Source organism: Mesoplodon mirus (assembly GCF_964341445.2).
Source record: "Mesoplodon mirus genome assembly, chromosome: X".
Lineage (NCBI taxonomy): Eukaryota > Metazoa > Chordata > Mammalia > Artiodactyla > Ziphiidae > Mesoplodon > Mesoplodon mirus.
This window is the reverse complement of record NC_138981.1, coordinates 91,191,798-91,263,886: the sequence shown is the minus strand read 5'-3', so window position 1 is coordinate 91,263,886 and position 72,089 is coordinate 91,191,798. Positions and strand designations below refer to the sequence as shown.

At 45.4% G+C, this 72,089-nt stretch overlaps 1 protein-coding gene across 1 annotated transcript; it reads right to left on the bottom strand.

Annotated features, from left to right (window-relative positions):
• Nucleotides 1-13,581: 13,581 nt before the first annotated feature.
• Nucleotides 13,582-69,822, bottom strand: LOC309796970 (uncharacterized protein; the record flags this gene model as incomplete). Its single annotated transcript, XM_082610354.1, has 4 exons — nucleotides 69,327-69,822; nucleotides 17,944-18,074; nucleotides 16,895-17,115; nucleotides 13,582-13,671 (listed from the first exon to the last, which is right to left on the bottom strand). Exons 1-4 carry the CDS (start codon nucleotides 69,617-69,619, stop codon nucleotides 13,582-13,584), a joined length of 735 nt encoding a protein of 244 aa, XP_082466480.1. The 5' UTR covers nucleotides 69,620-69,822.
• Nucleotides 69,823-72,089: the final 2,267 nt, after the last annotated feature.

The window sequence follows — 72,089 nt, the reverse complement described above, 5'->3', positions numbered from 1 at the left end:
CTTTGAAACAAAATCTGTGTTGTGGGCTAATGAAAACTAGAATCTCCGTGAAGGACACATTCTTCTTTTCTTTCGCTTTCCACTTCTTTTTATGTCTTCCAACTGTAGGATGGGATAAGAGTCAATTAACAATTGTACACCAATAACATGCACCAGGGACTTTCTAAATATGAGTCAATACTATGTACATCTCCTGGCTCTCCAAGGAGAAAACAAAATGTTTTCTTCTTGTAACCCAGACTCTTGGTTGTCAGGGTGCACATCATTTCATCACACCAACCACATCTCTCTCTTGCCAACCACTATATATGTTAGTTTTTTTTCTTGAAAGGCCACTCTGTGATTTAAATGTCTTTCCACCTTAAGAGCCTATGCTCCTTACCAAATCATAAATCCCTTATAATCCCAGACCTTCAGTTTCCGTATCTGTATAATGAGAAGGAGGCTGTTATCAAACATCCACAGGTGTGAAAATTAAGAAAGGGAGAAAGAAAGAGTGTGATACTGAGAGAGAGAGAGAGATGAGAGAGAGAAAGGAAAAGATGAATGGGTAGCGGGAAGAGAAACTAGGATTGAATTACCAACTCAGTGAGAGCCAATAATAATACTGTGGCTAATTTTCTTTCCTTTTGAATAAAACATCTAAATTGAACCAATATTTGTGAATTACTCATGAAATGCAGTCTTATTTGAAATCCTTAACTTTTTACTACTTTGTAAGGAGTCACCGTCTCAAAGGCATTGCTATTCCAAGAGACTTCATTTCTGTGGCCAGGTGATGAAGGTACAGCTAGTGCACAGCTTAGTCGCTTTAGCTGCTTCTCCTGGTGACCAGTCTCTAACACTATAGGTCTCTATATTTTAGACCTCTAAAAAAATATAGGTCTCTATTTCCAGGTCTGATAAATTTCCCATCTGCAGTAGACTTAAAGCTCCAGGACAATGGACTTGTGGCTGTAAATGAAATACATTTCAGAACACACTTCTTTCCATACCATCTAGAATACAAGTACATTATTAACATTAAACTGTTCTTCCAAAACTAAATTTCAACAATTTTTTCTTATTTACTTTACAAACAACATTAAAAACATGATAGATAGCTAGTGGGAAGCAGCTGCGTAGCACAGGGAGATCAGCTCGGAGCTCTGTGACCACCTAGACGGGTGGGATGGGGAGGGTGGGAGGGAGACGCAAGTGGGAAGAGAAATGGGGATATTGGTATACTATAGGTGATTCACTTTGTTATAAAGCAGAAACTAACACACCCCTGTAAAGCAATTATACTCCCATAAAGATGTTAAAAAGATAAACATAAAATAGATTAAGGATGTAAACAAAACAAAACATAAAGCTGTCAGTAACAGGTATATGTCAGGACCGGTTGCACTATACCATAATACCTTGTATTCTCCAGAGCTGCCCTCTGCTGAGACCATATCCAGCTTCGGTCCTTCTTCTGCTTTTTCATCTCCATCCTCTTTCTCTTCCTCAGCATTTTCATAATGATAGTCACTCTCTTCTTTAGTGTCGAATGATACGGACTTTGGCATCCCAAGGTGGTGGGAAACATTTCCCGATTTAAAATCAGCAGCAGAATCTAGTTCTCTGCTCTCAGGAGGATCTGGAGAAGAGAAATATGTCAGAAAATAAATAAATAAATAAGAAGACTAGCTGGTCATGTTCCTACTGGTTGATACAGCACTTCCTTGGCCCTCACACTTCTGCTGCTTGACAGTTTTCACAACATCTTCCCCCTCTTTCCAGGAGATTGCACACACACTGTGCTGCTGATTATTTCTGGCCCTTTGGAGAAGGGATCGAAATCATTTGATCCTGAGAGCAATTTTGTATGTTTCTGCCAGAACGTCACTGGAAAATGTTCACCCCATTTCAAGACAAATTCTACCGTGAGCCTCATTGATTCCTCAACCACTGAAGAGTGCCCCTGTGCCATTTCATCATTTTCTCAGGTCATCCTACTAAGAATCTTAACATTTCTAGAAGCCCGTCAACCAAAAGTGAGGTATGCCATTCGTTTGCCCTTCAGTTCGTAGAAGGCAGCATACTTTTTCTCAAGATCCTAAAGTTCTTTAGAGAATTGGGCTTCTACTTGTGCATATCGTGCCTGAAGGTTTTTGAGAGCTTTGACCCGCTGCTTAACCGCCAGAGGCCAGCGCTGAGTGCACCCTGCCTTTGAGGCCGATGCCCAGTCAGGGGCTGCAAGGGACAGGGGACTGGGCCGCCCCTCATCAGCCTCGGCCCCGTCGTCGGGTCCACACGTCCCAGCCTCCCAGGACACGGAGGCATCAGCCAGGATCTCGCACGCCCAGATCTCGGCCTCCACTACCACCGCCGCAGGTTCCTCTGCCTTCTGGGATGCCGCCCCCTCTGCAGGTTCCCGCAGCTCCCAAGGCGGGGTCCCCTCTGCCTGGTACTCGCCCCCCCAGACCTCACCTGTCTCTCCCAGGGCTTCCTGACCCTGAGGAGGCGCGGCATCCTCTGCAGGGTCCGAGGGCCGTCGTGAGCAGCGGCTGACCATCACGAATTCGCCGTGGGGCCTGGCCACGACACGGACGCGGTAGTGGCCGTGGGGCACAAGGCAATGGGCCACATCCCGGCGCAGGGACTGAAACTGCGCCGCGGGCGCCCCATGGCCCGCGACCACTCCCGCGCCTCCCTGCCCATGCTCGTCCTCCTCTTCTGTCTCTTCCTCCTCCTCGACCTCTTCCTCAGTTTCCTCCCCCTCTTCTGACTGGTACTCAGCCTCCTCCTGGTCCTCGATGTCTAATTCAAGCTCTTCCTCCTCCTCCTCCTCCTCCTCCTCCACCAGCTCTGCATCCCAGTCTTCTTCCACTGCGGCCTGGGCGGCCTCCTGCCCACCATCCTCCCCGTGAAGGGCTCTGGAGAGCCCCAGGGAAGCCAGAAGGGCCGCGTCCCCCTCGACTCCATCCATCCCTCCCGAAGGGGAGGCACGGACCCCGAGGGGACTGGGGTCGCCACCCGCCCCGCCTCCAGCTCCGTCCTGGCCACCTGGGATCGGCCCACGCTCCTCGGTGGCAGACATGGCAGGAGGGACACGCCAAACACGGATCGGGCTGCAGTGATGACCGCGGGGAAGATGGCGGCCACCGGGCTGGGTGTCGCTGAGGGAGGGGACGCTGTTGGCAGCGGGGCCTCCGGGACGGGGTGGGGGCTGCAGAGAAGCCGGCTGCCCAGGGCACCAGAGTCGGAGAAAATGCCTCGGGGAGCCCCGCTACGGGAAGAGCAGACGGCCTGCCCGCCGAGCGCCCCGGCGAGACTGGGCCGAGGCCGCTGCGCACAGGGCGGGAAAGAGCTTCATTGGCTGGTGACGGGAGGCGAAACTTAGAAGGGCCAGTGAGGGGCCACTTCCTCCAGCGCCGACTCTAAGCTCATTTGCCAGCAGCCAAGGATTGACAGCACCACCGTCCAATGAGTGATCAAGGTCTTCAGTTTCCCTGGAGGCCTTAAAGGCCCAGCTCACCCTCAGCCTCTGTGAGCGCACAGGAATCCCTTCCTTTTCATCCCACCACTGCAAGAGCAAAACTACAGTGCGCCTAAAGGGCGGCGCCCTGGGGTATGGGAACCTGCATGTGTTCCCCAATTGCCACCCTGGGGCAGCTCACGCTGATACAGACACACTTAGTTCAAAAACGAGTGAGAGAGAGAAGGTGTATAGATCAAATCTCAGCAACGCTTAAAACCTCCCACAGGAGACAGCAAGAGAATTTGGAGCTTTTAATGCTGTTAAGGCTCCTTAGAAAAGGACATACAGAGTCGATATGGATGCAGTGAGAATGGAGAGTGGAAGAAGCAGTAAAGACAGGAGCTGGAGAGTGTTTCATCAGGGCTCCCCAATTCCGTTGCAGCCTCCAAGAAATGAAGACAGAGAGAGAGAGGGAAGAGAGACACACACACACACACACACACACACACAGAGAGAGAGAGAGAGAGAGAGAGAGAGAGAGAGAGAGAGAGAGAGAGAGAATTTCTTTTAAAGACTGGGCTGAGCACCTGCTCTGCACTGGATTGTGCACACCCCTTGCCTCCCAAATTCATACGAGAAGCCCGTTCCCAGCCCCACCCCACCCCCAGGAGATGGTATTTGGAGACTGGGTCTTTGGTAGGTCATTCAGTTTTGGTAAGGTCAGGAGGCCGGGGTCCACACATTGGGATTATTGCCCTCACAGGAAGAGACCATAGCTGGTACTCTCCTCCCACCACCCCAACGTGAAGCCACAGGAAGAAGGCGGCTATCTTCAAGCCAAAACGAGGGCCCTCACCAAGAACTCCACCATGCTGGCACCCTGACTTTGGGCTTCCTAGCCTCCAGAACTGTGAGAGAATAAATTTCGGTTGTTTTAAGCCACCTGCTTTGTGGTAATTTGTTACGGTCAACCTAGGAAACTAACACCTCCCTCCGGGAGGTCTTTGTGTCTCAGGCCCCTGAGAATTCTAGTACCTTCCTCAGTCCAGATCTTACCATCCTGTTCAGTTTACCTGCAATAGTACCAAGTCAGTGAATTAAGGCTGGTTCTACTGTAGGTGTAGTTAAACGTTTCCCCCACTGCTCTAAAGCAGTGGTTCTCAAACTTTAGTGTGCTTCAGTAGCACTTGGAGGACTTGTAAAAACCTGATGGCTAGCAGCCTACCTTCAGAATATCCAATCCAGTAGGTCTGGGGCAGGGTCTGAGAATTTGCATTTCAAACAAGTTCCCAGTTGATGCTGATGCTGATGCTGATGCTGCTGCTCCATGGCAGGCCAATAGCACCATCTGGTCCCCAGGCAAGCTAGGTCATCCATCAGTTTCTTTCAATAACATATACTAGAGGCTGGGCCACCATCTCTATCATCACACAAGTTGTTTATAATCTAATATTTTAATTTATTTGAGGCTGCTATAAAAGGATGTCAAACAGGCTTACCAAATACTTGAAAGAAATCCCTTTCAATGACAGTAAGGTGGGCCGAAATAAATAGAACAAAGATACATTGGAGTCAGTGTTATTTATGTCAAAAAAAAAAACCCTCTGCAGCTTATTCATGTCAAACAAGCTTTTATTTTCAATGTGAACAATACTGTCAAATTTATATGTAAAAGGTAAGAATAAAGTCAGATAGCAGTTAATATCATTTTGGGATGTTGAACTTTGAAACAAAATCTGTGTTGTGGGCTAATGAAAACTAGAATCTCCGTGAAGGACACATTCTTCTTTTCTTTCGCTTTCCACTTCTTTTTATGTCTTCCAACTGTAGGATGGGATAAGAGTCAATTAACAATTGTACACCAATAACATGCACCAGGGACTTTCTAAATATGAGTCAATACTATGTACATCTCCTGGCTCTCCAAGGAGAAAACAAAATGTTTTCTTCTTGCAACCCAGACCCTTGGTTGTCAGGGTGCACATCATTTCATCACACCAACCACATCTCTCTCTTGCCAACCACTATATATGTTAGTTTTTTTTCTTGAAAGGCCACTCTGTGATTTAAATGTCTTTCCACCTTAAGAGCCTATGCTCCTTACCAAATCATAAATCCCTTATAATCCCAGACCTTCAGTTTCCGTATCTGTATAATGAGAAGGAGGCTGTTATCAAACATCCACAGGTGTGAAAATTAAGAAAGGGAGAAAGAAAGAGTGTGATACTGAGAGAGAGAGAGAGATGAGAGAGGGAAAGGAAAAGATGAATGGGTAGCAGAAAGAGAAACTAGGATTGAATTACCAACTCAGTGAGAGCCAATAATAATACTGTGGCTAATTTTCTTTCCTTTTGAATAAAACATCTAAATTGAACTAATATTTGTGAATTACTCATGAAATGCAGTCTTATTTGAAATCCTTAACTTTTTACTACTTTGTAAGGAGTCACCGTCTCAAAGGCATTGCTATTCCAAGAGACTTCATTTCTGTGGCCAGGTGATGAAGGTACAGCTAGTGCACAGCTTAGTCGCTTTAGCTGCTTCTCCTGGTGACCAGTCTCTAACACTATAGGTCTCTATATTTTAGACCTCTAAAAAAATATAGGTCTCTATTTCCAGGTCTGATAAATTTCCCATCTGCAGTAGACTTAAAGCTCCAGGACAATGGACTTGTGGCTGTAAATGAAATACATTTCAGAACACACTTCTTTCCATACCATCTAGAATACAAGCACATTATTAACATTAAACTGTTTTTCCAAAACTAAATTTCAACAATTTTTTCTTATTATTTTACAAAAACAATTAAAAACATGATAGATGGCTAAAGGGAAGCAGCTGCATAGCACAGGGAGATCAGCTCGGAGCTCTGTTACCACCTAGACGGGTGGGATGGGGAGGGTGGGAGGGAGACGCAAGTGGGAAGAGAAATGGGGATATTGGTATACTATAGGTGATTCACTTTGTTATAAAGCAGAAACTAACACACCCCTGTAAAGCAATTATACTCCCATAAAGATGTTAAAAAGATAAACATAAAATAGATTAAGGATGTAAACAAAACAAAACATAAAGCTGTCAGTAACAGGTATATGTCAGGACCGGTTGCACTATACCATAATACCTTGTATTCTCCAGAGCTGCCCTCTGCTGAGACCATATCCAGCTTCGGTCCTTCTTCTGCTTTTTCATTTGCATCCTCTTTCTCTTCCTCAGCATTTTCATAATGATATTCACTCTCTTCTTTAGTGTCGAATGATACGGACTTTGGCATCCCAAGGTGGTGGGAAACATTTCCCGATTTAAAATCAGCAGCAGAATCTAGTTCTCTGCTCTCAGGAGGATCTGGAGAAGAGAAATATGTCAGAAAATAAATAAATAAATAAGAAGACTAGCTGGTCATGTTCCTACTGGTTGATACAGCACTTCCTTGGCCCTCACACTTCTGCTGCTTGACAGTTTTCACAACATCTTCCCACTCTTTCCAGGAGATCGCACACACACTGTGCTGCTGATTATTTCTGGCCCTTTGGAGAAGGGATCGAAATCATTTGATCCTGAGAGCAATTTTGTATGTTTCTGCCAGAACGTCACTGGAAAATGTTCACCCCATTTCAAGACAAATTCTACCGTGAGCCTCATTGATTCCTCAACCACTGAAGAGTGCCCCTGTGCCATTTCATCATTTTCTCAGGTCATCCTACTAAGAATCTTAACATTTCTAGAAGCCCGTCAACCAAAAGTGAGGTATGCCATTCGTTTGCCCTTCAGTTCGTAGAAGGCAGCATACTTTTTCTCAAGATCCTAAAGTTCTTTAGAGAATTGGGCTTCTACTTGTGCATATCGTGCCTGAAGGTTTTTGAGAGCTTTGACCCGCTGCTTAACCGCCAGAGGCCAGCGCTGAGTGCACCCTGCCTTTGAGGCCGATGCCCAGTCAGGGGCTGCAAGGGACAGGGGACTGGGCCGCCCCTCATCAGCCTCGGCCCCGTCGTCGGGTCCACACGTCCCAGCCTCCCAGGACACGGAGGCATCAGCCAGGATCTCGCACGCCCAGATCTCGGCCTCCACTACCACCGCCGCAGGTTCCTCTGCCTTCTGGGATGCCGCCCCCTCTGCAGGTTCCCGCAGCTCCCAAGGCGGGGTCCCCTCTGCCTGGTACTCGCCCCCCCAGACCTCACCTGTCTCTCCCAGGGCTTCCTGACCCTGAGGAGGCGCGGCATCCTCTGCAGGGTCCGAGGGCCGTCGTGAGCAGCGGCTGACCATCACGAATTCGCCGTGGGGCCTGGCCACGACACGGACGCGGTAGTGGCCGTGGGGCACAAGGCAATGGGCCACATCCCGGCGCAGGGACTGAAACTGCGCCGCGGGCGCCCCATGGCCCGCGACCACTCCCGCGCCTCCCTGCCCATGCTCGTCCTCCTCTTCTGTCTCTTCCTCCTCCTCGACCTCTTCCTCAGTTTCCTCCCCCTCTTCTGACTGGTACTCAGCCTCCTCCTGGTCCTCGATGTCTAATTCAAGCTCTTCCTCCTCCTCCTCCTCCTCCTCCTCCACCAGCTCTGCATCCCAGTCTTCTTCCACTGCGGCCTGGGCGGCCTCCTGCCCACCATCCTCCCCGTGAAGGGCTCTGGAGAGCCCCAGGGAAGCCAGAAGGGCCGCGTCCCCCTCGACTCCATCCATCCCTCCCGAAGGGGAGGCACGGACCCCGAGGGGACTGGGGTCGCCACCCGCCCCGCCTCCAGCTCCGTCCTGGCCACCTGGGATCGGCCCACGCTCCTCGGTGGCAGACATGGCAGGAGGGACACGCCAAACACGGATCGGGCTGCAGTGATGACCGCGGGGAAGATGGCGGCCACCGGGCTGGGTGTCGCTGAGGGAGGGGACGCTGTTGGCAGCGGGGCCTCCGGGACGGGGTGGGGGCTGCAGAGAAGCCGGCTGCCCAGGGCACCAGAGTCGGAGAAAATGCCTCGGGGAGCCCCGCTACGGGAAGAGCAGACGGCCTGCCCGCCGAGCGCCCCGGCGAGACTGGGCCGAGGCCGCTGCGCACAGGGCGGGAAAGAGCTTCATTGGCTGGTGACGGGAGGCGAAACTTAGAAGGGCCAGTGAGGGGCCACTTCCTCCAGCGCCGACTCTAAGCTCATTTGCCAGCAGCCAAGGATTGACAGCACCACCGTCCAATGAGTGATCAAGGTCTTCAGTTTCCCTGGAGGCCTTAAAGGCCCAGCTCACCCTCAGCCTCTGTGAGCGCACAGGAATCCCTTCCTTTTCATCCCACCACTGCAAGAGCAAAACTACAGTGCGCCTAAAGGGCGGCGCCCTGGGGTATGGGAACCTGCATGTGTTCCCCAATTGCCACCCTGGGGCAGCTCACGCTGATACAGACACACTTAGTTCAAAAACGAGTGAGAGAGAGAAGGTGTATAGATCAAATCTCAGCAACGCTTAAAACCTCCCACAGGAGACAGCAAGAGAATTTGGAGCTTTTAATGCTGTTAAGGCTCCTTAGAAAAGGACATACAGAGTCGATATGGATGCAGTGAGAATGGAGAGTGGAAGAAGCAGTAAAGACAGGAGCTGGAGAGTGTTTCATCAGGGCTCCCCAATTCCGTTGCAGCCTCCAAGAAATGAAGACAGAGAGAGAGAGGGAAGAGAGACACACACACACACACACACACACACACAGAGAGAGAGAGAGAGAGAGAGAGAGAGAGAGAGAGAGAATTTCTTTTAAAGACTGGGCTGAGCACCTGCTCTGCACTGGATTGTGCACACCCCTTGCCTCCCAAATTCATACGAGAAGCCCGTTCCCAGCCCCACCCCACCCCCAGGAGATGGTATTTGGAGACTGGGTCTTCGGTAGGTCATTCAGTTTTGGTAAGGTCAGGAGGCTGGGGTCCACACATTGGGATTATTGCCCTCACAGGAAGAGACCATAGCTGGTACTCTCCTCCCACCACCCCAACGTGAAGCCACAGGAAGAAGGCGGCTATCTTCAAGCCAAAACGAGGGCCCTCACCAAGAACTCCACCATGCTGGCACCCTGACTTTGGGCTTCCTAGCCTCCAGAACTGTGAGAGAATAAATTTCGGTTGTTTTAAGCCACCTGCTTTGTGGTAATTTGTTACGGTCAACCTAGGAAACTAACACCTCCCTCCGGGAGGTCTTTGTGTCTCAGGCCCCTGAGAATTCTAGTACCTTCCTCAGTCCAGATCTTACCATCCTGTTCAGTTTACCTGCAATAGTACCAAGTCAGTGAATTAAGGCTGGTTCTACTGTAGGTGTAGTTAAACGTTTCCCCCACTGCTCTAAAGCAGTGGTTCTCAAACTTTAGTGTGCTTCAGTAGCACTTGGAGGACTTGTAAAAACCTGATGGCTAGCAGCCTACCTTCAGAATATCCAATCCAGTAGGTCTGGGGCAGGGTCTGAGAATTTGCATTTCAAACAAGTTCCCAGTTGATGCTGATGCTGATGCTGATGCTGCTGCTCCATGGCAGGCCAATAGCACCATCTGGTCCCCAGGCAAGCTAGGTCATCCATCAGTTTCTTTCAATAACATATACTAGAGGCTGGGCCACCATCTCTATCATCACACAAGTTGTTTATAATCTAATATTTTAATTTATTTGAGGCTGCTATAAAAGGATGTCAAACAGGCTTACCAAATACTTGAAAGAAATCCCTTTCAATGACAGTAAGGTGGGCCGAAATAAATAGAACAAAGATACATTGGAGTCAGTGTTATTTATGTTAAAAAAAAAACCCTCTGCAGCTTATTCATGTCAAACAAGCTTTTATTTTCAATGTGAACAATACTGTCAAATTTATATGTAAAAGGTAAGAATAAAGTCAGATAGCAGTTAATATCATTTTGGGATGTTGAACTTTGAAACAAAATCTGTGTTGTGGGCTAATGAAAACTAGAATCTCCGTGAAGGACACATTCTTCTTTTCTTTCGCTTTCCACTTCTTTTTATGTCTTCCAACTGTAGGATGGGATAAGAGTCAATTAACAATTGTACACCAATAACATGCACCAGGGACTTTCTAAATATGAGTCAATACTATGTACATCTCCTGGCTCTCCAAGGAGAAAACAAAATGTTTTCTTCTTGCAACCCAGACCCTTGGTTGTCAGGGTGCACATCATTTCATCACACCAACCACATCTCTCTCTTGCCAACCACTATATATGTTAGTTTTTTTTCTTGAAAGGCCACTCTGTGATTTAAATGTCTTTCCACCTTAAGAGCCTATGCTCCTTACCAAATCATAAATCCCTTATAATCCCAGACCTTCAGTTTCCGTATCTGTATAATGAGAAGGAGGCTGTTATCAAACATCCACAGGTGTGAAAATTAAGAAAGGGAGAAAGAAAGAGTGTGATACTGAGAGAGAGAGAGAGATGAGAGAGGGAAAGGAAAAGATGAATGGGTAGCAGAAAGAGAAACTAGGATTGAATTACCAACTCAGTGAGAGCCAATAATAATACTGTGGCTAATTTTCTTTCCTTTTGAATAAAACATCTAAATTGAACTAATATTTGTGAATTACTCATGAAATGCAGTCTTATTTGAAATCCTTAACTTTTTACTACTTTGTAAGGAGTCACCGTCTCAAAGGCATTGCTATTCCAAGAGACTTCATTTCTGTGGCCAGGTGATGAAGGTACAGCTAGTGCACAGCTTAGTCGCTTTAGCTGCTTCTCCTGGTGACCAGTCTCTAACACTATAGGTCTCTATATTTTAGACCTCTAAAAAAATATAGGTCTCTATTTCCAGGTCTGATAAATTTCCCATCTGCAGTAGACTTAAAGCTCCAGGACAATGGACTTGTGGCTGTAAATGAAATACATTTCAGAACACACTTCTTTCCATACCATCTAGAATACAAGCACATTATTAACATTAAACTGTTTTTCCAAAACTAAATTTCAACAATTTTTTCTTATTATTTTACAAAAACAATTAAAAACATGATAGATGGCTAAAGGGAAGCAGCTGCATAGCACAGGGAGATCAGCTCGGAGCTCTGTTACCACCTAGATGGGTGGGATGGGGAGGGTGGGAGGGAGACGCAAGTGGGAAGAGAAATGGGGATATTGGTATACTATAGGTGATTCACTTTGTTATAAAGCAGAAACTAACACACCCCTGTAAAGCAATTATACTCCCATAAAGATGTTAAAAAGATAAACATAAAATAGATTAAGGATGTAAACAAAACAAAACATAAAGCTGTCAGTAACAGGTATATGTCAGGACCGGTTGCACTATACCATAATACCTTGTATTCTCCAGAGCTGCCCTCTGCTGAGACCATATCCAGCTTCGGTCCTTCTTCTGCTTTTTCATTTGCATCCTCTTTCTCTTCCTCAGCATTTTCATAATGATATTCACTCTCTTCTTTAGTGTCGAATGATACGGACTTTGGCATCCCAAGGTGGTGGGAAACATTTCCCGATTTAAAATCAGCAGCAGAATCTAGTTCTCTGCTCTCAGGAGGATCTGGAGAAGAGAAATATGTCAGAAAGTAAATAAATAAATAAGAAGACTAGCTGGTCATGTTCCTACTGGTTGATACAGCACTTCCTTGGCCCTCACACTTCTGTTGCTTGACAGTTTTCACAACATCTTCCCACTCTTTCCAGGAGATCGCACACACACTGTGCTGCTGATTATTTCTGGCCCTTTGGAGAAGGGATCGAAATCATTTGATCCTGAGAGCAATTTTGTATGTTTCTGCCAGAACGTCACTGGAAAATGTTCACCCCATTTCAAGACAAATTCTACCGTGAGCCTCATTGATTCCTCAACCACTGAAGAGTGCCCCTGTGCCATTTCATCATTTTCTCAGGTCATCCTACTAAGAATCTTAACATTTCTAGAAGCCCGTCAACCAAAAGTGAGGTATGCCATTCGTTTGCCCTTCAGTTCGTAGAAGGCAGCATACTTTTTCTCAAGATCCTAAAGTTCTTTAGAGAATTGGGCTTCTACTTGTGCATATCGTGCCTGAAGGTTTTTGAGAGCTTTGACCCGCTGCTTAACCGCCAGAGGCCAGCGCTGAGTGCACCCTGCCTTTGAGGCCGATGCCCAGTCAGGGGCTGCAAGGGACAGGGGACTGGGCCGCCCCTCATCAGCCTCGGCCCCGTCGTCGGGTCCACACGTCCCAGCCTCCCAGGACACGGAGGCATCAGCCAGGATCTCGCACGCCCAGATCTCGGCCTCCACTACCACCGCCGCAGGTTCCTCTGCCTTCTGGGATGCCGCCCCCTCTGCAGGTTCCCGCAGCTCCCAAGGCGGGCTCCCCTCTGCCTGGTACTCGCCCCCCCAGACCTCACCTGTCTCTCCCAGGGCTTCCTGACCCTGAGGAGGCGCGGCATCCTCTGCAGGGTCCGAGGGCCGTCGTGAGCAGCGGCTGACCATCACGAATTCGCCGTGGGGCCTGGCCACGACACGGACGCGGTAGTGGCCGTGGGGCACAAGGCAATGGGCCACATCCTGGCGCAGGGACTGAAACTGCGCCGCGGGCGCCCCATGGCCCGCGACCACTCCCGCGCCTCCCTGCCCATGCTCGTCCTCCTCTTCTGTCTCTTCCTCCTCCTCGACCTCTTCCTCAGTTTCCTCCCCCTCTTCTGACTGGTACTCAGCCTCCTCCTGGTCCTCGATGTCTAATTCAAGCTCTTCCTCCTCCTCCTCCTCCTCCTCCTCCACCAGCTCTGCATCCCAGTCTTCTTCCACTGCGGCCTGGGCGGCCTCCTGCCCACCATCCTCCCCGTGAAGGGCTCTGGAGAGCCCCAGGGAAGCCAGAAGGGCCGCGTCCCCCTCGACTCCATCCATCCCTCCCGAAGGGGAGGCACGGACCCCGAGGGGACTGGGGTCGCCACCCGCCCCGCCTCCAGCTCCGTCCTGGCCACCTGGGATCGGCCCACGCTCCTCGGTGGCAGACATGGCAGGAGGGACACGCCAAACACGGATCGGGCTGCAGTGATGACCGCGGGGAAGATGGCGGCCACCGGGCTGGGTGTCGCTGAGGGAGGGGACGCTGTTGGCAGCGGGGCCTCCGGGACGGGGTGGGGGCTGCAGAGAAGCCGGCTGCCCAGGGCACCAGAGTCGGAGAAAATGCCTCGGGGAGCCCCGCTACGGGAAGAGCAGACGGCCTGCCCGCCGAGCGCCCCGGCGAGACTGGGCCGAGGCCGCTGCGCACAGGGCGGGAAAGAGCTTCATTGGCTGGTGACGGGAGGCGAAACTTAGAAGGGCCAGTGAGGGGCCACTTCCTCCAGCGCCGACTCTAAGCTCATTTGCCAGCAGCCAAGGATTGACAGCACCACCGTCCAATGAGTGATCAAGGTCTTCAGTTTCCCTGGAGGCCTTAAAGGCCCAGCTCACCCTCAGCCTCTGTGAGCGCACAGGAATCCCTTCCTTTTCATCCCACCACTGCAAGAGCAAAACTACAGTGCGCCTAAAGGGCGGCGCCCTGGGGTATGGGAACCTGCATGTGTTCCCCAATTGCCACCCTGGGGCAGCTCACGCTGATACAGACACACTTAGTTCAAAAACGAGTGAGAGAGAGAAGGTGTATAGATCAAATCTCAGCAACGCTTAAAACCTCCCACAGGAGACAGCAAGAGAATTTGGAGCTTTTAATGCTGTTAAGGCTCCTTAGAAAAGGACATACAGAGTCGATATGGATGCAGTGAGAATGGAGAGTGGAAGAAGCAGTAAAGACAGGAGCTGGAGAGTGTTTCATCAGGGCTCCCCAATTCCGTTGCAGCCTCCAAGAAATGAAGACAGAGAGAGAGAGGGAAGAGAGACACACACACACACACACACACACACACACACAGAGAGAGAGAGAGAGAGAGAGAGAGAGAGGGAGAGAGAGAGAGAATTTCTTTTAAAGACTGGGCTGAGCACCTGCTCTGCACTGGATTGTGCACACCCCTTGCCTCCCAAATTCATACGAGAAGCCCGTTCCCAGCCCCACCCCACCCCCAGGAGATGGTATTTGGAGACTGGGTCTTCGGTAGGTCATTCAGTTTTGGTAAGGTCAGGAGGCTGGGGTCCACACATTGGGATTATTGCCCTCACAGGAAGAGACCATAGCTGGTACTCTCCTCCCACCACCCCAACGTGAAGCCACAGGAAGAAGGCGGCTATCTTCAAGCCAAAACGAGGGCCCTCACCAAGAACTCCACCATGCTGGCACCCTGACTTTGGGCTTCCTAGCCTCCAGAACTGTGAGAGAATAAATTTCGGTTGTTTTAAGCCACCTGCTTTGTGGTAATTTGTTACGGTCAACCTAGGAAACTAACACCTCCCTCCGGGAGGTCTTTGTGTCTCAGGCCCCTGAGAATTCTAGTACCTTCCTCAGTCCAGATCTTACCATCCTGTTCAGTTTACCTGCAATAGTACCAAGTCAGTGAATTAAGGCTGGTTCTACTGTAGGTGTAGTTAAACGTTTCCCCCACTGCTCTAAAGCAGTGGTTCTCAAACTTTAGTGTGCTTCAGTAGCACTTGGAGGACTTGTAAAAACCTGATGGCTAGCAGCCTACCTTCAGAATATCCAATCCAGTAGGTCTGGGGCAGGGTCTGAGAATTTGCATTTCAAACAAGTTCCCAGTTGATGCTGATGCTGATGCTGATGCTGCTGCTCCATGGCAGGCCAATAGCACCATCTGGTCCCCAGGCAAGCTAGGTCATCCATCAGTTTCTTTCAATAACATATACTAGAGGCTGGGCCACCATCTCTATCATCACACAAGTTGTTTATAATCTAATATTTTAATTTATTTGAGGCTGCTATAAAAGGATGTCAAACAGGCTTACCAAATACTTGAAAGAAATCCCTTTCAATGACAGTAAGGTGGGCCGAAATAAATAGAACAAAGATACATTGGAGTCAGTGTTATTTATGTTAAAAAAAAAACCCTCTGCAGCTTATTCATGTCAAACAAGCTTTTATTTTCAATGTGAACAATACTGTCAAATTTATATGTAAAAGGTAAGAATAAAGTCAGATAGCAGTTAATATCATTTTGGGATGTTGAACTTTGAAACAAAATCTGTGTTGTGGGCTAATGAAAACTAGAATCTCCGTGAAGGACACATTCTTCTTTTCTTTCGCTTTCCACTTCTTTTTATGTCTTCCAACTGTAGGATGGGATAAGAGTCAATTAACAATTGTACACCAATAACATGCACCAGGGACTTTCTAAATATGAGTCAATACTATGTACATCTCCTGGCTCTCCAAGGAGAAAACAAAATGTTTTCTTCTTGCAACCCAGACCCTTGGTTGTCAGGGTGCACATCATTTCATCACACCAACCACATCTCTCTCTTGCCAACCACTATATATGTTAGTTTTTTTTCTTGAAAGGCCACTCTGTGATTTAAATGTCTTTCCACCTTAAGAGCCTATGCTCCTTACCAAATCATAAATCCCTTATAATCCCCGACCTTCAGTTTCCGTATCTGTATAATGAGAAGGAGGTTGTTATCAAACATCCACAGGTGTGAAAATTAAGAAAGGGAGAAAGAAAGAGTGTGATACTGAGAGAGAGAGAGAGATGAGAGAGGGAAAGGAAAAGATGAATGGGTAGCAGAAAGAGAAACTAGGATTGAATTACCAACTCAGTGAGAGCCAATAATAATACTGTGGCTAATTTTCTTTCCTTTTGAATAAAACATCTAAATTGAACTAATATTTGTGAATTACTCATGAAATGCAGTCTTATTTGAAATCCTTAACTTTTTACTACTTTGTAAGGAGTCACCGTCTCAAAGGCATTGCTATTCCAAGAGACTTCATTTCTGTGGCCAGGTGATGAAGGTACAGCTAGTGCACAGCTTAGTCGCTTTAGCTGCTTCTCCTGGTGACCAGTCTCTAACACTATAGGTCTCTATATTTTAGACCTCTAAAAAAATATAGGTCTCTATTTCCAGGTCTGATAAATTTCCCATCTGCAGTAGACTTAAAGCTCCAGGACAATGGACTTGTGGCTGTAAATGAAATACATTTCAGAACACACTTCTTTCCATACCATCTAGAATACAAGCACATTATTAACATTAAACTGTTTTTCCAAAACTAAATTTCAACAATTTTTTCTTATTATTTTACAAAAACAATTAAAAACATGATAGATGGCTAAAGGGAAGCAGCTGCATAGCACAGGGAGATCAGCTCGGAGCTCTGTTACCACCTAGACGGGTGGGATGGGGAGGGTGGGAGGGAGACGCAAGTGGGAAGAGAAATGGGGATATTGGTATACTATAGGTGATTCACTTTGTTATAAAGCAGAAACTAACACACCCCTGTAAAGCAATTATACTCCCATAAAGATGTTAAAAAGATAAACATAAAATAGATTAAGGATGTAAACAAAACAAAACATAAAGCTGTCAGTAACAGGTATATGTCAGGACCGGTGGCACTATACCATAATACCTTGTATTCTCCAGAGCTGCCCTCTGCTGAGACCATATCCAGCTTCGGTCCTTCTTCTGCTTTTTCATTTGCATCCTCTTTCTCTTCCTCAGCATTTTCATAATGATATTCACTCTCTTCTTTAGTGTCGAATGATACGGACTTTGGCATCCCAAGGTGGTGGGAAACATTTCCCGATTTAAAATCAGCAGCAGAATCTAGTTCTCTGCTCTCAGGAGGATCTGGAGAAGAGAAATATGTCAGAAAATAAATAAATAAATAAGAAGACTAGCTGGTCATGTTCCTACTGGTTGATACAGCACTTCCTTGGCCCTCACACTTCTGCTGCTTGACAGTTTTCACAACATCTTCCCACTCTTTCCAGGAGATTGCACACACACTGTGCTGCTGATTATTTCTGGCCCTTTGGAGAAGGGATCGAAATCATTTGATTCTGAGCGGATTTTTGTATGTTTCTGCCAGAACCTCACTGGATAACCCGCTTTCAAGACAAATTCTACCGTGAACCTCATTGATTCCTCAGCCACTGAAATGTGCCCCTGTGCCATTTCATCATTTTCTCAGGTCATCGTACTGAGAATCTTTACATTTTTCAAAGCCCGTCAGCCAAAAGTGAGGTATGCCATTTGTTTGCCCCTAGGTTGGTAGAAGGCAGCATACTTTTTCTCAAGATCCTAAAGGTCTTTATTGAATTGGGCTTCTACTTGTGCATATCGTGCCTGAAGGTTTTTGAGAGCTTTGACCCGCTACTTAACCGCCAGAGGCCAGCGCTGAGTGCACCCTGCCTTTGAGGCCGATGCCCAGTCAGGGGCTGCAAGGGACAGGGGACTGGGCCGCGCCTCGCCAGCCTCGGCCCCTTCCACGTGTCCACAAGTTCCAGCCACCGAGGACTCGGAGGCAGCAGCCAGGACCTCGCCCGCCCAGAACTCAGCCTCCCCTGCCCCCGCCACCGGTTCCTCTGCCTTCTGGGATGCCACCCCCTCCGCAGGCTCCCGCGGCTCCCAGAGCGGGGGGCCCTCTGCCTGGTACTCGCCCCCCCCAGACCTCACCTGCCTCTCCCAGGTCTTCCTGCACGTGAGGAAGCGCCACAGCCTCTGCAGGGTCCAAGGGCCATCGGGAGCGGCGCCTGACCATCACGCGGCTGGCGTGGGGCCCGACCAGGACACGGTCCTTGTAGTGGCTGCGGTGCAGAAGACAATGGGCCACATCCCGGAGCAGGGAATGAAACTGCACCGCGGGCGCCCCGCGGCCTGCGACCACTCCCGCGCCTCCCTGCCCATGCTCATCCTCCTCTTCTGTCTCTTCCTCCTCCTCGACCTCTTCCTCAGTTTCCTCCCCCTCTTCTGACTGGTACTCAGCCTCCTCCCGGTCCTCGGTGTCTAATTCACACTCTTCCGCCTCCTCCTTCACCATCTCTGCATTACAGTCTTCTGCCACTGCGGCCTGGGCGGCCTCCTGCCCACCATCCTCCCCGTGAAGGGCTCTGGAGAGCCCCTGGGAAGCAGGAAGGGCCGCGGCCCCCTCGACTCCATCCATCCCTCCAGAAGGGGAGGCACGGACCCCGATGGGACTGGGGTCACCACCCGCCCTGCCACCAGCTCTATCCTGGCCACCTGGGATCGGCCCACACTCCTCGGTGGCAGACATGGCTGGAGGGACACGCCAGACACGGATCGGGCTGCAGTGACGACCGTGGGGAAGATGGCTGCCGCTGCGCTGAGTGCCGCTGAGGGAGGGGACGCTGTTGGCAGCTGGGCCACCGGGACGGGGTGGGGGCTGCAGAGAAGCCGCCTGCCCAGGGCACCAGAGTCGGAGAAGATTCCTCTGCGAGCCCCGCTACGGGAAGTGCAGACGGCCTGCCCGCCGAGCGCCCCACCGAGACGGGGCCGCGGCTGCTGCACACAAGGCGGGAAAGAGCTTGATTGGCTGGTGACGGGAGGCGCACCTTACAAGGGTCAACGAAGGGCCACTTCCTCCAGCGCCGACTCTAAGCTCATTTGCCAGCAGCCAAGGATTGACAGCACCACCGTCCAATGAGTGATCAATGTCTTCACTTTCCCTGGAGGCCTTAAAGGGCCAGCTCACCCTCAGCCTCTGTGAGCGCACAGGAATCCCTTCTTTTCATTCCACAACTGCAAGAGCAAAACTACAATACCCCTAAAGGCGGCGCCCTGGGGTATGGGAACCTGCATGTGTTCCCCAATTGCCACCCTGGGGCAGCTCCCACTGATACAGACACACTTAGTTCAAAACTGAGAGAGAGAGAGAAGTTGTATAGATCAAATCTCAGCTACGCTTAAAACCTCCCACAGGAGACAGCAAGAGAATTTGGAGGTTTTATTGCTGTTAAGGCTCCTTAGAAAAGGACATACAGAGTCGATATGGATGCAGTGAGAATGGAGAGTGGAAGAAGCAGTAAAGACAGGAGCTGGAGAGTGTTTCATCAGGGCTCCCCAATTCCGTTGCAGCCTCCAAGAAATGAAGACAGAGAGAGAGAGGGAAGAGAGACAGAGAGAGAGAGAGAGAGACAGAGATTTCTTTTAAAGACTGGGCTGAGCACCTGCTCTGCACTGGATTGTGCACACCCCTTGCCTCCCAAATTCATACGAGAAGCCCGTTCCAAGCCCCACCCCACCCCCAGGAGATGGTATTTGGAGACTGGGTCTTTGGTAGGTCATTCAGTTTTGGTAAGGTCAGGAGGCTGGGGTCCACACATTGGGATTATTGCCCTTACAGGAAGAGACCATAGATGGTACTCTCCTCCCACCATCACAACGTGAAGCCACAGGAAGAAGGTGGCTATCTTCAAGCCAAAACGAGGGCCCTCACCAAGAACTCCACCATCCTGACACCCTGACTTTGGGCTTCCTAGCCTCCAGAACTCTAGGAAATAAATAACTGTCTTGTTTAAGCCGCCCAGCCTATGGCATTTTATTAGGCATTTTATTAGCCTGAGCAGACTAATACAGCATGGCAGACCTTAACAGCACAGGCTTCCTAGAGTCATTTCTCGGTCAACAGTCCGAGACTTTTTGTTGTACTCAGCCCCACTTAGCCGAGTGGTCAAGGGTAACGAATGCTGAAAACGAGGAAGAAATCAACAACTATTTTATGCTAATCCCAGTTACTACTGTTGATGGGCATAGAAGCTAGACTGGGTGTCAGCTGTAACTTCACGTTCAGGAGAACATAAGCTATGTCCCTTACTTCCAGTAAGCACACTGCCTTGGGATCCAGGACATCTAATTTGACACATCCTAACGCTTCACAGATGGGAAGCACACATTCTGCAGTGCGCTCCTGGGAAGGCTGAGGAGAAGAGCTGTTGTTGCCACCCTGAGTCACTATGGACTCCTCCTATCCCAAGTTGGGTTCAATGGTCAATCAAGACTGGTGACACCACACACACACACACACACACACACTACCGAGACGCGATGCAAAGTGTATTCCTTACGTGAGGAGGCTTCTGGGGGGAGAGCAGGGCAGCCTTTTCAAGCTGCTCCAAAATAGACTTCAGAGAGTCAGGAAAGGAAGAAATTGCTTTGGGAGTTCTACTGTGACTAGTGGATGGGGCCAGCATGACAGTTCCCTTGTGCTGGCAGTAGCTAGTGTCGTTTGATGCCCACTCCTCCTGCCCTCCACCCTACAACCGTGCCAAAGGAGAGAGTGGAGGGTGGGGCATTGGGGAAGAGGGAGGGTTGACGTTTAAAATCCCTCAGCAGTCAAATATCAAAGGATGCAGTCAGACCCTATACTATAATTCACCTCTGGCGTGTGACAGGCGACAGAAACGTGCCATTTTTCTGTAATGGAATCTGAACTTGTGGAAGTAAGCCACTCTGGAACTCTGAGTCCTGCAGCCTAAGGCCAGGTAGGGAGGCAAAAGGTCCACTGAAGGCTGTTCAAGAGCCCAGCGTGGTGTATCCTGAGAAGTAAAATGCATGCCTCGGTCACCATCAATAAAGCCCGGAATTCCAAAGCCCATAAGGAGGGTCTTGGCGAAGCCCTGCATAGTGGCTTTAGTATATGTAGAGACACGTGTGACCTGGCTTTATAAGTTGGGAGTCTGTGGGCCAAGAGATTCCCAAGGCTCTTTACCCCAAAGGGGACAGTTTTACACAAGGAAACATCGCTGCCGCCATGGGCCAGACTAGAGAGCCAGACTGATGACAACGGCCTGATTGTCTATGAAAATGTGCAGATGGTGCTAACTGTTGGCCAGAGCATCCAGCGCTAAGGTGACTGCCTGAAGTTCACTCACTGGTGCTGTCTTTTCGTTGAACAGTTTTATCTATGGTTATTGTATTGATTACTGACAAGGAAAGAGTTTTCCTGACATTTTCCTATTTATTTTCCACATGTCAGTCGTTTTTTGTTCCTTCACTCCTCAATTACTCTATTTTCTCTTATTAATTACATTTTTATAGTGTACAAAGTGATCCTTCATCACCCCTTTTGCTGTACCTTTTTAGTTTTTTCTTAGTGCTGGAGCTTTTTGTGGGGGCAGTGTTGCTGTTTACACTGGGAGTTACAATTAGTATCTTAGCTTTATAATAATCAAGTTTGTATTAATACGGAGATAGTTGCCATAGTATTCAAAACCTCTGCTTTTCCCTAGCTCTGCCACATTTCTTTATTTAATTATGGTGACACATGGCATGTTTGTATATTTGGTGCCCATTAACAGAGATTTATAGTTAATGCTTTATATATTTGTATTTTAAATCATATATGAGAACAAAAAGAGGAGATATAAACCAAAAGTGCAGCAATACTGGCTTCTGCGTTTACCTGTGTAGTTACCTTGGCCTTTGTGGTTTATTTCTTCATATTGCTTCAAATACGTGCCCAGCATTGTTTCAATTCAGCCTGAAGGACTCCTTTCAGTACTTTCCATAGGGCAAGCTTACTAGCTATGTACTCTCTCAGTTATTGTTTGTCTTGGAATGTCTTTAACTCCCCTTCATTTCCCCCACATATAGAATTCTTGGTTGAAAGGGTATTTTTGTTCATTTGTTCTACGCTTCTAATATGCCATTCCAATGCCACCTGTCCTCTGTGGTTTCTGTAGAGGAATGGGCACAAATCTTACCGATGATTACTTGTACATGAGGAGTTGTTTCTATGGCTGTTTTCAAGGTTCACTCTTTGTCTTTGACTTTTGATAATTTGATCATGATGTGCCTAGGTGGGGATCTCTGATTTTATCCTGCTTGCAGTTTGTAGAACTTACTGGGTGTGTAGATTCATGTCTTTCCTCCGAGTTTGGAGGTTTTCAGGCATAATTTCTTTAAAGATTTCCTGCCCCTTTCTCTCTCTCCTCTGCCTCTGCCACTGTCATTATGTGTATATTGATAAGCTTGCTGATGCATATAAGTCTCATAGGATTTGCTCATTATTCTTCATTCTTTGCTTTTTCTGCTCCTCTTTTCCTTTCCAGAGACTGGATATTTCAACTAACCTTTTAAACTTTGCTGATCCTTTTGCTCCTGTTCAAATTTGCTGTTGGACATCTTTTATTAAATTTTCATCTCACTTACGGTGATTTTCAGCTGAAGAACTTTTATTTTTTTATTTTTTATTTTTTTGCGGTACGCGGGCCTCACTGTTTTGGCCTCTCCCGTTGCGGAGCAGAGGCTCCGGACGTGCAGGCCCAACGGCCATGGCTCACGGACCCAGCCGCTCCGTGGCGTGTGGGATCTTCCCAGACCGGGGCACGAACCCGTGCCCCATGCATCGGCAGGCGGACTCTCAACCACTGCGCCACCAGGGAAGCCCCTGAAGAACTTTTTTTTGTCCCTATTTATAATTTCTATCTCTTTGGGATACATCTTTCTCATTGTTTCCTAGTTCTTTGATCACTGTTTCCTTTCGCTCATTGAGTTTATTGAAGACAGCTGACTAAAAGTGTATTTTTCTAGTAACCCAAATACTGTGCTTCACCTCTGACAGTTTATAGTAATTAATTTTTTCCATGTGAACAGGACACACATTCCTCCCATCCCCTCCAACTATATGGAAGTATAATTTACAAATAAAATTTGTATATTGAAGGGGAACAATGTGATGCTTGATGTATGTACACACTGTTAAATGATTACCACAGTCAAACTAATTTATGCATCTATTACCTCACATAGCTAAAGGTTTTTTGGGTGGTGCGTGGGATAAAACTAAGATCTACTCTCTCAGCAAGTCTCCAGCATACCATACAATATCTTAAATTAAATCTGCATGCTGTGCATTAGATCCCTAGAATGTATTCATCTTATAACTGATCATTTGTACCCTTTGATGAACCACCCCACAAATAACAAACCTGGAGGCATCATGGTTCCTGATTTCATTATATGACAAAGGTATAGTAATGAAAACAGTATGGTAGTGGCATAAGAACAGATATATATATATATATATATAGACCAATGGATCAAAATATAGAGCCCAGAAATAAACCCACACATATATGTTCAACTATTTGACAAGAACTCCAAGAACACACAATGAGGACATGATAGTCTCTTCAATAAATGCTGCTGGGAACACTGCATATCCACGTGCAAAGATACTATACTGGAGCCTTATCTTACACCATACCCCAAAATGAACTCAAAATGGATTAAAGACTTAAACGTAAGGCCTGAATCTGTGAAACTCCTAGAGGAAGACACAGGGGTAAGCTCCCTGACATAGGTTATGGCAATGATATTTTTTTGAAATGACACCAAAACAAAGGCAACAAAATCAAAAATAAACAAGTGGACTACATCAAACTCAAAAGCTTCTGCACAGCAAAGGAAACAATCAACAAAATGAAAAGACAACTGACCTATGAAGCAGAAGAAAATATTTGCAAATCATGTTATCTGTTGAGGGGATAATATGCAAAATATAAAAGGAATTCAATCAACTCAACAGCAAAAAAAAACAAAAAACAAAAAAAACCATCAACCAATAATTAATAAAAGGGCACACGGTTCGAATAAACATTTTCCCAAAGAAGACATACACCTGGCAAATAGGTATATGAAGAGGTGTTCAACATCACTAACCATCAGGGAAATGCAAATCAAAGCTGCAATTAAGACATCACACCTATTAGGATGGCTATTATCAAAAGGACAAGAGACAGCATGTGTTGGCAAGAGTGTGGTAAAAAGGGAACCCTGGTGCCCTGTTGGTGGGAAAGTAAAATGGTGCAGCCACTGTGGACAACTGCATGGAGGTTCCTCAAAAGACTGAAAGTAGAACTATCAGATCAGCCAGCAATCCCACTCCTGAAAACAGATCCAAAGGAGGTGATTTCTGCTCTGCTCCCTTATGCTCATTGCAGCATTATTCACAAGAGCCAAGGAATGGAGACAAGCTAAGTGTTCTGGGCAGATGAAAGGATAAAGAACATATCACAATTATATAAAAGACATATCAAAGACTTCTTCTTAAAAATTCATTAGAGGGCTTCCCTGTGGCACAGTGATTAAGAATCCACCTGCCAACGCAGTGAACATGGGTTCAAGCCCTGGTCCGCGAAGATCCCACACGCTGTGGAGCAACTTAGCCTGTGAGCCACAACTACTGAGCCTGTGCTCTAGAGCCTGTGAGCTGCAACTTCTGAGCCCACGTGCTACAACTACTGAAGCCCGCAAGTCTAGAGGCCATGCTGCACAAGAGAAGCCACCGTAATGAGAAGCCCGTGCACCACAACGAAGAGTAGTCCCCGCTCGCCGCACCTAGAGAAAGCCCATGCGCAGCAACGAAGACCTGACACGGCCAAAAATAATAAATAAATAAAAACAAAATAAATAAAGTAATAAAAGTTCATTTGCAAGACTATTCTTGTCTTTGGGGGTGATACAGAGAGGAACAGGAACAGAGACAAGACATGGTAGATTCTCCTTCCTTCAGACGTCTTGTCTCTCTCAGGAAATCTCTACAGGCACAGCTTAATAGTGAGCCAGCTGGAAAGGCAAAATAGGGTTGACAGAGACCCAGAAACTTAGAACAGGTTATAGAATTTTGAGCTCAGATATTAAACAAATTTTACTTACCTCGCATCTGCTTCTTCTTATATATCCTGACAAAGAATGCAAACAGTGTGCCTTCTGACACAAAATAAACACAGAAGTGACTATAACATCAGTAACACCCACTTCCAAAAACACAAAAACAAAATTTAAGACCTTTGTTAGGAAGTGTACTCATGTTTAGATAGTAAATAGGGAACCACTGACAGATTTTAATGAAATTTACATATACCATTAATTTTGATGTAGAAAATTTCATGTACATAATGACTTCTCTTCTTTCTCCCATGGCCACCTAGGAAACTCAGAGATTAGGAAAAAAGCTTCCTTCCCCATATGTTGGTTTAATATCCTAGCCTCAGATATACTCAACACCTCTGCCTGCGCCCCTGATGGAACACCACTCTCAGGTGAGGCAGTGTTTCTACCTGAAGGATTTCAAAATACCCTTAAGATTTGGGAAGAATTGGGAGGTCTAAAGGTAAAATCTGTGCAAACACTATGTAAAAGCAAAAACCTTGTATGACTCAGAAATGTATCTGGAGGGTTGAGTGGGTGTGTGTGAGTGTATGGGTAAAGATTATTTCGGTTGAACTTTAGGCAAACTGTAAACATAAACTCTACACAGAAACACTTTCCAATCCCCTGTGTCTTTAAACTCATGAGATGAGCTGCCCTGCAGAGGCAGGACCTGGTGTCTTTGGGCAGCTGTGGCACTTAAAGGGTGTGAGCTCTCAAACCAGACTGCCTGGATAAAAGTTCCAGTTCACTTACAGGCTGTGAGATCTTGGGCTCAGGAGTTAATATCTCAAATCCTGTCTTCTATAATAATTCTCAATTTCTCCATCAGTAAATGAGGTGAAAAATAGTCCCAACCTCATCGGGTTGCTGTACAGATTTAATGAGCTAATACTTTACGAGGGCCTACTTGATGTCGAGCTTGGCACAGAGTAAGTGCAAACTAATGTCTGGATACATCACAAAATGAACACATTCCATGCTCACTGCTGTAGCTGCACAGATCATCTTTTACTCCTTCAAATATGCTATGTTCTCTTTCTTCTAATGGATCTTTGCCCATCTTCATTCCTCTAACTAGACCTTATGCATAGCTTTGGCCAAAACTGACTTTCTAAGCCCTAATCATCCTTAACGTCCCAACTCAGGCTTTTTTTTTTTTTTACAAGAAGCCTCTTCTCTGTTAAGACGGGGTTGCACATTTCTTCCTTTATTTTTTTTAAACTAAAGTGAAAATAAAATAACATAAAATTAATGATTTTAGTCACTTTAAAATGGACAAATCAAATAAAAAGTTTAAAAAATAAAATGTACAAATCAGTTCTTTTAGTACATTCACGATGCTGTGCAACCATCACCCCTATCTAGTTTCAGAGCATCTTCATCAACTCAAAAAGAAACCCTATACCCAGGAAGCGGTCATACCCCATTCCCTCCTATCCTCAAACACTGGCAACCACTAATCTCCTTTCTGCCACTATGGATTTGCCTAATCTGGACATTTCATAGAAATGGAATCATGCCATATGTGGCATTGTGTGTTTGTGTGTGTGTGTGTGTGTGTGTGTGTGATAGTTTGTAATTTTTGTTCATGGTAGTTGTTATCTGTTTTCATTATGAACTTTTTCTCATTCTAAAAAAAGATTCACTTCATGCATGATTGTGTATAATGATAGAAGAGAATCTTCCATATTGTATGAGTTTCTTGCCTGTTTGTACTTGCCTGTTTGGAACCCGTTTTGGACTCTCCCTGTAAACGACCTAGACTCCTTGGGTATAATGCCTGTAGCAGTCCAAGAACATACACAAAGATTGTATGCCCTGACCAAAGGATTTTTATCCCAGGAATATAATGTTGATTTGGATTTGTATCCCAGGAATATAATGTTGATTTAACATTAAGAAATCACAGTGTAGGGACTTCCCTGGTGGAGCAGTGGTTAAAAATCCACCCAAAAATGAAGGGGACACAGGTTCGAGCCCTGGTCTGGGAAGATCCCACATGCCACGGAGCAACTAAGCCCATGTGCCACAAATACTGAGCCTGCGCTCTAGAGCCCATGTGCCACAACTACTGAAGCCTGCGTGCCTAGAGCCCATGCTTCGCAACAAGAGAGGCCACCGCAATGAGAAGACCGCACACCGCAACGAAGAGTAGCCTGCAGTCACTGCAACTAGAGAAAGCCCGCATGCAGCAATGAAGACGCAACAGCAGCAAAAAATAAAGAAAGAAAGAAAGAAAGAAAGAAAAGAAATCACAGTGTAGGGACTTCCCTGCTGGAGAAGTGGTTAACAATCCACCCGCAAATGCAGGGTACACGGGTCCGAGCCCTGGTCCGGGAAGATCCCACATGCCCCGGAGCAACTAAGCCCGTGTGTCACAACTACTGAGCCTGCGCTCTAGAGTCCTTGAGCCACAAATACTGAGCCAACGTGCCACAACTACTGAAGCCGGCACGCCTAGAGCCTGTGCTCCGCAACAAGAGAAGCCACTGCAAGGAGAAGCCCGTGTACTGCAATGAAGAATAGCCCCCGCTCAGCGCAACTAGAGAAAGCCCACGCACAGCAATGAAGACCCAACGCAGAGAAAAATAAATATAAATAAATTTATATTAAAAAAAGTAATCAAAGTGTACTACATCTAACAGAATACCAGAAAAATCCTCATGATCATCTTAAGAGACATTTATAAAGCCTTTAGCATAATTCAAGAAACTTCCATGATAAAAGCTCTCAAAAAAACTAGGATTAGAAGACATCTTCTTCAATGCTCAACATCACTAATTATTAGAGAAATGCAAATCAAAACTATAATGAGGTATCACCTCACACCGGTCAGAATGGCCATCATCAAAAAGTTTACAAACAGGGACTTCCCTTGGTGGTCCAATGGTTTAGACTCCACACTCCCAATGCAGGGAGCCCAGGTTCAAACCCTCATCGAGAAACTAGATCCCACATGCCACAACTAAAGGACCCCGCATGCCACAAGTAAGAGCCCATATGCCACAACTAAAAGATCCCACATGTCACAACCAAAGATCCCACATGCCACGACTAAAGATCCTGCATGCAACAACTAAAAGATCCCACGTGCAATGAAGATCCTGCACGGGGCAACAAAGATCCCACGTGCCCCAACTAAGAACCAGCACAGCCAAATAAAGAAAGAAAATAAAATAAAATTTAAAAAAACGTTTACAAACACTAAATGCTGGAGAAAGTGAGGAGCAAAAGGAACCCTTCTACACTGTTGGTGGGAAATTAAATTGGTGCAGCCACTATGGAAAACAGTGTGGAGGTTCCTTCAAAACCTAAAACTAGAGTTGCCATATGATCCAGCAATTCCACTCCTGGGCATATATCCAGAGAAAACTCTAATTCAAAAAGATAAATGCACTGCAACGTTCACAGCAGCACTATTTACGACAGCCAAGACACGGAAGAAACCTAAATGTCTATCGACAGATGAATGGATAAAGAAAACGTGGTACATATATACAATGGAATACCACTCAGCCATAAAGAATAATGAAATAATGCCATTTGCAGCAACATCGTTGGACCTAGAGATTATTATACTAAGTGAAGTATGTCAGACAGAGAAAGACAAGTATCATATGATATCACTTACATGTGGAATCTAATACAAAATGATACAAATGAACTTATTGATATTTACAAAACAGAAACAGACTCACAGACATAGAAAACAAACATATGGTTACCAAATGGGAAAGGGGGTGGGGAAGGGATAAATTAGGAGTTTGGGATTTGCAGATATAAACTACTATACATAAAATATGTAAACAACAAGGTCCTACTGCATAGCACAGGAAGCTATATTCAATATCCTGTTGTTAACCATAATGGAAAAGAATATGCAAAAGAATGTGTGTCTTTGTGTATATATATATATGTATATATGTATATATATATTTATATATATAACTGAATCCCTTTGCTGTACACCAGAAACTAACATAACATTGTAAATCAACTGCACTTCAATAAAAATATATTAAAAAATGAAACGCAGCTATGAAGCCATAAAAAAGGTACAAACTCTTAGTTATAAAATAAATGTCATGGGGATGTAATGTACAGCGTGATGACTACAGTTAATACTACTATATTGTATATTTGAAAGTTGCTAAGACAAAACCCTCTTAGGTTTGCTCTTAATAAGAGATGATAATAGGTTTTTCCTTACCTTCTAAGTAATCTCCATAGAAAGCAGAGATTCTGTGTCTTATCAGAATAATTTCCTGTGCTTCTTGTTGATTTATCATGTCCTTTATTTGTAAGATAAATGAGTCTTCTTACTTCTAAAAGAGAGAAGGCTCTTTTTAATCACATTACTTCCAATATCTACTTTTGAAATCTTATATTAGTACTCTGGTTAAATAGGTGGCCAAATAGTTTCTTAGTGACCCATGATTCTATTTAGCCAAGTGTACAAATCTTTTGCCATTTCTCACAACTAGTGATATTTGGTCTTTCCAAATTCAAATCCTAAATGAAATCTGCTTGATCTCATACTGACACTGATATTTCCCAGAGGGCCTGCGGAAAATCCAGAGTTTGTTCTTTCACCTTGTAAATGAGAGATGTTACAATAAGTAGGTTTATTTGATAAGTTGAGTTGCACAGGAAGCACTGCCAAATATGAAGGGATGCTTAACCTTCTCTAGTTTATATTTCTATGTGTAAAATGTTATTAATACAAATACTTCAGAAATGGTATTAATTCCTATAAATGTCAGTGCCCTTACTGTCCATGACGTATCTTGGTGCTGCTTTGCCTTAGAATTAGACAACATCAGCATAATGTTATCAGCTGTCATGCCAGTTAGTGTCTTAAAATGTTGTATGCCACAGAAACAACCAAATGTCCTTGGCAATTGCATCATTTTTATAATGAACTTTCATCACGTCTTTTACCATGGCCATTTTCACTCTTTTGTCATCCACACTTGTTTTAGTTTGATGTCTCCCTGAAAGCTCTTGCAATCAGCTACAGGCCACAGTAATTATCTTCAACAAAATGGGACTATCTTGGAGTCCCACAGAAAGGACTATGCCAGGTACTCTTGAGGCACAGAACTCCTAATGGCATTGCTTAAATAACTTTGAGACCGTACCACCGGCCTGAGTCAGGATTTCCACAATTCTCCTGGAGAAGCTGATAAGTTCATGAGATGGCTAACCCAAGATCAAGCAGAACAAGAATTACATAGGGCTGAATGAATTGGTCAAGGACGATTATGGCTTTTGCTTGGACTACTGCTGATGCTTTAATGTTCTGTTTTCTGGATATAAAGAACTGCCTACTTTTCTAACTTCAGCTATCTACAATTCATAACAGTTTAGTAGATCATACTTCTGTAAGCAGAAATGAAGTATTTATCTTTTTTTGCCTGCCTGATCACTCTAGAATTTGAATATTCTTACTAAGTATTCTTATTTTCACAGTAATACAATGAACTGCTTAGGTTCAATAAGAATCCTTCCTCCTGGGAACAGAACATAATTGATTTGACAATATGACCAAAGCTCTGAGTGGACTATCATGTTTTGAAAGAATACAGTGTTTTTAAAAATAGTGATGGATTGATTGACTTGGCTGCACCAGGTCTTAGGTGCGGCACGAGGGATCTTCGTTGCGGCATGCGGGAACTTCAGCTGTGGCATGTGGGGTCTTTTAGTCGCGGCATGTGGGATCCTTAGTTGTGGCATGCAAACTCGTAGTTGTGGCATGTGGGATCTAGTTCCCTGACCAGGGATCAAACCCGGGCCCCCTGCATTCAGAGCACACAGTCTTAGCCACTGGACCACCAGGGAAGTCCCAGACTCTCATAGTTGAGAACAATATATATAATCAGATATGACCAGATAGTTTTAAGGAACTAAAGGTGACTTTATGGAGCCAATGCTTACGAAGTCTTCTTGGGAAAATGGGCCTGGCACCTGGTTCACAGCTTTCTCAGCCTTATAGGTGAGTGGGAGAGGTCACCTCATGGCAGGCCTAGGAAACTTAGGATATTTTGGGGGCCTTCAAGAAGAGATTAATTTACCCAGATCTATAGGTACTGCAGGGGAATTGTGGTGGTGAGATTTGGGCTTGGATTCCTAGCTTTGAGAGGCTTTTAAAAGTCCAATCGGAGTGAGACTCCTTATGAAAAGTTCCAGCAGAGTAAACTAAAAATGGCCTATGTGGTCAATTATCATTCTTGCTGCAATTGTGCAAATAAGCAAGCCAAATCTAATAAGACCAGACACTCTATAAGCAAGAATAATCTTACTTTGATTATCTTTGATCAAAAGGGAGGTGACGGGGCTTCCCTGGTGGTGCAGTGATTGAGAGTCTGCCTGCTGATGCAGGGGACACGGGTTCGTGCCCTGGTCCGGGAGGAACCCACATGCCGCGGAGTGGCCCGGAGCCTGTGCTCCGCAACAGCAGAGGCCACAACAGTGAGAGGCCCACGTACCGCAAAAGAAAAAAAAAAAAAAAAGGAAGTGACGGTTGAGTGAAATTTTATATTTCAATACAAAACACACCCTCGTGAGGGATGAGATTCTGGTCCCGTTCATTATCTTTCAGCTAATTTGCACGTCTTTGTAAACTACGTGGTTGTGTTACCTACATGTAAATTGGACTAGCTCCTGCTATCTCACACATTTTGTCAGTCCTTACCAAATTCTCAATTCTTCCAGTTTCCTTCAACATCTGGCTACAACTCTTCAAACTAATGTTTCCAATTTTTCTCCAACCCTCCTGATTTGACATCGCAGAGAACTCAAAGCTGACCACCCAGATTCTTACTGGATCCTTAGGTTTTCTTCTAACTGGCTTTGTTTCACAGGATCTAAAGAAGCCCTGTGAGCTGAAGTTGGACAACTTGATGTAAACTTCAAAGGACTCTTCCCTGCAGCAGATCATGTATGATCCTCATGCCTGGAACTGCTGCCGTGTGGGCCACTCGGAAAATTCACTTTATCTCCCATGCTCTGCTCCACGAAATAATCATGACTGTGGATGATCTTACCCAAACCTAACCGATGTCTAGGCCATCAGAAAACATCCACTGCAAACTAGGAAATCCATCAGATTGCCACTGCCATCCTCACTCCACCATCTAAACATGCTTCAAGCCCAGCATCTTCAATGGGCTGTCCTTCTGGACTCAGAAGCTGGCTTCAAATAGTCCACTACAAACATTAATCTTTCTTTTCCTTTTCTTAGAAATCCTCCTCATTAAATGCCTCATTCCTGGCATGATCCAGCAAATATCCTCTACTACCAAACATCAGCAGATGGCTCAGTTGTTCCTTAATGAACAAAAGGTGACTGAATGAGAAATGGACTTATATTGTTCACAGGAAAAAAGAATGCCTCTTCTTGCCTTGCACAAGAAGGGGAACTCAAAGTAACTCCCTTCTTAACCAAACTTGAGGCCATTCTGAGTCCTCTTCTTCACTAGGCCTCAAGCTTGATCCTATCTTTGGCCTGCCAAGCCCAGTTTTAGCAAAAATCCTCCTAGGCCAGTTTAGCAAGAATCCCCCCCTCCTTCATATCTAAGTTCTTCATCCCTCCTCTTGAGGTCTAATCAAGTTCCACGCCCCAGCCTCCCTTCATCCTTGTGTTAGTCAGGGTTCTCCATAGAAACAGGACCAGTAAGAAACAGATAGGCATATAGATAGCTTATCTATCTATATCTACAGATCAATATCAATGGTAGGTATATATATCTAGATAGCTATGTCAGATATCTAATATCTGTATATTTATAGATATATCTTTATATTAATGCTATTTCTCTGTTGTATAGAGATATAGATGTTGATATAGATATAGATGAGGAGATTTATTATAGTAATTGGCTCATGAGATTATGGAGGCTGAGAAGTCCTACAATCTGCTGTCTGTAAGCTGGGAAACCAAGAAAGCCAGTGGTATAAACCACTCTAAGTCTGAAGGCCTGACAAACAGGAAAGTCCCAGATCAAGATTGAAGGCCCAAAAATCAGGGGACTGATGCTGCAAATCCTGGTCCAAGTCCAAAGGTCCCAGACTAGGAGTAGTGATGTCTAAGAGCAGAATAATATGGATGTCCCAGCTCAAGCAAAGAGAAAACTCATCCTTCCACTGCCTTTTAGTTCTATTCAGGCCCTCAAGAGATTGTGATAATGCCCACTTGCATTGATGAAGGCAATTTTCTTTACTAAGTCTGCCAGTTCACATGCTAATCTCTTCCGGAATCCTGCTCACAGACACACCAAGAAATGTTTCACCAACAATCTGGGCATCTTTTACTCAAATCAAATAGACCCCTAAAATTAACCAACACAATACCTAAGTTCCCCTCAGTAATCTGCCATTCACTAACTCCCTCACCCTCCCTGTTGGCCATAAACTGTCATCTGTCTGTCTTGTATGTGGAGTTGAGTTTATTTTCCCTATGGCAATAGTCCCTGGCCCCTATTACAATGGTCCTGAAAAAAGCCTTCCATGCCTTAAACTCCATATGGCATACTTTTTTATTGACAATGCTGATGTTACTATGTTCCTGTGAGTGAGAGAATGTGTCCGGATCATTGCTGAGCTAGGTACTGTGTCTGCATATTCATGTGAGAGAATGTGAGAATGTGAGTCCATATGAGCGCATTTCTTCTGTGAGCTTATGGTGGAGCTATACGGTGGATGTGAGCATATCTGTGTGTACATCTATACGTAAGCATGTTCCTGATTTCAAGAATGTGCATGTGCAAGTGAAAGTGTGAGTAACAGCATTGGGAAGCACCTGAGTGTTTATACTCGGGTCCCCATGTGAGTAAACTTATGAGTATGGTCATGAAATTAACTGAATATATCAGCATGTTTATGTGAAGCCGTGAAAGTATAAGTGGATGCATGTGAATGTACGTGTTTTTAAATTTCAATTTGTAGGCAATTCTGAGCATGTTTAGGGAGTGTGCAAACATGTGACTGTATGTAAGCATATCTCTGTGTGACATAAGTGTGAACATGTCCATGGGTGAGTGTTTTTGTAGGTGCAAATTTGTGTTTAAAATTAGTATTTAAGTGTGTTCACTTGTACGAATGAATTTGTAAGCACGTGAAGGCAGATTAGCATAATTCTGAGTCGTTGGGGGTAAATGTGTTTTTTGTGTGTTCTTATTTATGTGTGAATATATTTGAAAAAGGGAGCATGTATATGGGAATGCATGTAATGTTTTTTTAAGTGAATGAATGAAATCATGAGCTTCTTGCTGACTGTGAGCATGTTCCTGTGCAACTCAATATGTAAGCATGTTTCTGTTGGTGACAAGGATATTTTATATGGGTAAGGGAATGGGTGTGTGCATGTGTAAATGAAATGAGTGTACCTGGAGTGTGAGTGAACTTGTAACCAAGTTTATGTTTTAAGTGCATGATTGATGATGATAATCTGAATGAGGTGGGGCTACTGTGTGTGTGTGAACTGTGAGCCACCAAGTGTGAATGTATGTTAGTATGTGTGAGTACATGTGCCAGTATATGTGTTTGAGTGAGTGATCTGTAAGCATGATAATGTGAGTGAACAAATGAGCATGTACGTGAGCTTGTGCATTTGTGAGAGTAAATGTGCGGCCTTGTAATCTCAAAGTGTGCTAGTATTTCAGTCTCTGAGGACTGCTGTAAATGTATGTTCAAGCGTACCCTTGACTTTGCAGCCATATGCATGGGGGTTAGCATGTTTGTATGAGTAAGTGAACGTGTGTCAGGTTCACTGTGGTGAGCTAGTTCACAGGTGAGTATATTTGTGTAAGTGAAACCTGAATAAACATGAGTGGAAGTGCATGTGAGTGTATTTGCTTCTCTGAGTGGATATTCTGAGCTTCATGGAGGATGTGAGCGTGTTTGTATGTGAATACCTATATGAACATGTTCCTGATTTTAAGAGTGAACATGTGCGTGTGTAAGTGAATGTGTGAGTGGGAGCTCCTGAATGTATGCATTTGTGTCCCTGTGTGAATGAATCTCTTGGCATGGTCATGTGATTGAGTGTTTGAGCACGTTCGTCTGAAGGAGTGAACGTCAGTATGTACGTGTAAATGTATGTGTGTCTGTGAGTGGGAGTGAATTGGTGGGCAAGTTTGAGAATGTCTGAGTGTTTAAGTGTTTTGTCAGTGAGTGAATGTGTGAGTGTATGTATGTGAGCCCATCTGTCTGTGACAGTGTGTAGGTGAGCCTGTTCGTGGGTGAGAGTGATCTCTTGCATCTACATTGGCACGCTTAAAGTGAACACTTTTGTATGCTCATCTGTATAAATGAACTTGTAAGCCTGCGAATCATGTTAGCATATTCACGTATAGTGGATGAGCAAGTATGTTTTCTTGTGACCTTGTTAATATGTGACTACAGTAGTTGCAGACTATTCACGGGGGACTCATTCCAGCACCCACCAAGGATACCAAAATCTGAGAGTGTCCAAGTCCCATAGTCAGCCCTCTCTATCCCCATAGTCTGCATTCGCAGACTCAACCGACTGTGGATCATAAACATAGCACGTGATATGCAGCTGGTTAAATCTGTGAAAGCAAAACCCATTGATACAGAGGGCTAGCCGTATATTTATTGAAAAAAAATCTGCATATAAGTGGACCCACACAGGTGACACTCTTGTTGTTCAAGGGTCAGCTGTATATTCGAATGAGGTCATTCATGCCCATACGTGTGAGTCAATGTAAGGGTTTTTATATAAATGAGTGAACTTGTGAGCTTCTAAATCAGTGTGAGCATGTTTGTGTGCAATTATATTTATGACTATGTTAATGTTAATGACCAAAAATTTGCATGAGTAAATGAATGTGTAGGACTGTGCATATAAACACAATGAGCATGTCTGGAATGTGAGTGAATTTGTAATGACTCTTGTGTGTATAAGTGAATGTGTGCATTTGCTCACATGTGTGATGTGGGAAATTTTGGGTAGGTGTATGAATGCCTGAGTGCCTGAAGGGGTATATATGTGTATATGTGTATATGTGTAATTAAATTTGTCACTACACCTGTCTGAGTAGTGGATTTAAAGCATGTTAATATTAGTGAATGAATGTTTGAAAGTATGCGTATATCTGAGCTGGTCCACTCACAACACTGAATATATGAACATGTAGATCTGAGACAATATTTGTGTTGATGTACATGTTTGTGCGTGCTCAAGTGCATCTTTTAATTTGTGACCATGTGTATGGATGTTAGCATGTTAGGGAATAAGTATCAGATTCACTGTTTTCAGCTAGTTAAGGAAGTGTGAGCATTCGTGTAAATTATGGGTGTGTATATGGAAGGACATGTGAGTGTATTTTCTTCTGTGAGCAAATGTTTGAGCTCCAAGTTGGATGTGAGCATGTTTGTTTTCATGCATCCGTGTGAGCATACTCTGGAGGTTAGGACTGTGAATGACATGTGTAAGTGAAGGTGTGGATTGGGAGCATCTGACTGTATATATTTGTATCCCAGTTCCAGAGAATGTGTGAGCATGGTCGTTTGATTGAATGCACGTTGGAGCATGTTAGTGTGAAAGAGTGAATGTGTCAGTGTGTGAGTGTAAATGCATATGTGTTGTTGAATGTGAGTCAATTTTTGTGTTTGAGTTTGTGAATATTTGGTGTGCTTTCTGAGTGAATGTGTACCTCTATGTAAGTCAGGATATCTGTGTGCAACAGTCTATGTGTGAGACGGTTTAGGGGTAAGAGTAATTTCCTGGCTGTAAATTTGCACACTTACAGTGAACATGTATGTGTGCTCATTTGTATAAATAAATTTATAAGCATGTGAATGCAGGTTAGTATAATGCTGAGTTCTCAGTCAGTGAGTTTGTTTTTCAAGTGATCTCATAAATGAGTGAATATATTTGAATAAAGTAATTTGTGAGCATATGAGTGAGTGAATGAAACTATTCTTAAGTAGTGTAATTGAGTGAATTTGTGAGCTTGGTGTGACCATATTTGTGTGCAAGTGAATATATGAGCTTGTTACTCTTAGTGACAATAATAATGTGCATGTGTGAATGGGTGTTTATAACTGCAATGAGCATATCTGCAAGTGAGTTAACTTGTAATAACTTTCATGAGTGAATGAATGTGTAATTCAGCTCATGAAAGTGAGTGAGGTGTGGGATACTTTTTGTGAGTGTGTGAAAGTATGAACATTTGGGTGTGAATGTACGTTAGTTACCATGTGTATGGATGTGGGTAAGTTGTCACTATATTCCTTTGCATAGTGAATGCAAGTGGTAATGTGAGTGAATGTGTAACCACGTGCTTCTATGCGAGCATTTATCTTCTTTAGAGTGAATATGTGAACCTGTACATCTATGTATGCTGACGTTTGTGTGTTCAACTGTATGTTTAAATTTGTGACCATGTGCACAGCTGTTATCATGTTTCTCTGAGTTAGTGAATATGTATAGTTTTTTATCGTGACTTGAATCGTTCAGCGTATTTCTGCGAGTGAAATACGAACGTGAGTGTAAGTGCATGTGAGTGTATTTTCTTCTGTGACTATTTGACCTTCACCTAGAAGTGAGCACACTATGTGTAAGTGTCCATGGGAGCATGTTCCTGATTTCCACAATATTAATGTGCATGTATAAGTGAATGTGTTAGTGGGAGCATCTTAGTATATATCTTTGAGTCCCCGTGTGAGTGAATTTGTGGGTACGCTTATGTGATTGAGTGACTGTTTGAGTAGGTTTGTGCGAAGGAGTGAATGTGTCGGTATGCATGAATGTTTCTATGTCTTTGAATGTGAGCAACTTTGTGTGCATATTTGAATGAGTATTTGAGTATGTTTTGTGAGTGACTGTGTGAGCATGTTTATGTACGCAAACATGTCTTCTATGACGGTTTAAGTGTGAGCCGGCTCATGGGTGATTGTGTTCTTAAGTGTAAATTTGTGTTTACAAAGTGAGTATTTGTGTCCCCATCTCTATGCGTCCATTTGTTAGCATGTGCAAACCTATTAGCATATTAGTGGGTATGAGCAGGTAGTTTTCATGTGATCTTGATAATGTACAACTATATTTGAATAACCTACACTGAGAGCATGTGTGAGTGAATGGGATTTTATGTAACTGAGCGAATGGGTGAGATTCTTAGTGTATGTTCTTGAGCAAGTGAGTCTGTAAGCATGCTGTGTTTGTGACAATGATAATTTGCGTGGAAAAGTGAATGTGTGAGTGTGTGCATATACACGCAATGAATGTGTCTAGAATGTGAGGGAATTTGTAATCCCTTTCGTGTGTATAAGTGAGTATGTGATTATGCTTATGCGAGTGTGGTACGAGCTACTTTGTGGGAATGTTTGAGGATCTGAGTGTGCATATGTTAGTATGGGTATGTGTGTGAGCCAGTTTGTATGTGCATTTGAGTGAGTGAACTATAAGAATGTTAACAGGACTGAGGGAATGTTTGAGTATGTGAACATATGTAAGCATGTACACTCGTGAGAATGAATGTGTAAACTTATACATGTGACAGTGTGTTAGGATGGCATTTGAAAGTTGACATATGTGTGTTTTAAACTGTATGTTTCATAGTGGATGTGAGCATGTTTTTGTGTGAGGATTCTTACAAGCATGATCCTGACCTTCTCAATGTTAATCTGCATGTGTAAGTGAATGTCTCAGTGGCAGCCTCTGTGTGAACAAATGTGGGCATGGTCATGTGGCTGAGTGAATGTCACCATGTTGTGTGACTGAATGTGTCAGTCTGCGTGTGTGAATACATGTCTTTGAATATGAGTGACTTTGTGGGCATATTTCAATGCGTGAATGCTTAAACTTTTTTGTGAGTGATGAATGTGTGAGTGTGTGTATATATGTATGTCTCTGTGTAAGTGTATGTGTGAGCCTGCTCATGCCCCTTCATTGTGAGCAAGCATTTTTCAAGTGATGTTTCATTGCACTCATTGTATGTATGGATGGTGAGCATGTACAGACATGTTAGCATGTTTCTGTGTCGTGACTATATGGTGGGTTTCTTTTTTATCTTGTTTATGTGGGAGTACATTTGAGTAAGGTCATGTGTGAAAGTGTGTTGTAAGGGAATGTGTTTTATGTGTTGTAAGAATTTGTGAGATTCTTGGTGACTGTAAGAAGATTTCTGTGCAAGTGAATGTGTAAGCATGTCTCCGTTTGAGACAATGAGAATTTGCATAAAATTGAAAGTGAATGTGTGATTGTGGAACTCTAAACCTAATATGTATGGCGTATGAATGAATTTTTTATTATATTCATCTGTGTGAATGTGTGATGATGCTTCTATGACTCACTGAGTTGTCGGCATGATTGTGTGAGTGAAGGGAAGTGTGTGTGTGAGTGCGAATATATGCATGTTTACATATGTGAGGAACTCGTCAGGATGTTCACTGCAAGAAGTAAACTATACTCATCTTAATGTTGGTCAGTCAGTGTGTGATCCTGTGCGTATATGTGAGGATGCACATTTTTGAAAGTGATTATTATTATTAATTTCCTTTCATCTGCTAAAAGGACACTTTCTTTGACTACTGGTCTGTTCTTGGTGAGATTGTGAAAGATTTTCTGTACCTTTTGAGTAATCTGCCTAGAAAACAAAGACTGTGTTTGTATCAAAATAATTTCCTGTGCTTCATGTTCTCTTTCTCAGGTCTTTGATTACTTAAGAAAATGGAATCTTCTTTATTAAAAGAGCAAAGTTTGTTTTGACAACCATGTAACTTTCTGTATTTGCCTTGGAAGCCCTTAATTCAGTTTGATAAAATAACTAAGTATTATTTCACAGTGACCGATGAAACTATTTAATCAAGTGTTTTAAAACTTTCTTTAAATTTGGATGTTTTGGACAAAGTTCCCCCAAATCAAATTATAAATCAACTCTTTTTGACCTTGAATGAACTTCAGGATCTCCCAGAGCGTCCCTGGAATATCTCAAAAAAAAATTTCTTCTCTCTCCATATAAAAGAGAGGTATTAAACTCATTAGGTTTATTGGATATCTTAATTTATATGGGAGGTAGTATCAAATAAAAATTAATACTAAGCTTTATTTGGGTTATTTGTATGGAAATACGCTAATATAAATGTTTCAGACATTACATGAAACTCCTAAATATGTTATATGTTCTGGTATAATGTTATAAGTCATAATTCTAGTTATTATTTTAAAATATATATCTCAGAAATAACTAAATTTCCTTGTCAACTGCATCATTATGAACTTTCATCAAATCTTTAACCATGGTCATTTTAAGTCTTTTGACATTTACAGACAGTTCTGGGTGTATTCTGATGCTTTTGCAAAAATGTTCCTATAAAAGGGCTTCATCTTCAAGGAATTCATGGAAAAGACTCTGACAAGTACAGGCTTCTGGTAACTGACTATACTGTTGAACTGAATGAATAAGCATTTTCAGAACTCTAATGGAAAACTGATGAATTCATAAAAGTGCTAACAAAAGATCAAGATGAAAAAAATTAATTACATAGGACTGAGTGAACTGATGAGGATGATTATAATTTTGTGACTTTCTGTTTGAAACATTGTTGGTTCTTCTGTGCTTTGTTTTTCCAGATTTAAGAAAACCTTTTCTCTTTTCTCGTAAGCTATAGGTAGTTTGCTAACATACACCTTTGTGAACAAAGATGAAACATTTACCTTTATCTCCCTATCTGATCCTTCCAGAATTTGGAAACTCTCAGTGAGCATTCGGATTTCTGCAGCAATATATTTATTTGCATAAATTCAATAAGAATGTATTCTCCTTGTAACAGGACACAACTAGAGACGTTGGTTATAGTACCCAGGCTTTGACTGGAATATTTGAGAATGTACACAGAATCAGATATGACCAGACAGCTTTAAGGAACAGCATATTATGGTAAGAACTTCCTTTCCTATCAAGGGGTAGACTGAGAAGATGCTCTATTGACCCACACCTGCCAGAGCTCAAACCCCCACTGTGACCAAGTGGCAGCCTATCTGCAGCAGAGGAGCATCCTGTGTGCCAGCACACTGGCTCTAAACATGCAGGTGCTACTAGGCCCTAAAGGATACGTAAATCCTCCAAATGCCCCGCTCCTATTCCTCTGGCAGCCCCCGAGGCCTGTAGAGAGGGAATGAGGAAAGTTTTCACTGATGTCTGGTATACACATTGGTCTAGTCCGGGCATGCAGTCCTTAGGGACAGCAGTCACGATTCAGCCCAACACTGACATCAGCTGGACAGAAACAGGAATGAACGGCGGCAGCCAGTGGGATGAACTCAGAGCGATTTCACTGGTGATCACTCATAAGTCCTGGCTGTTAACACCTTGCCCTGAAAGTTGGGCTGTTCTAAAGGGATTAAGCCTACGGCTTGGATGATGGCAAGCAGACGGGTGGATAATCATAAATAAGCCCTTTTGTGGTTAGAATATATAGAAAGACATTTGGGTTTGCTTGCAAGAGCCTGAGTCAGTTGTCACTCTTTTTCACATACCAGCTCGTAAGACACTGATACCCCCTGGCAGACAGGAAGCAGATGACCTAGCCCAGGTACAAGCCTTAGCAAGCTGCCCTTCAGTAGATACAGCAGATTGGGTGCACAGAAAGAGTGGCCACCACAGTGCTCGAAGGGATGGCACATTGCCAAGGGTGCCAGAGTGCCCCTGAGGCACAATGACTTGGTTCATGCGGCTGTTTCGTGTGCTATAACGCCCAAATTGCCAGACTCCTTGGGCAAGGCAATTGCCAAGGGAGTCTGGGGCCATTCATTGGAGCTCCCCACTGCTGAGTCACTGGGAGGAAAACTTGATTATATTGGGCCCCTCCCTCCGAGTGAGGGTTCTAAATATCTTGCTTTGTGTGGACACTGTGTCTGGCCTAACCGAGACTTTCCCCAGTCACCACAAAAACCAGCATGGCACCATTTGGGGATTGAAAAGGTGAGTACCATGTATGAATCCCCTAGTCGCACAGACAGTGATCGGGGGAACATTTCAAACATCATGATATTCAAGCCTGGGCAAAAGAACATGACGTTAAGTGGAGGTTCCATCTCCCCGATAACAAGTGAGCGGCATGGTTGATAAAAAGAAAGAACACAGTATTCAAGCAGCAGATTCAATAACTAACAGGTAAAACCACTGTGGCCAGGTGGACTAAAGTACTATCTCAGGCTTTAATACATTTGAATGATCCACCAGTAGGGCTGACTGCCCCATATGCCAGACTGGGGACCCCTACCTAGACTGCGGACCCCTACCTAGACACCCCATCGTGTAAAGGCACGAAAGTCGTGGGACACACATTGCCCTGACTCCTCTCACCGTGGATCAATGCGCTCCGCTGCTGGGAGCACCAAGCTTCATCACACCTGGGAAAGGCGTTATCTACTGGAATTTGGAATGAGACAGCCCACTAAGGTGGGTGAGGTACTTTGTACCCCTGGGTGGGGAAGGGGGGCAGGGGGGCACTGCTGAGTTTCCACTGGGATCCTATTGTCCTGCAAGCCAGCCCTGTGGAAACACACTATGCTTGGAATGCAACACACACCACGGAAAGAGGGGAGAAGGTGGGAGCTCTGGTCTAGCATATCCCGCCCACAGTTCGTCTCCTCATGCCTCCCCCAGCCAACATATATGGTATAAACAACCAGGTCAAATTCCCAATGCCATAGCTACACGAACCGTTAACATCTAAGGATCAGGCCACAAGTGTAATTCTTATGGAAGGCAAAGACGTCCCACACAAGTTCCTACTAAAGTTCTGACTTTTCAACCTTAGACTACTGCTGCTCCAGTGTCTGGTCACACAGGGGGCCCTGAGGGAAACACCTGCCCCCAGTAGGCCCACTCACGTGCCCACCGAAGGAATCAGTCCAACTGTTGGGTCACAGAATGTTATGTGTTCATATCTGAGGAGTCTACTAATCTATCATCCTTATTAAGTCACATGAGGACACAAGTAAACACCCTGAGTGATCCAACCCCCTGCCAGGGGACTTAATACATCAGTGGTTCAGATCATGGAGCTCTTGGTGGGAAAAAATGCTACTTAGCAGGAATCATGACCTTAGTCTGTCTTTTCTCTTGCATACACTTGCATGATTGTTGGGGTATCTACCTCCAGTGCAGCCAGAGAGCCACCAAATGAGCCACCTCCATGCTCATAAAACCCCTTGCTGACCGCAAAGGGCACTATGCAGAAGAGGGGTACATATAAGATTGTAAGGGCCAGTCGTGTGGGATGGAATGTTGGAGGAAGTCATCAAGAAGACATGACCGCTGCTTGACCCAAGAGCTGAACCTTGGCGGTAGGAGGCTCCTCACCTCCTCCCCATCCTTGCCATGTATCTTCTGCCCACAGTTCCCACACCACGTGCTGTTTCAAAGACACAGCCTTGAAAGAGTAATGTGTTGTTGAGATCGTCTGGGCTGGACATTTGACTGAACCCCATTAAGTCCTCCATATAAGCTTAAGATTCTGGCAGGCACGTGAGGAGGTCCACTTGTCACATGGCCACTCAAGACAAGCCTTGTGTGTAAGTTCTCTTGCTTATTACGATTGCCACCAACCAACCTGGAGCGCTCTGCCTCTTTCTTTGGTCTCTCCTTGTCCTCGCATATGGGGGCCAGTTTCAAATTTCACCCAGGGAACTGCCGAGGTTGCAAACCAACAATCTCAATGTGGGCAGCCATGTGAGTGAAAGTTTTATCCCATTGCTGTCAGCTAATGAGTGAGCTTTTATGTTAAGTGAATGTTTGAGCATTTTTTTAGGTTTTTTGTCCGTTATTTTTCTTTGAGCATTTCTGTGTGTGTGAGCCTAAGTGTGATAGTGTGTGCATGAGCCTATTTATAGGTGAGAGTATTCCACTGTGAGTAAATTTTTGCTTAAGTGAATACTTCTGTGTGCTCATTTGTATGAAGGAATTTGTGAGCATGAACACACATTAGCACGTTTGTGTGTACTAAAGTGTTTCTTCGGTGTAAGCTTATTAACATATGATTGTATTTGTATAAAGGCACATATATGTGTGAATGTGAGTATATTTATGTGACTGAATTTGTGAGCTTCCTGGTGTTACTGTTCTCATGCAAGTGAACATCCGAGCGTGTTTCTCTTTGCATTGATGATGGTTTCCACATGTAAATGAATGTGTGATTGTGAGTATAGAAATCTCATGAGTGTTTGGTGTGTGAGTGAATTTTTGATCATGTATGTGAGCGAATGTGTGATAATGCTCATGTGAATGAGTGAGATCCGACTATGTTTATGTGAGTGAATGTGTCAGTGTGTGCATATACGTGAGCTGGACTATTCGAGAGAGTGGACATATAAACTTGAACATGTGAGAGTACCTTAGAGGAATGTTTGAGTGCTGAGATGTGTGTTTGTGTGTGTTCAAGCATGTGCCTGAATATGGGGCCATGTGCATGGATGCTAGCACTTTCACGTGACTCAGTGAAAGTGTATCAGGTTCACTGCTGTAAACCAGTTAATGTGTTGAGTATACTTGTAGGAGTGAAATGTGAGCATCTGAAAGTAAGTGCATGTGAGTGTATTTTCTTCTATGAGGGAATGTTCTGCTTTGTGGAGGATGTGCGCACGTTTGTACGACAGCGTCCATGTGAGCATGGTCCTGATTATGAGAGTGCTAATGTGCACGCACAAGTGAATGTGTGACTGGGAGCGTCTGAGTTTATATATTCGTGTCCTTTTTGTTTGTTTGTTTGTTTGTGGTATGTGGGCCTCTCACTGTTGTGGGCCTCTCCCGCTGCGGAGCACAGGCTCTGGACGCGCAGGCTCAGCGGCCACGGCTCATGGGCCCAGCCGCTCCGCGGCATGTGGGATCCTCCCGGACCAGGGCACGAACCCATGTGCCCTGCATCGGCAGGCAGACTCTCAACTGCTGCACCACCAGGGAAGCCCTATATTTGTGTCCTTGTGTGAGTGAATTTGTAGGAATGCTCATGTGATTGAGTGAATGTTTGAGCATGTTTATATGGAGTGAATTTATTACAGTGTGGGTGACTGGGTATCTGTTATGTCTATGAATTTGAGCACATTTGTGAGCATGTTCACCTGACAGTATGAGGTATGAGCGCATTTGTAGTGAGTGAATGTGTGAGCATGTGGGTGGGAAAGTACATGAATGTGTTTATATGTGTGAATAATTTTTCTGCATGTTCATTTGTGTGAGCAAATAGGAAACATGTTAATATAAGTGAATGTGTGAGCATGTGCATATATGTAAGCATGTACACTTGTGAGAGTGAATCTGTGAACTTTTTCATGTCTTACAGTGTGTTATGTGACAATATTTGAGTGTTGAAGTAAATGGGGGTGTTCAAGTGTGTGGAATTTGTGAGCATGTGCATACATATTTTCATGTTTTTGTGAGTGAATATGTATATCTGTTTTCATGAGCTTGTTAAGGTGAGAGTGTATTGTATGTTAAATCTGTGAGTGAATCTTTGTGTGTGAGTGAATGTTTGAGTTGATGCTGAGTGTGAGCATGTTTGTGTGAGAGTGAATAGGTAAGCATATTTCTGTTTGTGAGTATGTTAATGTGCCTGTGTAAGTGAATGGCTTCAGTGTGAACACAGTCTATATGACTATGTCTCTGTAAGTATGAGTTTGTGAGAATGCATGTTGTGCCAATAAATGTGTGAGCATGTCCCTGTTTTTGAGTGTGCTAATGTGTGTAAATGAAGGAATGTGTTCATGTGAGATCTGTGAGTGTGCCTTCTTTGTGAATAAATTTGTGAACATGTTCAGGTGAATGAGGGAATATGTGCACTGGTGGGAGCATATGTGAGTGTGTCTACATGTGTGTGAGGACTGAGGACGTTTGTGTTAGTGAATATGTGAATATGTCTGTATAACAGCATGAATTTGTTTTAGTGAATTTGTATGGTCATGGGTGAGAACAGGTAGGTGTGTGTGACTGAACAGAGATGTTTGTGCATGTGAATGAGTAAATACAGGAGTAAGACTGGCCATGTGATTTGTATAAATCATGACATCTAAGAGTACATATGCAAATGACTTTTTAACACGTGTGTGTTTGATTGAATGTGTTAAGCATTTGAGCGTGTGATCATGTTAAGATGGGGATGCCCGTGTGTGACTGAATGTATGAGTATGTCCTGGTTTGTGTGTTTATATATATTAACGAGAGAAGGTGTGAGTGAGTGAACGTAAGCATGTATGAGTGTGTCTTGCGTGTGCATGAATTTGTGGGCATGTTCTTGTGAACAAATAAATGTGTGACCCAGTCTGTGGGATTGAATGTGTGACCACGTAGATGTAAGTGTGTCTATGTGTGTTAGTAATTTGTAAGCATGTTGTGAGTGAACAGGTGTTCACCTTTAAGCATGTTAATGTGTGAGCGTATTTGGGTGTGATTGTGTGAGCGTTTGTAAGTATGAGCATGTTCACGTACAGATGAAGACATGAGCATGCTCCTTTTGTGATCATGTTATTTTATGGAAGTTAAAGTGTATATACAGGGACTTCCCTGGCAGTCCAGTGGCTAAGACTTTGCCTTCCAATGCACGGGGTGCAGGTTCAATCCCTGGTCAGGGAGCTGAGATCTCACACTGGCCAAAAAATCAAAACAGAAAATAGAAGCAATACTGTAACAAATTCAATAAAGACTAAATATAAAAAAAAGCTCCACATCAAAAAAACATCTTTAGAAAACAGTGTATGTACATATAAGTGCAAATGAATCTGTCTAGTATGTGAATGATTTTGTGAGCATGTTCATGTGAGTGAATACATGTATTATCATGCTCATGTGAGTGAATGTTCACGCATGTTTGTGCAAGTGACAGAATGTGTAAGACTGCTCGTGAGTACAGGACTGTGACTGTGAGTTAATCTGTCACTGTGCCCTTTGGAGTGAATTGTGAGCATGTTATTATAAGTAACAATGTGTATGTGTGCATGTGTATTATCAATTTTTGTGTCTGAGTAAATTCACAAGTTTATTTGTGTGTTTGAACACACATATGAGTGAATGATAATCAAGTTTTATATTTAATATGTTGATATGCATCTGTCACTGGGTGTGAGAATATGTGCCAGTGATTATTTGTGAAACTCTACATGTGCAAGCCAATTTTCAACCATGTTTGTGTTTGTAAGTGAACGTCAATGTGTGTGAGCCTAAATTAAACATCAGTAAATATATGAGTGTTGATACGTATGAGTGAAAGAATATGTGGTTATATGAGCGTATTTTCACGAGTGAGTGAAGGTGTGAGCATTTCATGTGTGTAGCCATGTTGGTTTGAGTACTAGTTGTTTGTCTGAGTGAGTGAATGAGCATGTATCTGTGAGTACATAAGCGTCTCCACCAGTGTGAGTAAACCTCTGAGCATGATCATGTCAGGGAGTAAATGTGTGTGCATGTATGAGACTGGTGTGTGAGCCTATTCAGGCATAAGTGTGTTGGTGTGAGTATACTTGTGTATTTAACACATATTTGTACCTATTCACATGTATGAGTAAATACGTGAATTTGTTCATGGATGGTAGCTTGCTCATGTGTGCGAGTTAATCTGTAAGCATACTAGTTTGCATGGGGTTGCTAATGGATGAGTAAAGTTATGAGTGAATATGTGAGCATCTACTTGTGAGTGTGTATGTACACCTGTGGGTGTCTGAACATGTGAGCTTCATGATGAGTGTGAAAATATTTCCAATTGAATGGGTGTGTTCCCATTTGTGTTCATTTGCACGTGCAAAGGGTTTGAGAGTGTACGTAGGTGCAGGATCTGTGCACGTGAGCCTAAATTAGTATGTCTTTAGGTTGGAATAAATTTGTGATCATGTGAGTGAATGGATGTTTGGGCATTTTTAGGTGTGTGAGTGAATGTTGCAAGTGTGTTTATGTATGTGAGCTTCTTAATGGACGAATATATTTCTGGGAGTGAAAGTGTGAGTGTGTGTTTGGAAGCATGTTCATTTGCAAGTGAATGTGTAAGTATGTCCCTGTTTGTGTTTACGTGCACCTGTGAGGGAATGTGTATGTACATGTGACACATATGAATGTCTTGTGCATGAGTGATACTGTAACCATGTTCATTTAAGTGACTGTGTGAGCCAGTTTGAGTGAATAAATGTGTCAAGATATTTTATGAGTGTCACTGAGCATACATACTATCCCTGGGCATGCCTTAAATAAGACTCAAGAGGTAGTGGCTCTATTTGGTTAATGGCACTACCTCATAACACTGGGTCTCATCTGATCTGAGGGAAAAGTTGGCCCTGAGGGTTTAGAAGGCATCGATGAGTCATAAGCGTTATCCAAAGAGTCTGGCTTAGCCAGAATGGGTGTTGTTAGTAGTAGAAGAGACAGGAGAAGGTCGCTAGCCTCAGTGTTGGTATCTGTGGTCATGTCAGTAGGATTGAGCAACCTGAATAGCCAACAGCATGGCTCCCATTGTCCCCAGTCTGACCTATGTTGTAAGACGCCGTGGTGTGTGCATATGGTATACTGTTGCCAACAGACCCTGTCAACAGTAGTGTGTAGATTACTAGGGCTGGGTGTACCACAAATAGGCAGACAGTCAACAATGGCAAGGGCAGTAACTCCTCAGGTAAGAAGGGACATACTAACAGGGTAGGGATTAAGGTTGGAGGTCACCTGTAGCCATCAGTAGGGGACCTGATTGTCCCTGGGTATTGCTCCTATGGGGTTACCTGGTCTGGGAGAGGTTTCGTTCCACCTCCTGTGTTCCACAGTGCCTTTAGCGGAGCAAAGTACATGGACGGCAGATAAGGACACCTCTTTCTCCAGAAAGTGGTGGGTAGTTTGCTTGGCTTATACTAAATGACGAATGGACGCAGGCTAAGGATGGTTTCAGAATCACTGGTCCACGTCAGGTTCTCATCAGGATCAAGAAGGAAGTGGCTAAGCTCCGGGTTGTCTATGAGGGAGAAAGGAAGGATGACAGTACCTGGTGAAAGTTTCTTTTCTGTGCATGGCCATGCCTGGGCTCCCATGTCGGTGAAAACTGACAACTGGGTTGTGTCTGCTGTGGATGTGTACACCAGCAGAGATAGAAATGTCCCTGTTGGTGGTCTCGTCATTTGTTGTGAATTTAAATATGGTGTAGTTATGCCACAGGGGCATGAACTTAATATAATCTGGACCGTGGGCAGTATTTTTGACCACTTGAAGGACCACTGCCCTCCAAGTTCTCTCAACAGCCCTTGAGTTAAAAGTCCATTATGTCTTTCCATGATCACTGCTACTGGAAGATGATAGGATAGGTGACAAACCCAAGCAAAGTTTTCTTGTAATGCCCATTGCTGGTTTGCTTTACAGGGATGTGAGAACTTTGGTCTGGCGGTGTAACTTGTGCGGCAGTCCCAAGGGCTGTAAAAGCTATTTTGTCAAGCCCTCAATGATATGAGGAGAGGGGAGACCTGTGCCTTGCATGGATATACTAATGGAAGGCCTGTATAGAAGGCCGGGAGGTTGTGGTAAATTAACTTCAGTGGCAGGGTATGTGGTGATTTTCTCATGGAGTTGTAGCACTCTAGTAGGGCCAGCTTTAGCTCAATCCAGTAGATCCCATTATCATTTGAGTAGAGGCCTTTGTTGCTCTACGGGGAGCTTCTGCTATGACCCAGCATATAAGAGGAATCTCCATCCACAGGATAACTGGCTCTGCTCCAGTAAAGCCTTCAGTTTCAGGAAGGGCTCAGTGTACCTCCTGAAGTTGCCTCTTCACTGGCCAATACCTTTGCACTGAGGCTGGGAGTCACTTATGCCAAAAGCCCACGGACATTTGGTCCTGTGGCTCCCATAAGTGAACGTTAGGGTGGCCAAAACTTCCGATTGTAAGTCCTGCCCTCAGAGCACTAGTGGGAGAGCTGAAATGATAGCCTTCTTTAGTTTATCTAGTGCCTGCTGTGGCTCAGGTCCCCACGGAAAAGTGGAGGTCCTATGGGTGACTCCATAGATGGGGGCCAGCAAATATTTGAGGTTGGCACCCGAATGCAAACATGCCTACCAAATGTTGGGCCTCCTTTACCAATCTGGGAGGTTGGCTGGAGCACTAGGAGCTTTTCTTTTACCCAACCGGGACTAGTTTACCCTTTTGAGTTTCAAACATAGCCCAGAAATTTAACAACCTAGGAGGTGCCCTGTACCTTATGGCGGGCAATTGCCCATCCCCTCTCAGGGAGGTGTTCACTCACAGTTGTGATGGTGTGTGACACAGAGTCTTGGCCAGGTCCAGTGACCAGGATGTCATCGATACAATGCCAGAGCTGAGTCTCTGCAGGAGGTGGCTCGTGCCGCACAGGCATCTAGGTCCCGACTGCAAATCCCACGGGCAATCACGGGGGCATTCAAGTACCCTACAGGTCACTGGGAAAAAGGTGTACTGTTGATCCTAAAAGGGGAAGGCAAAGTGTGATATTTAACAAAGAGAACATGTTAACCCAGTCTATGACTCTGAACCATTTACCAGTGTTATTCTGAATGTCATTCATTAAGGGAACAATACATGGTAGAGGGGCTCTAATACAGGGAGCAGCCTTGTTTAACTCTCTCTAGTCTACAGATAGCCTGTACTCATTAGCAGTGGCTTTAAGCACAGGCCATACCAGAGAACTGAAAGGTGGGAATCCATTCCTTTCTTTCACTAAGTCAGCTAGGACAGGCCATAATCCTTCAGTGCTTTCCTTTTAGTCAGTACCTCTTACACGGGTAGAGGAAGGTGTACTGGTTCCCACTGGCCAGCGCCCACCAGTGGCATCAAAACCTTAGGCTTGTTTCACGAGGTTACCTGCTCACTGAGGAAGTCCATTCCAGTAATGAGAAAAGAGTCTCAGAGAACAACCAGCGCAGAAGCATCTTTTAGCAAAACTAGGCCCACATTAAAAGCTGAGCAGATGGGACTGCCCTGGCGGTCCAGCGGTCAACTCCGCACGTCCACTGCAGGGGCCGTGGGTTCCACCCCTGGTTGGGGAACTAAAATCCCGCATGCCACACAAAAAGTAAAAAAAAAAAAAAAAGCTAAGCAGATAATTATCCCTTCAATTAATTCTCCTCCAAAGCCCGGCATCTCCTGGAGGGGGTGGGGGTGGGGGTTTAAAGTTCGAGTGCTTCCTGGGATTAGGGAGCTTTGGACACCTGTGTCCACCAGAGCCAGCCAGTGTCGTTAATATTTTACAGTTCACATGGTAAAAGGGCTACTGTCGGCCAGAAGAGGCCTGCTTTGAGACCAATGGGTCCTGAGGTGGGAGCAGGTCCTTGCCACTGGCAGAGGTCAGGGGAAGACATGGAAGGTAAGGTTGTCTCTGAAGGAAAAGCCTGGCCAGGTTGGAATCTAACTTTAGTAAATATTTTAATTGCTCCACAGATTTACCAGAGATCATCTAATATCTCTGGGCTCCTTGTCCCTTAGGGTCCAATACAACCAACCTCTCTTGTTCATTTCAGGGTTCACGCTTAAGAGGGGGCCTGGTTTTAAGTGGTTTGTTTGGCCGAGGAAGGGGGCAATCGCTCTGTGGACAGTAATTTTGATTTAGGCCAGGTGGGGTATTGTTAACAGGCAGCACTTCACTTTGAGTTTGGCTTTCAGGAGTTTCTGTTAAATCCAGGGCAGCCATGTCCTCTTGAATTGTCTCAGCATGAGCCATCACTGTCAGGAAAGAGAACTTACACTGTTCAGGAGCGCCCCCTGAGAAACAACTTGGTGGACTCAGGACTAAATTCAGCCTCCTCGAGACTTGGCAAATCACCATGCTGCATGCCATCTGTTGCCTGATAAGCCCATCCCAACATCCCCAGCTGGTGGAGGCTAATGTTTTCCTTCAAGAGTCTGCCCAGGATCACTATGAGGCCTAACGTAGGGTGGGCGGCATTCTAAGAAATAAAAGTCCACATCAACAAAGTATCTACCTACTTATCTAGCTAGCTAGCTCCAAGGCCTCCTCTGGGAACACTCCTAGCTTCTGCACTAATTACATGACATACTTCAGTAGGGACACCATTTTCCCATCCCATATTATGGCAGTCAATTGATTAATTACATTCCCTGCTAGGTGGAGCTCACTGTCCCCCAGATTCTTTACAGCCAGAGAGCCCTTTCTTCATTTTGCTCTTCGACTACGTCCCTAAGGAGAGACTGGGTCTCAGGGATGGCTGAGAGAAAGGATGTGTTTCCTCCTCCAACTGAGAGCACACCTCACCTCCTTAGCCCTCCTACTTTGTCTTTTCTGTCTTTATTACTTTGTGAGTGGTTACCAGCAAAACAGAGGATAAATGTCAGGATGGTATTGCACTGCCTTTTCTTCTAGAAGGCACCAGACCTCTTTTCCCAGGGTTCTCCAATTTGTCTCGACTTTCAAAGGAGTTAAGGCTCCAAGCAAAAACAACAGTGAACAGAGCCCGACACGTCCTGTGGTTTGGAGCATGTGTTCATTAAGACAGCCACCTCCAGGCCTTCCCTGGCGGTCCAGTGGTTAAGACTCTGCGCTTCCACTGCAGTGGGCACGGCTCCGATCCCTGGTCAGGGAACTGATATCCCACGTGCCGTGCAGCCAAAACGAACAAAAAACAAAGAAGACAGCCACCTCCTTCAAGTCCTGGGAGCAGCAGGAATATTAACTTCCATGCATTCGGTCATTTTAAGTAATGCTTTTTTTTAGCCCACATCCTTTGTGGGAGGGACTAGAAAGACGCCATCTGCAACAGCAGGTAGAGTGAGACAGCAGCAGAGACAGGCTAGCTGTTTACACAGATGTCCTAAGAGACCAGCCTCGGCCTGACACCTCTGTCTTATTGACTCATTTACCTGCCATAGCCACACCCCGGCCATGAGGATGTCCTCTCACCTCAGAGCACCCCAGATCACCAGCCCAGCTACAGGGAGCCTGTTATGGGATCAGAGGTAGCCCACTCTTGGCCCAGACACCCGCACTCCTCCCCTTTTCCTATTTGGGCCCACAGGTCTTACAACGTCTAGTACCTGCCTAGTGAGGGACCCAGGTGGGTGGGCGGATCTTTCTTGGGGAGCCCAGTGCCTCTGATCCCCAAAACTCAGTTACAATGGCATGGGTTGGCTCAAATACTGCTGCTGCTGCTTGATCAGGCTCATGACACACAGGGAGACACCATAAATACAGATAAAGTGTAATACAGCACAGAGCAATGCCATGCCAAACTGACATGGGGGAGTTCCACAGTTTGAGTCCCAACCACTTAAGACTGCCCAGGATTGTTTTGCCAATGGATAGTCCTCCTGACTGGGTGGACCCTATATTGATCTCTTGATTGTCACCCAAATCCTCCACTGTCCTCATCAACATGAGCAATGAGTGCGAGGGATGTAGGGGCGGATCAAACATTACACTATCACCAGAAAGGGGCAGGAGCACAAGATGACCTTTATCTGGAGGAAGCTTTCACAGCTTTGCATGCACGGGAAGTGTCTTAATAACAGGAGAACTTCCAGAGGCTACTGTGTGGGAGCACCACTCAGGAAAGAAAAGCAAGGGAAATGCCAGGTTTAGGTGATACCACTCCGTAGCATGATGGGGAGCCTCTGGGTCGGAGAGTACCAAAGGGCAGCAGTGGTGTGGGGTCTTTTATAACTACAGGCCTTATCTTATCTATAGCTAACGGGTGTTGGCTGCACGCAAGCTCTGAATGGATTAAAATCTACTTACTTGGAATATATTCAAAGCCAATGAATGTGTAAAAATTGAGTTTGGTGCGGCCGGGCTTCTGAGTTAATGGGTTCCAGCCTGCTGTGAAGAAGGAAAGAGAGGCCATCTTTGGCTCCTTTACATAACAATGTCCGTGTTGGAGAATGAATGGGTGAGCCTCTTCAAGTATGGTACGACTGCGTTAATAGGAATTTATTTGTGTGATCAAGTAAATGTTTGTGCACCTTCATACGCATGAGTGAACAGGTGACCATGTGCATGGATATGAGCATGTTTGTGTGAGCGAAAATGTAAGCATGTTTATTTGCCTGATATTTTTTGGGGGTGGCCATGCCCTGCGGCACAGCTTGCAGGATGTCAGTTCCCCATCCAGGGACTGACCCCAGGCCATGGCAGTGAAAGTGCCGAGTCCAAACCACTACACCGCCAGGGAACTCCCCTGTCTGACATTTTAAAAGTACTTCTGACCCTTAAACAACAGGGGATTGAATAGCGCTGATCCACGTATATGCAGATTTTTTCAATAGCAAATATTACCGTACTACGCGTTTGAGCACATTTCTTTCAGTAAATATGCATGCAATTAGTTGAGTCGGCAGATGCAGAACCCTGGATTCGGAGGAACCACATATACACAGGGCGGACTATACGGTATACGTATTCAACTGCACGTGGAAGGTCCGCACCCCTGACCACTGTGTCGTTCAAGGGTCAACCACATTAGTGTATTTGAATGAATGAATTTGTGAGTGTATGTGAGTGAATGTGTGAGGCTCTTGGTGAGTGTGAGCACATTCCTAGTTGGGAGAATGTTAACGTGTATGTGAGGGAATGAGTGTAAGTATGTAAGTGTAAGTGACTGTGACTCAATGTGTCAGCACATTCTAGTGAAATGTGAGCAGTTATTGTAAGCAAAGGAGTGTGTGAGCATGTTTGTGCAAGTGAATGTGACCTTGCACATGTATATAAGCACAGGTGTGACAGCGAACGTGGGAGCCTAGTAAAATATGAGTTTGTGTGTTGAAGTAAATGGGACTTTTCATATGTATGAGTGAATTCGTGAGCATGTGCATGGATGTTAGCATACTCGTGTCTGTGTGTGTGTGTGTGCGAGTGAATGTGTGTGAGCATGTGAAAGTGGAGTAGATTTCTGTGAGTTAATGTGCAGGTGTGTGTGTGAGAGTATATCTGAGCATCTCTATGTGTGTGAGTAAAATGTCTGAACTCCATGGTAAGCGTGAGCATATGCATTTGTGAGAGTATGAGTATGATGCTGTTTGTAAACATGCTGTGTGTGGGGAAATGTATGAGTACGCAACTGTGAGCATATATGGGTGTGTGTGAGTGAATGTGGGAGCAAGTTTGAGGGAATGCATGTGTAAGCATGTTTTCATGAGTGAGTGAATGTGTAACTGTTCATTTGTGTAAGCTTCTTAATGTGTGAGTGTATTTCTGTGAATATATGAGAGAGTATGCTTGTGAGTTTGAGTGTATCTGTGTGTGAAGGTGTGAGCTTTGTGATGACTGGAGAAAATCTGTGTTCAAGTGAATGCATGAAAGTGTGCTGTTTGTGAGCACGTTACTGTGCACATATAAGTGAAACTGAGTGTACTGTTGTCAGCATATATGAATGTCTGTATATGAATGAATTTGTAAACATGTTCATGGGTTACTGGACATGTGAGGATTTTGTGTCAGTGAATGTGGGTATGATCATATATGAGTGTGTCTATGCCTATGAGTTAATTTGTGAGTATGATCGTGAGTCAGTGAATACGTTCCAATGTTAGAGAATTTTTGGCTGTGTGCATATATGTGAGCATTTCTTATATCTCAGTGAATCTGTGAATGTGTTCACGTGAAGAATACGCTGTGGATGTGAGTGAATAGTGATCACTTGTATATGTGAGCATGTTCACGTGTGTGTGCAAATGATTATATATAAGGATGTCTATGTGGGTGAAGGAATTTGCAACTGTGTTTGTGTGTGCGAATGAGTGTGCATGTGGGTGTGAACATCTTAAGGATGAGCATGCTCATCGTGCACGTAAGTAAATGTATGAGTGACACAGTGTACGTGAGGCATATTCGGGTGGGTGAGTGAATGCATAACCATGTTAATTGAGTATGTTTGTATTGGAACGAATGTGTGCATGTGTCAGTGTGTCTATGAATGGGAGTAAATCTGTGAGCACGTTCATTGGAGTGAATGTGTAACTTGTGGATGTATGTGATCATGTCTGTGTGTAAGAGTGAGTGGAGCCTGTTCACATGTCAGTGTGTTAATGTGTGTTGGTGTTTCTGTGTGATCACGTGTATGAGTGAATTTGTAAGCATGTGCATGATGGTAGCATGCTCATCTGTAAGTGAATGTGTAACCGTGTTCATTTTTGTGAGCTTGTTAATGTGTGCATCTATTTCTGAGTCAACGCAGGAGTGCATGTGTATGTGTGAATGTTGATCAGATGCATATACATGACTGTGTTAATGAGGGTACCTGTGAGTTTATGAGCAGGTTCACTGTGTGCATATGTGAACATCTTCATGTTTGTGTGCAAATGACTGTGTGAGTATATACATGTGATCATGTTCCAGTGTCTGAATGAACATGTAAGCATATCATGTATGTTCATGAACGTGAGTGAATTTATGCTTTGTAGATGTGTTTTTGTACATTTGTGTCTGAGTAAATGTGCAAAAATTTTTATGTCAGTAAATGAGTGAGTATATACGTATACACACATGTGTGCATATTATTAAAATGCAAGTTTAAGTCAATATAGGAATGTGTGTGTTAATGAATATGTAAACATGCTTGTGTGTAGGGGCCTTTTAATGTGTGTGTTCTGTTGTGTGAGTCAATGCGATTATGTTTGTGTGTGATGAAGTGTGTTCGTTTGTGTGGAAGTGATGTTAGCATGTCTATGTGCAGCTGTGAGTGTGTATGTGAGTTTGTGTGTGAGAGGCTGTGTGAGTGAATATGATCCTGTGTATATGTGAAAGTGTGATCGTGTCCATGCCTGAGCATGAGTGTTTTTGGGGTGTGTGTGAATATTGTGTTTTAAATAAATGTGAGAGCATGTGTGTTTATGAACATGTAGGCTGTGTGAATATGTGAATGTGTTCACCTGGGTGAACTCGTTCATGCATGAGTGATGTGTGTGTGTGCGCATGTTGTTTTTTAAATAAATGTGAAAGCATGTCCATGTGTGAATGTGTGAGTGGAGGTAGGGAGTGAGTGTGTGAGTGTGCAGTCATGTCATGTCTGTATGTAAATCGATGAGAATGTGTGTGTGTTTATGTGTGCATGTGAGTGAAAGTGGGAGTGTCCACTTGTTCGTGTGATAATGTGAGCACGTTTGTGTGTCTGGGAATGTTAATGTTTAAGTACGTTCATGTGTGGGTGAATGAGTATACTTGTGTGTTTGAGCATGAACATATGCAAATGAAAGTTTGAACATGTTTGTGTTTTGGGCATGGTAATGTGCAAGTGTGAAAGTTTGTGTGTGTGTTTAAATGAATTTGTGTGTTCATTCATATCTGAGTGTGTGAGCATATGCATGTAAGGGAGCATGTTCACATGTACTAATTAATGTATGAACAAGTTGGTGTGTGTGAAGGTATTAATGTATAATTATTTTTCCTGTGTGCAATTAAATGTGTAAGCAAGTTCATGTATGTGAGCACGATGTACAATTTTAAGTGAAGTTGTGAGTGTATGTGGGTGTGTCTGTATATGGGAATTAATCTGTGAGCAAGTTCATGTGAGTGAATATGTCACTATGTTTGTTTGAACGTGTTAATGTCTTCTTGTGCTCATGAGTGTCTCAGCAGCTTTGTGTGTGTGATCGAACATAAGGATGTGCATTTATGTGAACATTTTCCTTTGTGTAAATAAATGTGTAAGGTTTTTGTGTGTTTGAGTATGTTGAAGTGTGAATATGTTCATTCAGTGAATGCGAGAATATGGGTATCTGTGTGAATGAACATGTTAGAATATGTGTAATTGTACTGAAATGTGTGTTATCATTCGTGTGGATGAATGTGAGAATGGGCTCCTATGGGGGACTGAATGCATGAGTGTGTTCATGCTGGAATGCTTGTGAGTCTGTAGGTGTATGTTCACGTGCAAGTGGGAACGAATATATGATTGTGTGTGAGACAGCATCAGTGTGTTCACGTGTGTGAGTGGATGTGTGAGTATGAGTGTACGTGAGCATGTCTGTGTGCAAGTGACTGAGTTTCTGAGTGGATGTTATGGTGTCTGTCAGGGTGTGAGCACGTTCTTGTGTGTGACTGAGTTCATATGCACGTACATGTGAGCATGTTCATGTGTGTGAATGTGTGAACTTGTTCACGTGTGAGTGATTGGTGAGTGTGTATGCGTTTGAGCACATTTCTTTCAGTAAATATGCAGGTATGTCCATGTGCGAGCAGGATCATGCGTGAATGAATGCGAGTGTATGAGTCTCTCTATGTGTGAATGTACCAGCATGTTCCTGTGTGAAAACTGTGTGAGCATGTCCACATGTGTGAACATGTTGATGTGAAAATGTAAGAACGTGTGTAAGTAAGTTCGTGCGTGAATGTGTCAGCATGTGTGTTTGTGTAAGTGGATGTGTGAGAATGCTTATATGTGTTACAGATTAAATGTGTAAGTGTGAGTGAATGGGTGAGCATGCGTTTGAGTGTGTTCCTTTTTTTTCAGAACCCCATATCCATAGAGTGAACTGTAAGGCACTGTGCACAAAAAAGTTTTTATTTTCTACTGGCTCAAAGCTGTCTTTAACCAGCTCCACAACTAGGCCACATTATTCTCTGTGTATTACATCACAGTGCTGCTATAGAAACATGTGTGACTCTTGTGATTCAACCCGTTGGCTTCACTGCAGGGTAAGTGCCCAGAAGCTGAGCTGCAAAGAGAGAAATGTGTTACTCCAAGCCTAATGCTTCAGAAAGCAAAGTGCTACTGGGAATAATTATCTGAATGACAACTGAGAAGTAAGTGGGTTTCTGTGTTAGGGCAAATCCCAGACTCCAGCATTTAGGGTTACTGTGAACAAGCCCCAGCAATGTGCTTTGTAGGGACAGGGGTTCCTATAAACACAGTCCTTTATTACAACCTTTGGCACCCCTCACATGCCTTTAGAGAATGGAAGCTGTGTAAGACAGTTAACAAACCCCAGCAGGGCCAGGGAGCCAGGGACCCCACCAACCCCAGGGTCATACTTCTCATTCTAGACCATTCAGTGCCACTCAGGCAACTCCATCACTTTTGGGGGAATCCTGAGGACCCTAAAGGGCCAGCACAGAGCCCTGTCCAAGGGCTCCCAGCTAAAACAGCAAATGGGAGCTGAAATGCAGTCCACATTCCCCTCTCAAGCCATGTGCCCTGGCACCGAAATGCAGCCCAGAAGAAGGGAAACTTGTTCTATTTTATCTGCCCAGAGGGGCTGCCTTATGTGCTAGCAGTGATCGGTGTGAGAACTTAGCTAAAGTATCCATACATCTCTAAAAGGAAAATTAAAAGTGTTACAGACTGGGCTTCCCTGGTGGTGCAGTGGTTAAGGATCCGCCTGCCAATGCAGGGGACACGGGTTCAAGCCCTGGTCCGGGAAGGTCCCACATGCCGTGGAGCAACTAAGCCCCTGTGCCACAACTACTGAGCCTCTACTCTACAGCCCGCGAGCCACAACGACTGAACCCGTGTGCCACAACTACTAAAGTCCACGTGCCTAGAGCCCGGGCTCCGCAACAAGAGAAGCCACTGCAATGAGAAGCCCACGCACCTCAATGAAGAGTAGTCCCCATTTGCTGCAACTACAGAAAGCCCGTGCGTGGCAACAAAGACCCAACACAGCCAGAAAATAAATAAAAATAAATAAATTAAAAGGAAAAAAAAAGTGTTATGGACTGCATGTTTGTGTACCCCCCAAAATCCATGTTGAAAGCCTAACAGTGTGATGGTATCTGGGAGGTAATTAGGCTTAGATGAGGTCATGAGGGTGGACTCCCCATGGTGAGATTAGTGCCCTTACAAGAAGAGGAAGAGACACCAGAACTCTCTCTCTTTCCACCATGTGAGCACACAGCCAGAAGGCAGTCATCAGCAAGCCAGGAAGAGAGCTCTCACAGGAAACCAAAATGTCCAGCACCTTGGTTTTGGACCTCCCAGCCTCCAGAAGGATAAGAAATAAATGTCTGTTGTTGCCACTCAGTCTACGGGATATTTCTTATAGTGGCCAGAACTAAGACAAGAAGCCTCCAGAGAAGGTGCCTGCAACCCATCTTTGCAGTGATGACCTCAGCTCCATAAGCTATCACTGTCCTCCCTGAAGGCAAGAAAAGTTGTGCGGGTAACCACTTCCCTTCCTCTTTGAACTTCACTGCTCCAGCTTCTCTCTCTCTGCAGTGTCTATCACAGGTTCAGGCTTCAAAGGAAAGACGAAGGAAGGAAGAATAAAAAATGTCTCATTTATTCCTTCACTCCACAATATGGGAGTGCCCCTGTCCTACCAGGTGCTGGGCTGGGTGAAGCCCTCAGCTAGCTGCTTTTCACAACACTGTGGCTTCCAGTTCTCTTGCCCAGACGGAAGCCTGGAAGCTGATTTGCTAGCTTTCCCTGGCTCCTCCTCCTCCTCTTCTCACTGCCCCTTCCTTCTCAAGGAAAAATAAAGCTCCTGTTTGAACCTGAACAGGACAAAGTTCCTAAGGCTTCTGCTTGTGAACTCGTGGGGGAAGAGGAAGAACGGGTTAAACCCTGAGGCTCTCCTCCACCTCACACACAAAGACAGGTTCGACTCAGCCCAGTGGGAGGCCTCACAGGGAGATCTAGGGGTCCCTAAACTCTGAAGCCCTTGGCCCAATCTCCCTGAAGCCCTGCTTGAGAAGAGGAACAGGTGTGATGGCAGGTGACTCTCACAGGGTAGGTGCCGCTGCCTGGATCCTGATTGCCGCTGATAACCTCACAGACCTGGGGATGGGCTCGGGCTCAACTTGCCCGTGGAGCAGGCAATGGTTCACATGGGTTTTCAGTGCTCTTGAGACTACCACTTATCTCCAGGCAGTGTCCTCCTTCCTGTCCTCACTGTTCTTTACCCTCAACCTTCATCCTCTCTGTCTTGACTTCTCTACTCAACTCTGTCCAGTGTCAGCTCTCATTCTCCTGCTGCCTCTTTCTTCCTTCAATTAAAGCAATTCAAAATGTAAGCCGGTATGTTCACTCCTTGATTCCTAGAGTCTCACTCTCTTCCAGAATCAGGTTGCAAATCTCTACCCTGGTGCTCTTCTCCCAGCGTGACACCCCCAGCAACTGTAACCTTGTCCCCATGGTACTTATGGGTCCCTGGAAGATGCTCACCTTCCTCTTCTCCTGCCCCAGTGGGCTGAGCTTCCTTCCTCTCCAGAGCATGCATGCTGCCGTTGCAGGCCAGGCAGGGAAGTTACCTCCTAGGACACACACCTTGCACCACAGTGTTCGGCTTCCTTCTCCGCTTCCCCCAGCACTGCCAGGCACCCCAATCAGAGAGCAGCTGCCACACCAACTGGCTTCCCTGCTCCCCAAATACACACACACACACAGACACACGCACATACCCAGACACACACTCACACACGCGACAGCCTCAGACTTAGCGCCTGCGGTGCCCACTTCTGTCTAATGAAAGACCAAAGTTGTTCTTGTACTGCCCTCTTCATCGAATATTTGGCCAAAGCTATCCAGGTGCCTCCTTTTCCTCATATGTCCCACGTCTGCATTCCAAAAATGGTTAATGTAACCCACCCCCTCCCACCTTAGGCATCAGGTGTAAATAGATCAGAGTCTGAAAGATGGTGATGAGGTGCCTCAGAGATAATGCAGATTATCCACACCTCACAATCCCCAGAGCTTGACCCTTGCCCCTGCTCCCTCCTTCTGGCCCCGGATGCCTGCTGAGATGCTATCTTGCTTAAAACAATGGTAGAATGTGCTTGGTGTTTTTAAACTGTGGTTGTTGGTCTCTGCTGAGATATAGGAGAACATGGAAAGGAGGAAATGAGGCAGCTACTCCCTGACACCGACCAGTGTTTGGGCCAACTGACCCAAACGATATCATACAAGGGGCAGGGGCTGTGCTCTAACACCTGAATTCCTCTATACCCAGCCCTCTAGCCCTCGCTCTCCTCCCTAAGGTCCCCACCTAGAGCCACTGCTGTCCTTGTAACGTAAGGCTACTGAAGGAGCTTGCTTTCTGCCTTCCCCACCCCAGCCTCCCAGCACCTAGGTACACACACATGCACTTTGGAACATGCGCGCTACACCTTAACCTCTCACACGCTGGCGAGAACAATGCAGCAGAGGGAAAGCAGCAGTCAAGTGACCCACCTCCAAAGCTCAGGGCCCAGGGCAATGGCCTTGGTTTTCGAGGTAGCTCCCAGGGCAAACATGGTGCCCTCACTGGTCTACCCCCAAGTGCCAAATCCTCACAGCTGTGTGCTCTTTAGGGTGGATATTCAAAAGACTTGTATTCATTTCCACAAATACGAACTATGAGCGCTCATTAGCCCCTCAGAGTTAGTATCTAGTTCAACCTCCCATAGAACCTCTAATTAATGCTCCCATAGAACCTCTAATTAATGTACCCTTCCTTTTCTCTGTCATTGGCTTAGGGTTCCTGGGTGTCCCCTGGGCCAAAGGATACTACTGGACAGAATACTGGTCTTAGGGTAGGTTTCCTGTCACTTCAAGCTGTGTGGCCCAGGCTAGCTGCCCTTTCCAAGGGGATGGCTAGGAGGGAATACAGAAAGAAACTGACTCATTGCCTTCGTGGTGGTTTGTATTTCTGTTTCTTTGTCATTTCTCATTTCTGCTCTAGAAATCTGAATGCTAGGCTAAAGGATTTGGATTTTATTGGACAGCTAAAGTCATCAGAAGTTCTTGACATAATCAGGATTGATTTATAAAGACCATGCTGATTACAGTGTGCTGAATGGATTAGAGGGATGAATGCTAATATTGGGGAGACAACAGGTTGGGAAGTTGTTGCAGAAATTCACTAGGAAGATGCCCAAGGCCTGATCCAGGGCTGGCTCATGATCAACAGATAAGAACAGAGTTGGGATGTTTTCTGGAGGTAGAACCAATACAACCTGGTGGGAGTTGAAGGCCTGGGAGGCAGAGGGGCAAGCACCTGGGGCCCGGGTAGGTGAAGCAGACTAGACAGAGATCATGTGCTCAGTTCTGAACAAACTCCATAGGGTGAGTACCCAGGGTGCAGAGAAGGTGTGTTCAAGTGCCCTCCCCATGGAGCCTGACAGATGGAGCAGAAAATTCTACCTCGAGCACCACAGCGCCCTCCAGCCTGCACACCCATTTCTGTGGGTAGTGCTCCTCCACTCACACCAGGGAGTGTACTACACGTGTGGGACCTTCTCAAGGGAGTGTGGAGCGAGCAGAAGGCCTCGTGCACGTGAAGCCAGAGAAGTGGGAAAAATTGCAGGGTCAGAGCAAAAGGCCTGGAAGTTGGGAGCCCAGGAGTATCCCCAGTGCAGGTCTCTGCAAGTCAGGAAGGTGGGATCTCGAGAGGCAAAGGTGTAGAGCCTGGGAGAGGACCACTGGTAAGCTTACATGGTGGGCTGTCTTCCTGTGTTTCAGCTCTAGTCAACAGAAGAACCTCAGGTGTCTACACATGAATTTATCCACAAAACAGGAACAGACTTACAGACAAAGAGAACAGACTTGGGGTTGCCAAGGTGGTGGGGGGCGTGGTGTAGGGGAGGGAAGGGTTGGGAGTTGGGGACTAGCAGATGCAAACTGTTATGTATACAATGGATAAACCACAAGCTCCTACTGTATAGAACAGGGAACTATATTCAATATCCTGTGATAAACCATCATGGAAATGAATATGAAAAAGGAGATATATATACATATATATATATATACATATATATATAAAACTGAATCACTCTGCTGTGTACCTGAAACTAACACAACATTGTAAATCAACTGTACTTCACTAAAAAAAAAAAACAACACCCTCAAGCATCTATAAGCTGTTTACCTCCAATATGTGGACTCAGATGGATACCATATCTCATCAGCATCCTGTCCAAAACCTTCTGAACCACTTTCATTTGCATAGTTTTTGCTGAAACAGAGAAGTCACTGGTCATCAGTAAAGGCCACATTGTTTCCCAGAGGACAAACAGAAGAGAATACCACAGCTGTCACCTTTCCAGGACTTTCCCTTCTCCTGCACACATGCAGACATGTATAGTCGTATGTGTACACGTTCTCTCCCCCACCCCCTTCTCTCCCCACGGTGAGTCAGCCAGAAGCACGCAGTGAGGCAGACTCCTCCTCCCCCGCCCAAGCTTTTATCCAGAGGATGGGGCACAAAGACTGGGTCCACACTACCAAGCAGGATGAGGGGCTGGGGGAGCGGGCACCAGCATTCTGGGAAGTGGAGAGGAGAGGAAGCAGGCAGGGGGCAGCCCTCAGAAAAATGCATTACCTCAACCCCCTAAAGAGCCCCAGTTTGTAATCAGCAATGGACACAGCTCTCCAGGTCAGTGGCCGTCCTTTCAGGGGAAGCTGACTGCCCCAGGAAAAGTACTCTTCCACCCTCAGTGCCCTCCTCAGCTGAGCTAACCAGTCTACGTTCTCCAGCACAAACTCACATTTCCCCACCTGCGCATTTTGCTGTCATACCCATGTCATCCTTGCTCTCATACACCTCTGTTTTTAGGGATGGGCATATGGCTTGACACAGAGAGAGAACCTCTGGCCCTCGCCCAACAAAGTCATTTCACACTCTTAGGCCTCAAGGCTGTCTTCTCAAAGACATTCACTCTGGGAGCTGGCATTTCTCTCACTAATCATGTATTTCCAGCCTGGAGGTGTCTTGGCTGAGTATATGCAAGTAGCCAGCCAGAGCCCTGCAGACAGCTGGCCTTTCCAAAGCTCTCTGATGTGCTCACCCAACACACCTGAGACCTTCAGCAGGGCTGTCTCCTCCCAGAGGGCATGGGAATGGGAACAGGCCCTGAGCATCACTGTCATCCTAATGTACTCTCACACGCTGACCAAGGAACATCAGTCCCTGCAATGTGTGTGCGTGTTACTATATGTCCTATAAAGTCACCACAAGTCATGAATCACTGACTACTAAACCACTGCTCCTAGGGGAAATACAGGGTTAGGTTCCTGCGAGCCTCTGGTTACAACACTTTCATCAACCAATCAATATATAAACTTGTTTTATGTCTGTTTCTGTTTCAATTTACAATTTAATCCAATTAGAAATCCAGAATTTACTAAAAAAATGTGTATTAACAAAATGCTAAAAGTGTCTTCCAACAAAATAACTCTGGAATCTGTCCAAGTCTAAATCACTGGACACTCCCAGTAGTGTCTCCAGAGGTTCCTTCATTGTTGAGGCTTTAGTAACCTCTCCTGTTGCTCCCTGGCATCTCTGAACCACACATGATGGCTGTACGTTGCCCATGGGCTACTGAGGCAAGAAACTGCCCTTCGTGGCCTTGTATTATAAACCATTAGAGTGGCAACTGTCAGCCACATACCGGGCCATCCTCAAAATAGAGGTTCTCACAGACCCTGAGCCTGTGACCCTCTGTACCCAGGTGCCCAGTATGCCTTGGATCATGGAACCAGCACCCCAAAACCTCAGCATGGTTACTGAGGCCTCCTTGACACCGGATAGCTTTCTGGCATATCTTTCTTGCAAGAGGGAATGGCCTCACCTGTCCTTAGTCCCTTGCCAGATGAGACAGTGGTAGAAGAAATCACCTCTCTCCCAGACCTCTTGGCTACCTGGGGAGCCCCTTGGAATCAAGTGAGTGGGCAATATTGGGCATTGTACACTACATATGGTATAGTCACCATCATCCATATTACTGCTGTCAATCCCTTAACCAGATGCCTATGCTAAAGGACAAGACCAAAGAGTCAGCTCAATTGACCAAACTTCAGTCATTTTAGTACTGGATGCCCTGGCTAACAAATGGGCCCATCTGTACATTTTTATAAACTCTTGGGCCACTGCCTAAACGTTGTCCCCTCTGAGGTAAAGAACTCTGGCAATCACTTGCCTCACAGATACCCAAAATATAGATCAAGATGTTAGGGACTGACAGAACGGCCATCATCAAAAAATCTACAAACAATAAATGCTGGAGAGGGTGTGGAGAAAAGGGAACCCTCCTACACTGTTGGTAGGAATGTAAATTGATACAGCCACTATGGAGAACAGTATGGAGGTTCCTTAGGAAACTAAACATAGAACTACCATACCACCCAGCAATCCCACTAGTAGGCATATACCCTGAGAAAACCATAATTCAAAAAGAGTCATGTACCAAAATGTTCATTGCAGCTGTATTTACAATAGCCAGGACATGGAAGCAACCTAAGTGTCCATTGACAGATGAATGGATAAAGAAGATGTGGCATATATACACAATGGAATATTACTCAGCCATAAAAAGAAACGAATTTGAGTTATTTGTAGTGAGGTGCATGGACCTAGAGTCTGTCACAGAGAGTGAAGTAAGTCAGAAAGAGAAAAACAGGGACTTCCCTTGTGGCGCAGTGGTTAAGAATAGCCTGCCAATGCAGGGGACACGGGTTCGTTCTCTGGTCTGGGAAGATCCCACATGCCGCGGAGCAGCTAAGTCCGTGCGCCACAACTACTGAGCCTGCACTCTAGAGCCCGCAAGCCACAACTAGAGAAAGTCCATGCGCAGCAATGAAGACCCAACACAGCCTAAAATAAATAAATTTATTTAAAAAAAGGAAAGAGAATAACAAATACTGTATGCTAACACATATAAATGGAATCTAAAAAAAAAAAAAAGTTCATGAAGAACCTAGGGGCAGGACGGGAATAAAGACGGAGACCTAACAGAGAATGGACTTTAAAATATGGGGAGGGGGAAGGGTAAGCTGGGACAAAATGAGAGAGTGACATGGACTTATATACACTACCAAATGTAAAAGAGAAAGCTAGTGGGAAGGAGCCGCATAGCACAGGGAGATCAGCTCGGTGCTTTGTGACCACCTAGAGGGGTGGGATAGGGAGTGTGGGAGGGAGGGAGATGCAAAAGGGAGGAGATATGGGGATATATGTATATGTATAGCTGATTCACTTTGTTATAAAGCAGAAACTAACACACCAGTGTAAAGCAATTATACTCCAATAAACATGTTATTAAAAAAAAAGGTGTTATGGACTGGGACTTCCCTCTTGGCGCAGTGGTTACGAATCCGCCTGCCAACGCAAGGGACACGGGTTCATGCCCTGGTCCGGGAAGATCCCACATGCCACGGAGCGGCTGGGCCCATGAGCCATGACCGCTGAGCCTGCACGTCCGGAGCCTGTGCTCCGCAACGGGAGAGGCCAAAACAGTGAGAGGCACGCGAATCAAAAAAAAAAAAAAAAACAAAACAGAATCCGCCTGCCAATGGAGGGAACACGGGTATGAACCCTGGTCCGGGAAGATCCCGCCTGCCACAGAGCAACTAAGCCGTGCGCCACAACTACTGAGCCTGAGCTCTAGAGCCCGTGAACCACAACTACTGAGCCCAAATGTGTCAACTACTGAAGCCCGCGCACCTAGAGCCCATGCCCCACAACAAGAGAAGCCACCATGGTAAGAAGCCCGTGTACCTCAATGAACAGGAGCTCCCATTTGCCGCGACTAGAGAAAATCCGCACGCAGCAACAAAGACCCAACACAGCCAAAAGTAAAAAAAAAAAAAAAAAAAAAAAAAAAAAAAAAAAAAAAAAGATGTTATGGACTGAATTCTGTTCCCCTCAAATTCATATGTTGAAGCCCTAACCCCAGTGTGACTATATTTGGAGATACGGCCTCAAGGTTAAACGAGGTCATAAGCTTGGAGCTCTAATCCAACAGGGGGGTATCCCTATAAAAAGAGGAACAGACGCCACAGAGCTCTCTCTCTCCCCACACTGAACAAAGTAAAGGCCATGTGAGGACACAGTGAGAAGCCAGCTGTCTGCCAAGGACAAAGGTCTCACCAGGGTATAAATTCTTTTAGCAAATTCTAGACTTCCAACTGGATTGAACTGTGGACCTTTGTATCAATTTAAATTGTTTCCTCCCTCTGTATTCAAGTTTTCTGATTTCTTTCTCTCTGATTCTTTTTGCTTGTTTGTTTGTCACTGGAAGTACTGTGTGTGTGTGTGTGTGTGTGTGTACGTGTGTGTGTGTGAGGGTGTGTCCTCTCTAATCTGCTCACATTTATAGATTTCTTCCTTCAGAGAGCATCAAACCAGTTTCATTAGGGATAGAAGCCACCCCTATGGCAATGGTTGCTTACTAAGTCTTAAGGACTCTGGCTTAAGTTGGGGTTAATTTCATCACTGTGTCACAAAAGTGCCATGGTTGCTTTTCGCTATCATTAGGATGATCAGGATTTTTACTGCAACAGAGGCATACGCAAAGGAGTGGCACAGCAGAAGACTGCTGGGCCCCCAAGCCAGAGGTGGGTGGACTGAAACCATCTTCTGCTATGGTGCTGCCACTTGCGCTGCATGGAATTATTATTATTATTATTTTGTCTTTTCTCTCTATACATATTCCTCAGAATAGTTTACATTTCTAGCAGGGCAAATTTACAGCTTTGGGTTTTATCTCCATTTAATCATGAGTGGTCCAGACCTTTTCGGTGCTTATGGGGACAGGTTCGGAGGCCCACTGACCCACCTCTTGGGCAGCCCAGGAGAGGAGAACATCGCAGGCCATGCAGGACACGTGGGGGTTGCATTCTGGAACAGCGTGAACCAGAAGGCTCTGTGGCAGGCGGGCTTTGCAGTACTAAGAGGGTGAGGTACGCCCTGGTGCCTAAGAAAGGATGTGATTGGCTTGTTTGAATCGTTCTGCTGGCTGACAAGTAAACACTATTCAGGGGTAAGAAGCAGGAAAGCATCCGGTGCATTTAATAAGAAGGGTTGTTGCTAGAGGACCCTATCTGGCGGAGCAGAGTGGGGAGCGGAATCTGGGATTAGGCCGTTCGAGGCCCTCCCAGTTTTTTTTTTTTTTTTTTTTTTTTTCCGTACGCGGGCCTCTCACTATTGTGGCCTCTCCCGTTGCGGAGCACAGGCTCCGGATGCGCAGGCTCAGCGGCCATGGCTCACGGGCCCAGCCGCTCCGCGGCATATGGGATCCTCCCAGACCGGGGCACGAACCCGTATCCCCTGCATCGGCAGGCGGACTCTCAACCACTGCGCCACCAGGGAGAGGCCCTCCCAGTTTTACCAGCCGTCAACTCAGCACGGAATACTAACTTTAGCCCTCACCGCACCATCACCCCCTCCCCCCGCGCACACACACACACAGGGGCCAGTATACCTGGCTGAGGAGAACTCAGTCCCTGGAGATGGAGGGGTGGACCCTGGGGCGGTAGCTCGCCGACCCCCGCCATTTCAGCGCTATTAGGTACCACAGCAACACAGGGGCTGAAACAAGGGGGCTCCATCGCAGCTGCACGTGCCCAGCCCCACCACCAACTCCTCTACGGACTGGCCAGCAGGCAGCGCGCGTGGGCAGCGGTTCAAAAGCCCAGACCCACGTCTGCTCAAGCTGTCTCCTTCTAAGAGGTCGCCCACTCACCCACCGCCCGCCCAGCTCATGGCAGCCTGGCGACCCCGCTCACCAATCAAAGAAGTCTAGAACGACGTCAGGAACATCAGGCGAGGAGAGGTCAGAAGCCAAAGTGCAATTTCCACCTGGGATTGGGGTCGTCGCCCGCCAAGGGCCGGGTCCTGATGAGGAGTAGGCGCACAGCGGCCCGCCGCAGGTCGGGACGCCATAGCTCCGACCGTCCGAGAACCCTGGAGACCGCTGCGGAGTGGGAGGCCGATAGACGACGGGGGGCGCGGGATAACCAAGAGGAGTGGGGCGAGGAGGTCGTGCTTCTGCAAAGAGCCGCCTGTAAGGTGACAACATCGAGGCCAAGGGGAGCGCGGAGGGTGCGGGTCGACCAGCGGCCCTGAGCCAGGGCTCGGCAAGAAGAGCAGCAGCCCAGCAACTTCACTCCACGCAGCACCCCGACCACGAACCCAGCCGCTGCACACAGCGCGGGGTCTGACGCACTTCTGGCAGCCGCTGGGCGGGCCTGAGGCCCGGCGCACAACTGGCTCCGCCCACCCCGATGGCAAGCGAGCTTCGCCAATCAGGCAGGCGCCGGGAGCCTTTCAACGAGATGCATGGTCCCGCCTCCTACCGCAGCCTGTGTGCCGCCCAGCCCTCTGCTCCTTCTGGCGTCTGCAGTCATTCCCGGGTCAGCCGCAGTTCCAGCTCCCTGGCAGCTGGAGCGCTGGGCCGGGGGTCGGCGGCGTGGGGCACCCCGCCCTGCACCTCCCCTCTGCAAAAACGCAAAATGTGCTTTTCACTTGGAACAGCGTATGCCCAAGAGTTTGCTTTTTGTGGTGAAAGTAGTAATTTGACCACCCAGGCTCAATCTGCGTTTTGAAAATACTGGACACCTTTGAGGAATCAGGACCTAGTTGACTGGTGGTCATTCCCTGACCCTCGGGCCTCCAGTGAACCAGACTGCCTGTCCTCCGGAAGGCATGGAAGAGGTTCAACCAGTGCGTTTTGTGACACGGTTCTGGCCCATCATCAGGACCGAAATTGGGCTCCAGGAGCCCCCCTCCCATAGCTAAGGGATGCACAGTTGAAGTGAGGGTTCTTGGCTGACAGCATTGAAGGGGAAAAGAAGGCAACGGTCAGTGTATCGGATCTTCAAGGCAGTGAGCCCCCGGAGAGCAGGCCACTCTAATGCTCCAGCATTCTGGCCCCGCATGTGGGGAAAAAAAAGCCTTACATTATTGCTAGAGGGCTTCTCTTCTTTCCGCTACCCTGAACATTTCCATATAGAGTAGAAATATCTCAGAGAAAGAGGAAATGCTTCCACTCATTCACTACCCTTCATCCTTCCCATCTCAGGTACCTTGATGAAGCAAGGTCAGAAAGGGGCTTCTTCAGAGCACATAAGCCACATGGGCAATGAACAGATAGACCTCAGTCATATTCACCAGCGCTGGACCTCGTGAGGCATGCCATGTAAAAGTGTTGAAATCAAAATGGATTTCAGGTTCACTCTTGTTCAACTAGAATATTCAAAACAAACATTCCCCCCCCTTCCCCTTTCCTTCAGTATTTGGTGAAAATAGTTGGGACTGCTTGTGCCCAGCATATTGCACAGCTTTACTTGCATGGAACTCTCTGGGGTGGCTAAGTGTTTTGTACAGCTAAAAATTTAACTCTTTACCCCACCTCGACCTCTTCTCAAGCACCCTCTTTCTTCTTTTTTTTAAAATGATTTTAGAATCACACATGTTTAAAATGTGTCTCTTAATTTCCTCCCATCTCTTCACCAGCAGAGCATCTTCACACCTTCGTTTTCCTTCTCCTTTCCCCCTCTTTTTCCTTCTATTGCAGTAAGTGCTCTCTTCTCACTTACAGGGCAGGTCCGCATAGAACTAACCCACTTACTTAGGTGGGGGATCCCTCTATAACGAACCATCACAACAGCAGTGGGTCAGTTGAGCCCACCCCTACTGCTCTTAATCCTGCACCCCTTGTCTCTGGTCACCCAGGCATCCTCGAACAGACAATTATTGCTGGTTCAAAATAAAAAGGCCATTTCAGATCAGTTTGTCCTAGCATCTGAATTGTATATGGGCGAGGAGGTGTGGGGACTGCCTAGAGAAGGAGGGTCGATGGGCCCAAGGTTACACAGTGGCAAAGAGCGAAACTAGAACCCTATTTCCAGGTTGGCCTACTTCTAGAAAAGTGTGTTTTTCCAGTGAAACTCAGCTTTGACTGCTATTTCAGGCAGCCACAGGCATGTGGGTATTGTTTTGTTTGAAAGCAGGTTATTCCTATTCCTGGAATCAAATTCTTCAATCAGTGTCTCAACTGACAGGAAAAGCAAGCCTCAAGGTTTTCTCCTAGGCATCCTTGTGACTATGGATACGGCCAAAAACTGGATGGCAAGAATGAATTTACTTCCAGAGCTTATGTCCCACACTCACATGACAAAGAGCCGAGAAGGCAGCAAGGAATATGAAAAAGCCAGTATAATTTATACTTGTTGAGTTTTTGTCTAGTTCATTTATTAGAATGTACATCAATATCCAGATTGAATGCACTTAAAAATGAATATGGGATCATGGTGTAGAGGACATAGCACTGACCTAGGAGTTAGCCCATCTGTGTTCTGACCCAGCTCTGACCCATGACTGCGAGTATTCCACTTTGTCTAGAGTATGAGGTGGGTTGGGAGGTAAGGCAAGAGGTAAAACACGTAAGAAGAAAAAGAATAGGTAGTACCTGGCCTAGTGAGGGCCGCACATTCAGTGCACAGAAAATAACTACTCAGTGAATATGTGAAGCTAAGAAAGAGAATTTT